General features: G+C 41.1%; 1 protein-coding gene across 1 annotated transcript; it reads left to right on the plus strand.

The window, feature by feature from the left end:
• Positions 1–25,589: 25,589 nt before the first annotated feature.
• On the plus strand, positions 25,590–46,425 carry DAZL (deleted in azoospermia like). The gene is made up of 11 exons (XM_043874539.1): positions 25,590–25,798; positions 33,178–33,324; positions 33,602–33,693; positions 34,269–34,320; positions 34,766–34,829; positions 34,922–35,061; positions 38,645–38,716; positions 39,415–39,465; positions 40,292–40,405; positions 41,500–41,598; positions 44,455–46,425. The coding sequence occupies exons 1-11, from the start codon at positions 25,796–25,798 to the stop codon at positions 44,506–44,508; spliced, it is 888 nt and encodes a 295-aa protein (XP_043730474.1). The 5' UTR covers positions 25,590–25,795; the 3' UTR covers positions 44,509–46,425.
• The last annotated feature ends 25,664 nt before the right edge of the window (positions 46,426–72,089 follow it).

The raw sequence follows: 72,089 nt of genomic DNA on the forward strand, positions 1-72,089 counted from the left end.
AAGGTGGGCACAGGCAGTTATAACGTGTCTGCAATGTGTCATGGATGGCAGCTATTTCACAGGCATCATCTCATTTCATCTTCTCAATAATCCTATGCCTTGGCACTGTTAATCACTCTTCTGCAGAAAGGGTAACTGCAGAAAGGCTTAAAGTTAAAATCAGAGTCATGATTTCAACTTGCATCTGTCCTCTCCACCACACTCAGCGGCTCACTCGCATAACCTCAACTCTCAGAGGGACTCAATACCTGTTCCTGAGCAAATACATGAGCCACGGTTAGGCTGTCTCAACTCCATCTATACAGTTTAAAGTTGCCTGTTACTTTGTCCAGCTCAAAGAAATTGGAGCCAGTACTGTGCTAAGAGTAGGGAGCTAAGAGTTGTAAACTGGGGGAAACTTAGTAAGACCTGCTTTGTCGGATTCCTCTGAGAGTTCCCGTCTTGGAGATAAAGATCTTCGTTTCTCCCAGGTATATGGAGGACACCTCTCACATGAGGGTCTTACGACCTTCTTCAGGGGAAAGTCAAAGAGTTCTCATATTCCTTCAGCTTAAAATATTCAACACACCAAGGTGCCATGTTTGGGGGTGGCATATCCTGAATACCCCCAGCGCCCCTTCCTTTATTAAAACCCTGTAAGAAGTGCTGTGCTAGGGAGAGAAAGACAACGGGTCTGCCTTGAAAGAACAGAGGAGGTGGCAGCTGCCTCTGACAAGGGCGGTGGAGGTGGGAGCGGGGGATCTTAGAAGAGCCTCAGGCGGGTCTTGAGGAACAAGGGAAGAGTCATCTAGCAAGCAAGCGAAAAGGGAGCGGAGGATGAGCTCGGTCCGAGAGGACGTCGAGGGGCGGCGTTGGTGTGAGGAAGCGCTCGGACGGCCGCAGGTGTGAGACGTGCATAGTGTGCAGGCGAGGCCAGCGGGGAGACACGCAGGAGAGGCAGCTGCGGGTCAGGAGCCCGCGACGGCCCGAGAAGGAGCTCGAAGCCCGGAAGTCCCCTCCACGACGTCAGCCCTCTTCCGGCGAAGGAGGGCTGGACGCAGCCCCTGTGAGACCGTCTGAGGTTGTGGAGCCAGAGGGAGGGTGGGTCGGCTCGCAGCAAAGGCTCAGCGCGGCGCCCGCCCGCTCAACAGGACTGCGGGCAGACAGAGCCAGAAATAAACACCCAGCTGTAACAGAACCAAGGCACGGGTGTTTTTCAAGTAAACAGCCTCACTTCACCTCACCTGAACTCACACGAATTCTCATTTTGTCCTGCCGGCTGGAAACTGACTCAGGAATGCAGGAATTTACTGATAAGATGTCTCAGTTGGAAGGAAACCTGAGCGGCACCCTCTTTGGTCCTTAATCATGTGTTTTAAAGCACGAGGGCTAGTTCTTAAGGGAAAACTCATCTTGAGTATGAATTTAAGCCCAAAGGGGTAAGAAAACTGTTGAACGTTAGTTTCTGCATAAGCCATCCGGAATCAATGTCCCAGCCCACATTCTGGAGTCCAAATATTCTTTAAGCAGGAAGTTTTTCAGTTCCTGATTTCTTACCTCCTTGAACAATAGGGGACCCAACAGTTTAGAGATTCTCATAAAAACGATGTATACTTTTACATAGGCTTGAGGACACTAGAAAATACTGTCTGCCTTCAATCCCATATGATGAAGAACCATTATTAACATTTCTAAATAAACCGTTTTGCCTGGCATGCAACTAATGAGTTGTATTCAGTAGTCACGTGATTCTAAATCCTTTATTCCCAGAGATGTGTGTGACAGTACATGAACTCTGCTCATTAGCCCTGGTGACCTGTCTGAGAAGAGATGGGAATAATAAGAGGAACTGGAATGTTCCTCGTGAGTGAGCTGGGAGTAGACCGCAGGAAGACACAGTCTGGTGCCGCAGCTGGGACTTGCAGCTGGGACCCAAAGCCCGTGCCTGGTTCCAGCCTTCTCCCCCTGCACTGCGGTCCCTCCACAGTGAACCCGAGGTCAGCACAGCCCAGGGGTCCTGGGGAGTGCAGGCCCCTCTGTCCTCAGCCTAGTTCATTGCCTGCCGGCAAAGCAGGAAGGTTTCGCTCCCCTCCCCTTTACTGTTCAAATAATTACCTGGGCCTCCAAAACCCCTGTGGATCATTAATCGGTTATGGACCCTGGACTTTCTCCCAGCCGTGAGCTGGAATGCCCAGTGGGACTCTAGGGGCAGAGCCAGACGAGGGAATTTGTTACGGGCACCTGCTGTCAGCAAGGTCTTGATTTCAGATCCCTAAACCTAAGGCAAGGCTCAGAAGCCACACAGCCCGGGGGCTGCAGGATTAGCTTTTCCCGAGAGCTGCTCAGTAATGATAAAGTTTAGATGGATAACCACTGGAGGTAGAAAGAACATGGCCATTTCCTCTTTCAGGAAAGGAGCCCCAAACGGGTTACTCTACAAGCTAGTATACAAAAGGCCAATTTTTCTCTCTTTTCCTTTTTCCTTCTTTATTTTTAATTAAAAAAAAATTTTTTGGGGGGGGGGGGGGCTGTGCTGTGCATCTCGCAGGATCTTCGCTCCCCGACCAGAGATCGAACACTTGCCCTCCTTGGCAGTGAAAGCATGGAGTCCTGGCAACCCGTGGACTGTCAGGGGAATTCCCCAAGGCCACTTTTTCTTAAAAAAAAGAAAGAAAGAAAATTCAGTCCTTGTCACGATAGTTTGTGTTATCCTAACTAGAATATTAGACTTTGAGGTTTGAAAAAGTGTTTTCAAGGGCTTCTTTTGCGGTCTAGCACTGAGAATTTATCTGCTGATGCAGTGGACACGGGTCCCATCCCTGGATCCCACATGCTGTGGAGCAACTATGCCCACGCGCTAAAACTCGTGAGCCCACGCACGGCAACTCCTGGAGCCCACGCGCCTGCAGCCTATGCTCTGCCCCAAGGGAAACCTTGACAACGAGAGGCCTGCACACGGCAATGAAGAGTAGCCCCAATCGCTGCAACTGCAGAAAGCCCACGGGCAGCAAGACCCGCCCGGCACAGCCAAAAATTAATAAGCAAATACATAAATCTTGTTTTAAAAAATGCTTTCTCGATGATTTCACTTAAACAGGCCGTCTTACAGATGAGGAGACTGAGCTCAGAGAGTCCACACGAGTGGACTCCAGCGAGTCCGTGTTCCCCGAACCTGGATGAGGAATCTCCAGGTCCTGGTCTAGTCCCTCTGGGGTTGAAAGTAACATGCTGGTGTATGTGTACCACAGCTTCCTTACCCATTCGTCTGCTGATGGGCATCGAGGTTGCTTCCATGTCCTGGCTATTATAAACAGTGCTGTGATGAACATTGGGGTGCATGTGTCTCTTTCAGTTCTGGTTTCCTCGGTGTGTATGCCCAGCAGTGGGACTGCTGGGTTGTATGGCAGTTCTATTTCCAGTTTTTTAAGGAATCTCCACCCTGTTCTCCATAGTGGCTGTACTAGTTTGCATTCCCACCAACAGTGTAAGAGGGTTCCCTTTTCTCCACACCCTCTCCAGCATTTATCGCTTGTAGACTTTTGGATAGCAGCCATTCTGACTGGCATGTAATGGTACCTCATTGTGGTTTTGATTTGCATTTCTCTGATGATGAGTGATGTTGAGCATCTTTTCATGTGTTTGTTAGCCATCTGTATGTCTTCTTTGGAGAAATGTCTGTTTAGATCTTTGGCCCATTTTTTGATTGGGTCATTTATTTTTCTGGAATTGAGCTACAGGAGTTGCTTGTATATTTTTGAGGTTAATCCTTTGTCTGTTTCTTCATTTGCTATTATTTCCTCCCATTCTGAAGGCTGTCTTTTCACCTTGCTTATAGTTTCCTTTGTTGTGCAAAAGCTTTTAAGTTTAATTAGACACAATGAAATATTACTCAGCCATTAAAAAGAATACATTTGAATCAGTTGTAATGAGATGGATAAAACTGGAGCCCATTATACAGAGTGAAGTAAGCCAGAAAGATAAACACCAATACAGTATACTAACGCATATATATGGAATTTAAAAAGATGGTAACTATAACCCTATATGCAAGACAGAAGAAGAGACACAGATGTACAGAGCAGACTTTTGGACTCTGTGGGACAAGGTGAGGGTGGGATGATCTGAGAGAACAGCATTGAAACATGTATACTATCAAGGGTGAAACAGATCGCCAGTCCAGGTTGGATGCATGAGACAAGTGCTCAGGGCTGGTGCACTGGGAAGACCCAGAGGGATGCGATGGGGAGGGAGGTGGGAGGGGGGGTTCAGGATGGGGAACACATGTAAATCCATGGCTGATTCATGTCAGTGTATGGCAAAAACCACTACAATATTGTAATTAGCCTCCAACTAATAAAAATAATTGGGAAAAAATTTTTTAAAAGTTTAAAAAGAAAGAAAGTAACATGCTGGCAAGAAACAGAGAGCAAGGGGGTTACCATGGCCCATGCTCCTGAGCAATTTTCATGCAATAATAATTCATTAACACATTGTTTTTATATGAAAATATACATGCTATTTTTAAAATTAAATTCTAAAGATTTAAAACAAGTCTCTTCAAGGAAATTTCACGCTTGTGGTAGTGTTTAAAGCTATGTTCCTGAGCCATAACACTGGTGATACACTGTCAATATGGAAGCCACATGTGGTTATGGAGCATCTAAAATAGGGTTAATAAGAGTTGAGCTAGGCTGTAAGTGAAGACAGACTTCAAAGACGTAGGTCCAAGAAATAATAAAATTTCTCAATAACTTATTGTGGTTACAGGTTGAAATGATAATATTTTAGGTAAATTGGTTTAAATAAAGTACATTATTAGGGCTTCCCAGGTGGCTCAGTGGTAAAGAATCTGCCTGCCAATGCAGGAGACACAGAAGACACAGGTTCGATCCCTAGGTCAGGAAGATCCCCTGCAGTTGGAAATAGCAACCCACTCCAGTACTCTTGCCTGGAGAATTCCATGGATAAAGTACATTATTAAAAATAATTTCACCTGCCTTTTTCTCTTTTTAAATTTATTTCATTTTTTATTTCTCTTTGGCTGTGCTGGGTCTTCACTGCTGCACGTGAACTTTGTCTAGTTGCAGCTGAAGTGGGGGCTACTCTTTAGTTGCATGTGAGTTTCTCATCATGGTGACTTCTCTTATTGTGGATGTCGGGCTCTTGAGCGTGGGCATCAGAGCTGTGGTACACGGTGATAGTTGCCCTGCAGCATGGATCTTACTGAACCAGGGATCGAACCCATGTCCCCTGCATTGGCAGGTGTATTCTTAACCACTGGACCACCAGGGAAGTCTTTTTCTTTTAATGTTGTTTAATAAACTGGAAGTTACATTTGGGCTTGTATTATCCTTCTGTTGGACAGTGGCCAGACTAGAGGGTGGCTATTAGGGCTGCTCAATAGCCGGCTTCTCTCCCTTGCAACACACAAAAAGATTGCAGCTCCCTGACCCCAGTGATATTAGGTGTGGTCATGTAATTGGTTTTGGTCAATGAAATGTGAGTAAAAAAGACATACATTCTTCTGGGCAGTGTATGTAACTGCCCACACAGAACACTCGAATGTCTTCCAAGGAACTTGTGGACATGAATGTGGAGACTCACCACTGTCAAGCTGCGGTGAGCTGAGGCTCCCACTGACTCACCTAAGATCTGGAATGTGAGCTCAAAATCAACTTTTTAAAAATATACTTTGAGATTTGGGGATCATTCACTCCTGTAACATCACCTAGTGCTAGGAAGTGAAAGTCACTCAGTTGCATCTGACTCTGCAGCTCTATGGACTGTAACCCACCAGGCTCCTCTGTCCATGGAATTCTCGAGGCAAGAATACTGGAGTGGGTTGCCATTCCCTCCTCCAAGCGTTACCTAACACATTCCTAAATATAACTTTCTGGTGTAAAGGTGTGCGGAGAACTATGCCCTAGAGCATCTCCCAAACCTGCTTCACCACAGCACACTTTGAAGGTGTGATTTATTGACAGGAGACTAATTAGTGTTCATGCATACCCAGATTAGCAAAATTTAGAACACAAAGATCAGTTAATTGAGCCAAAGATCAGAATTTGACTTGTCTTAGTCAATAAAACCAAAAGTTAATCACTTTTATGTTAAGAATGAACATCAAAATCATTTATTTTACTTTTTAAAATATATTTCATCAAAATTTTTTATAAGAATAATATTTTGTGACTTTTTAAAACTTGAGTACCTGCTCAGTATCAGAAATACTGTTGCTGATCAAGGATAATACCTAGTATGTTCTTAACTTTTGTCTTTACTACATTATGATCTGAAAAAAGATCACCTTTTCCAGAAAATGAAGAACAATATGATCAGTGTGCTCTGCTGTATTTGGGGGTTACTGAAACAGACTTCTCCAAACTTCAATTATTTCATCCTGAATAGCTCACTTCCTTCTTTTTTTTAGAAAACAAAGTCTGCGATTTTTCATTTTCACTTTGAAGGATTTACTTTGTGCTTGTTTTAGACTGACACAATTTGCTAACCACTGAGCCTGCTTTTGGTTTAAAATGTTCTATTTTCAATCTCAGATCCACAGAGAGCAAGGTAATATAAAAATATAGTATATTTTTACATTAACTGAGAACTATTATTACAAATTATTTTTTATTGAAACATAATTGCCACAATCTCTTAAAGTGGTTTTTAATATATTCACAAGTCATGCCACCATCCTGACTAATTTTAGAATATTTTTATCACCCCACAAAAAACCCCATCCCCATGAGTAGCCACTCAGCACGTCCCTCTCCCCCCAGCTCCTAGCCACCACTAGTTAATTTTTGTCTCTATGTATTTGCTCTTTCTGGATATTTCTTACAAATGAAATTATACAAGATGTGGTCTTCTGTCTGGCTCCTTCACTTGGCCTAACGTTTTCAAGGTTCATCCATGTTGTAGCATGAATCAGTACTTTATTCCTTTCCATGAATGAATAATATTCCAATGTATGGAGAATAAGAATTATCACATTTTGTTTATCCATTCATTAGTTGATGGACATTTGGGTAGTTTTCACTTTGGGGTCTTATGAATAATACTGCTAGAAGCATTCCTATACGAGCCTTTACATGAAAGTATGTTTTTAATTATCTTGGGTCAAATTACAATTTTAAGATGAAAAATTATTTTTATGACAAAATGCATTACATAGATGTGGGTGTTCTTTCAGCAAAATGGGGCTTCCAGGGTGGCTCAGATAGGAAAGAATCTGCCTGCAATGTGGGAGACCTGGGTTTAATCCCTGGGTCAGGAAGATCCTCTGGATGAGGGAATAGCAACTCACTCCAGTATTCTTGTCTGGAGAATTCCATGGACAGAGGAGCCTGGCGGGCTTAGTCCACGTGGTCTCAAAGGGTCAGACATGACTGAGCAACTAATACTCACTTCTTTTCACAGCAAAATGCAGACTAAACATCCTGCATCCATGCATCAGGCCGGGTGACCTCCTGGGGAGCAAGGGCATGCGGGAAGACTTTTATAGGGTCTGTTTTAGACCCAGTTGTTAGTTTAGGCAGGAGCTTTTTCTTCAAGCCCCCATGACCACCACCACCCTCGACTAGGATCCACCCGACTCTGCATGCCAGCGGGCTCCTGAACATCCTGGCTGTCATCCTCCTGTGATGAGATGGAGAGGGGGCCCTGAACAAGATCTCAGAACACAGAGGGCCGTCACTTTTGCCAGAGGCTTGAAGAGCATGGTGCCCTCCTCTCTGGACCGCAACAGGAGGCACGGACAGGCCTGTACTTGGCTTTGAGAGGGCCTCCTGGGGTGGAAGACATGCCGTACTCATTCTGGTGGGAACTCATGGTCTCTCCCAGGTACGCTGCACCCCACTCGAGTGCTTCCTCCAAATCCTTCCCAATGTATTTCTTCCATCCCCAGGGTTCTTTAAAAGTATCCTGCTCTTCACCATCTTAGCAATTGTCTACCTTTTGCCAGCACATGTTGAATTCAAGAAATAAAGTATGTATTTTCTTGTCTTGGGGGCCTCTGTCCACCCAGAGGAGAGGGTGACCCACGTCTGGCTACCTGGGTTGGGGGAAGGAGGAGGTGAAAAGCCCCCCAAAAGGAACTGATTTTCATAATGATGTTATCCCACATAGCAGGGAGCTCAGAAATGCCATACCATTTCTTAATGATAAATTATCCCATGAAACTAAGAACCACCACAGACTGGATGTTTTTCTTAGACATTTAAGATGAAAGGACATTGACTAGTATCCTGTGAGTTTTCCCCCACCTGGCACAAACTTAGCCCTCTAGAGCACCCTGTTTTGGAGATGAGGCCACCCAGAGCATTCAGCCACACTAAGGCTCTATCTTGAGCTTTAGATGTCTTCAGCTGTCCCAACTGAGGAGTCAGGATAGCTAGGTATGTTGCAGAAACAAAAGACCCCAAACATGAGTTGGCTTACAATAGCAAAGTTTTATTTCTCATGTCGCTATCCACCCACGTGGCCTGCCGCAGCTCTGTCCTGCCTCATCCTCACTCCAGGATTCCCAGGACAGCAGGTCCTCTCTGGGACACTGCACAGACGGAGAGACACAGCGGGCTGAACCAGACACTGGCTCTTTGCCTCGCCCAGAAGTAACACACATCACTCCCTCCTATATGTCATTGGCCAAAGCAAGTCAAGTCTCAGAGCCACAGCCGAATTCATGAGGTGGGGATGCACCTCTTGTTTGGAGGGGCACCACAATGAGGAGCCCTGAATTTTGGTGAGCAGTAAGTGAGTCAACTACAGGACCGGAGCCAGAAAGCCCCATAAGATACGGAACCATGTGTGGGTCCTAAGTCACCCAGTGGTACCTTCTCCTCCCCTCCGTCTTTGAGATTATTCGGGTCCTTCCGTACTGGGATCACATCTCCTGGTCAAAGCCACCCCATTCCATTGCATCATCTTCCTCTGACTTTGAACCTCACACAGTAGTAGTCGGGGTCTCAGACTCTTCCCTCTGAGAATGCCCTCAGCTTCCTTCCTTGGCAGGGAGCACAGTGCTCTGCTGCCTCCCTGTTCTACTTCCTACCCAGAGGCAACATCAAGGGCAGGGGAGCCATCTCAGGAGGGGGCCACATGGCGAGCTTCAACCCCAGGCCAAGTCGTGGAGGGCCCCAGAAGGCTGAGCCACCGATTTTCTCTGCTCAAGATTTCCTCCATACACTGATGTTGACTCGTTATATTAAATAAAGTACCACATCTTGGATATAAAACCATACAATCAATCAACTAAAGTCAGCAGGGGATGTATTAATAATACATTGAAATGACTCAACAAGTTCTCTCAAACATGCACGCTTTTGTTTATTATCTTAAATCTAAAGCCCTCCGTTTCTCTGATTGCTATATTAGTTAACATTGCGTGCATGGTAAGTCACTTCAGTTGTGTCCGACTCTTTGAGACCCTATGGACCAGAGCCCACCAGGCTCCTCTGTCTGTGGGGATTCTCCAGGCAAGAATTAAGATGGCATTCACTTGCAAATAACAGTGTGTGTATGTGTTCAGTCACTCAGTTGTGTCTGACTCTCTGCAACTCTATGGACTTCAGCTCTCCAGGCTCCTCTGTCCATGAGATTTCCCAGGGAAAGATACTGGAGTGAGTTCCATTTCCTCTTCCAAGGGATCTTCCTGACCCAGGGATCAAACTCATGTCTCCTGCTTTGGCAAGCAGGTTAGGCAGGCAGGAAGTAGGCAAATAACAGAACCCTCCCCCACCCCCACCCCCTCAACTGGTGACTTAAATGACTAGGTGTTCAAGGGAGTATGTTGGTTTTTTTATTTAACACGACCTTCTTCTAAGTTAAGCAGAGCTAGTACTGAAGTTCCATGATGCTATCAGAGACCCAGGCATTTTCTCTTTTTCTACTCCTCCATCTTTAATAACCTGGAGAAGGAAATGGGAAACCACTCCAGTGTTCTTGCCTGGAGAATCCCATGGACAGAGGAACCTGGCGGGCTGCAGTGTATGGGGTCACAGGAGTTGGACACGACTTACTGACTAAACCACCACTGTCTTTAATGATGATTTTCACGTCGCGCTTATCAGTTCACAGTCCTCAGATGGCTGCTACCCCTCCAAGCCTCATGACTGTGTGGAAGGAAAAGAGAAAGAATGATGGGCAAGGGGCTTCTCTTCAGGAGGCTGTGCCTTTTCTTCAGGAGGTGACACAGTCAGGGCTGCCCCCTCAAGACTTTCTGCCTGAATCTCACTGACCCGAAGTATGTCGTGTGTTCCACTCACCATAATAGAGGATAGAAAAGAAACATTTCAGCTTTTACCACCTTTGCAATTGAGACAGGTAAGGGAGATGGGGGTTAGAGGTTGAGTTTGAGTCAGCCAGCCTACAGTGTCTGCCATGATCCTTCTTTTGTGGGGTTTCAGCTAGTTATACTACTCTTGGTCTGGTCTGTCCAATCCCCACAATGCCACCTACTTCTGTGCTCAAATGAGGTATCTGATTAGATTACACATATCTCCTGTGAAACCTCATGATTGTACTCTTGGGAGTGGTAGCTATCCCAGCTTCCTTGTTTGATACCTCTGTAGTCCTCCCTTGGTAAATACCCTAATGCCAGCTGGTTTTCATCCAGGTGTGTAACCATATTAATCTTAGGTGATCAAAATTATACAAAGAAATAGACGCTTGCTTTCTATTATACATTAGAGACACTAGTTAATATTAATCTGATCTGATTTTTCACTGTCCTTGTATTTTTAATTCTATTCTTGGTTCAAGCTCATTTTTCCTCAGAAAAAAACTCCTTTTTTCTTTATATGAGGCTACTAATTTTTAAAATACTAATTGTACCTGATCACACTTAAATATCTTATTCTCAGTTTAACTCCTCATGATTTGACTCCCTAATGTGTACCAATATAGCCCATGTTAAAGGCCTGATATTAACAGGGCAGAAAAGAATTTCTTTGTACTGTTTCCCTAGAGAAGTGGGAATCTCCAGTTAGATAAGGAAGGAAGACCATTTTAAGTGGTTCTTCCCTAAATAAAAAAATTGCTTTAAAATAATTTGCTGTGTCTTATCTAGTAGAGTTACAAGTTGTATAACAATTTATTTGTAAAAGTAGTACCACACTTTCAAAAATGGGTTGGACAAATAGAACCTGCAAATTCAAACAGTCTGTGTGTTAAAGCCAATAGTAAACAAAGGTTAAGAAGGAAAGGCAAAGTCAAATATAATCATGTCAAACATGTATGACAGTGTTATTCTTTCGATTTAGTGAGATGCAGGAAAATATAGAGAAAGAAGAAATGGACTCATATTTCAGTCTCAAACACAAATCTACATACACAATTAAATCTGAGTGTTCCATCGGTTCCATGTAACAGCATCATCTGCGGTATGTCTGTCCTCACCTAATTCCTGCAGCAGCAGCATGCCCCTTTGAACTTCCAGGTGGCCTACAACAAATACGCTGATGGTCGTGCTGAAGACAGCACAGACAGTGCTTCAGCACGTCCCACAGGGACCTCTGCAAGCTTCTTTCCAAGCTGGCTGGCATTCACCTGTTGCTCCTTATCTTCTCTTCTCTCTCTTCTCTGGCCAGAGTGCAGACATGATGGATGGAACTGGAGCCTCTATCTCGGACCACAAGGTGCCCTTGAGACTAGATGTCACACATGGCGGACTTCCCAGACCCAAGCAACCCTGAGTCAAGGGGGACTTCCTGGAGCCATATCTGCCCTGGACTCCCCACCTCCAGGTGTTTATATGATGAAAAAGGCAACTTCAATCTTATTTATGCCACTGTTGTTTTGTGCATATACTCTAGACAAGCCTGACCGAGATACACTCAAGGAATAGTTAGACTATGTAAACGCTTCCTCTGTATTTTCATGTTCCCTTCATGGGTGATCTGGCTCTCCTCCACTCCCATTGCCTCTGCAGGAAAGGGCGACAGAGCCTCTGAAAACTGGCAAGACGGAGAAAAGTTTCCCCCGGTTGCTCAGGAGCCCTGTGGGGAGAAGAAAGGGGAGCACGGGCTGTGAGACCTGTGTATCCTGCCACCCCACTCGAGGTCAAAGCCCCAGAGGGCCGGGATATACCGGAAGAAGGGAGGGAAAGCCCCAGGCTGAGCGGTAAGCTGGTGGGCACGCAGAGTGATGGGGCCGGGCTGGGCTGGGCAAGGTCTAGGGCTGGGCCAGCCCCAAGTGCCCCCAGCCCCCATACACTTGCTGTGCTTTATAATGTGGGCTGTGGTGAGGCTCGCAGCATGGTTTCAGGGTGGGTGCTGCCCAGACCCACCCCTACAGGAGTATCAGGCCATAAAGCTAGGGAGTTACCCATGTCCAGGGACCCAGGCAGGCCCCCCAGGGGTCATCGGCACAGAGAGCCCTCCCCCACACCCCCCCCCCCCAGACCCCCACTCTACAGCTCCAACCAGTGAGGAACCAGCCTGGATCAGAGGCCCTTCTCCCCCATCCAACAAGAGGCCTCAGAAAATCTCCATCTACCAGCTGCCATTTTTGAGAGAAATGGGAAGGAAAGAAAGCTTCCCTGGAAAGAAATCTGATCCCAAGACCCAAATGAAATGAGTTCACCCTAAAGGGGACTGCTAAGAGAAACAGAAATGTTACCCACAGGAGCTCGCTCCGCCTCATTCACACCCTCCTCTGTCCCTGTTACTCCTGGGGACCCCATAGAAGAAAGTTAAATTTACAGAAGCCACCTTTTCTCTGCATGTCTGAAGGTAGCCTGGGTGAACACTGGCCCCTGATGATCCTTGAAACATCAACAGCGGCGGATTGTTAAAGATGAGGAGTCTGTGTATCTGCTGCCAATGCTGTGATAGGAAGGTGTGGGCCTGATATAACATCATGTCTTGAAGCGCTTTGCTGAAACAATAGCATTTACTGAGAACAAGAGTATGGTTTTTCGCCGCCCTAATGTGAATTCATAAGTGGAGACTGTTTCTACTTGGAATCAAAACAACAAAAAAATGTACTCCCCTCATTGTTATTGTGGATACATCTGTGGTCCAGTCCTGACATCTGGAACCTGTTGGATCCAGCTCTCTTTACAAACAGAAAGAATTTTAGTATTAATTCTGTTTTTTGAAGACATGGATATATACTTTTCACTGGGGCTGTTTGATATAAAATGTTCAGAGTGTTAGGAGAAAAACAGATTTGTCTAATTTGTAGCTTGAAACAAAAGCTTTTGTGATACTGGATTCTGAAGAAATCTTGTTTTTACTTGTCAGGCTTTTGCAGAAATGCCCATTAAACATTTGGATGATCTGTTAACAAAGTAGCATTCCTTTTAAACAATAGTGAGATGTCAAGAAAACTCAAATGATTTTAGGCTTAAAATATAGCCAAGCAATCTTTTGTTCATTTTTTAAATTGTTTTCAATTAAATAGACCTTTTTTTAAAGTTCCTTAAGGGAAAACTTGTGATTTGGTATCATGTGTGCTTAAAATTGGGTTAAACTTTCCTATGAGATTAACATTGCATGGACGCATGCTCAGTCACTTCAGTCATGCCCGACTCTTTGCAATCCTACAGACTACAGCCTGCCAGGCTCCTCTATCCATGGAATTCTCCAGGCAAGAGTATTGGAGTGTGCTGCCATGTCAACCCCCAGGGGATCTTTCCAACTCAGGGGTCAAACCCTCATCTCCTGTGTCTCCTGCATTGAAGGCAGATTCTTTACCCACTGAGCCACCTGGGAAGCCTGACATTAATATTATTCTGGACTTAAAAGTCAAAATTCAAATTTAACACAGTTCTATGAAGGCCAAAGTGTCTCTAATGTTAAAGTTTATTTGTAGCATACCCTTAGAAAAAAGAAGGAAATTAAGGAACTTGTACTAAGTGGCCAAATACATTTTTCCCTGATTGCCTCTTATGAACTTATTTCTTTTCAAATTCTGAAAGTAATTTCATGGCCTATGTAGAAAATTTGAAAGATTAGTATGATGATAATAAATCCATAATACTACCTGTTAGACCATAATACAACTGTTTTTATATTGGTTTATGTCTCTTTGTTCTTTTGTCAATTTGCTATCTTTTAAATTATCAAACCAGCAATCTGGAACTGCATTTTGCTAATCTGATAGATAATATATCACCATGTTTTTATTTTTATCTACTTCTGGAAGTCTTAAAAATATTAACTAGAAAAGAGTAGCAACCAACCATTCAAACAGTTATTCAAAAAGTATTAAGGGAACTCTTCATTCTTTGTGGCCAATACTACGGGAAATAAGTACACAGCTGATTTCTGCCTTGAGGGATGTGCAAAATGAGACAAACATGCATGAAAGCATTAAAACACAAAATAGGGCATTTAATATCATAATAGTTATTATCTTAGTGATTATTAATTGAGGCCATTTAAGTGAGTCTCAGGCTCAATCAGGCTCTCTGATTTCAAGCAACAGAAACCCCCTGAAGGAGACTTACTGGAAAGATGTGAGCTCTATCACAGAATGTCAGGCGCTGGAATCAGGAACTACTGACTCCTGAGCTCTTAACTCATATTCTAATGGGAGAGAACCTGATTGACCCAGGTTAAGTCAATGTTCATTCTGATACAACCGGTCATGGCTGGAAGAACCCAGTTGGCATCTCAAGTTGCCCAGAGGGCAGTCATGGTTGACACCCACATTATAGCCACCCACTAGCCCCCTTCTGGTATCAAGCGGGAATGTGCCTGAACCCAGAGGAAGAATCATGACTAGTTCAGGCTGATTACTATAAATGCATTTCCCTTTGGCCAGAGACACACTTACCCAGACTCCCTTTGAGGTGGAAGTGCATACATCACAGAGTTCTGGCCAACAAGGTATAAAAGGAAGTCTACTAGGAAAGATTTTCTTCCCAAATAAAAGAGAGATGTAAAAAGAGATTTCTTTTCTTCCTTCCATGAGGATAAGTCATGCTTTCTAGTACTAACCAAAGTGACTCAGAGGTACTGATTCAGAGCCCTGACATAATGAGCCTCAATACCAGAGCTGGCATTGCTTACCCCCAGACGTTACATTTATCAGGTGTTTTTCCTTAATTAGTTTTACTTAATCACTTTTTACCAGGCACTTTTTTTAAACCTGTATCCAAAAAGCATCCAAAACAGTAGGCATCAGTCTGGAGCTGCAGTGAGAAGAGGTTCTCTCAGAAGGGGATGGTAACAGGAAGCAACATATTGCCTTATCTGGGGTGTCTTCTTTGTGGGCCCAGTGTGATGTTAAGTACCAGACACCTATCTTTCCACCTACCTTCTTCTTCCACTGACTCTCTAAGGTCAAACAGCATTTCCCCCATTTACAGGCAAGAAACCAGAGCTCCAGAGAGGGTGAACAGCTTTGCCATCCCTCCTCACCACGAAGTGCTGGAGACAATGCAAACCCGATGCAAATCCAAAGACTTACTATACTTTTTCCCCACGTTCAGAGGTGTTGCCACCAAATACTGCACATTACACAACCTGGGCTCTGAAACGTCAATGAGAGGGGAAGATAAAGGTGGAATAGACAGAAGATTTCACAGAGAAGGGGAGACTTGACTGTCCTTCAAGAACAGACAGAATTCAGGAAGGAAATGCCCAGCTGGAACGGTGTTCTAAAAGGCAGGAACACAAAAGGCAGAATGAGAAGGGAATGTCGGCAAGACAGTCTGGTTAGAGCAATGCCGGTGAGATCACATAGTAAAGGCAACTAAGAGTCAGGCTGAAAGGTAAAATTTAATATGATGAAGCTAGAACCAGGAAATGCTGGAAGGCTTGTGAGCAGAGCGAGAGAGCGATACTCTGACAGCAGTGTCCGATGCAGATTTAGGTGACGTGGATCCCAGTCACAGAGGTATCGGGATCATCCAGGCACAAGAAGAAGAGAATATGACCTGGCTTTTATTTTAACCCAGGGTATGTCCTATAGTCTAAAAGAAAGTGGTATGAACAGAAAGGAAGCTCTGTTAGAGAATCAAAAAGTCCTGGGTATTCATTGGAAGGACTGATGTTGAAGGTGAAACTCCAATACTTTGGCCACCTGATGCGAAGAGCTGACTGATTTGAAAAGACCCTGATGCTGGGAAAGATTGAGGGCAGGAGGAGAAGGGGACGACAGAGGATGAGATGGGTGGATGGCATCATTGATTATATGGACATGGGTTTGGGTGGACCTTGGGAGTTGGTGATGGACAGGGAGGCCTGGCGTGCTGCGGTTCATGGGGTCACAAAGAGTTGGACATGACTGAGCAACTGAACTGAACTGAACTGATAAAGGATAACAGACAGAACTTGTTGACAGAACATATTTTCCAGATATGGAAAATGACAAAAGAATGCTTCCCTCAACTATCTTTCTTTCTTCTTTTTTTGAAGTATGTGTATTCTCTTCTTTACTATGTCTTTTCTTTATTTTCTGATTTTCCTTCAACTTGTGTTCTGTCCTTTTGACCTTTCACTTCCTTTTCCTTGTCCAGGCTGGCTGAAATGCTAGCAGCAGCTATAAAATACAAAATGTTTACCAGAAGGGAAGCCACAATAGTTCTAAAAACAGATTAAATTAAAGACAGATTCATTTCAGTCAGTTCCACAGAGAACACAGGAAAAATCCTTAGTAGGGAAAAGGAAACAGCTTCTCCTTTTTAGGGTGATCAGAGATTAATTTTTATTTGTGTTCATCAAGTTGTTTTCTGAGCCCATCCTGCTAGGCTCTAAATGCTGGTCCTGTGAATGTTGTATTTATTCATCTCAAGTCTCACCTCTTTTCTCTACAGGTATTCTCTCTCTAAACAGAGGGGATCAACAGCAAGAACAGAACTTCAAAAGTTGTTGGATCTTAGCATTGTTGCCCTGAGCAGATTTCTCTGAGTTTTTAGGCACTTTCTTTGACAGTGAGGGGCTGTTTGATTTAAAAGAGTTCTTGTTGGTTTTTTAGGAGGATGTCTAGGAATGGGTTGATGTTCAAAGGTTCAACAGTTGATCTTTACACCAGAGATTTCCTTTCCTCTCATTTGTGGCTTACATCTTTTCAAGTTAGGGAAAGAAATTCTTGATAATGAAGGTAAGCAATTCATCACCTTGGATTAGAACTTTAGAGAGGTACCAATACCACCGCACCGCACCCTTTGCCAAAGGGGCTGAGGAAGTCAGACTCCCATGAGACAATATACAAAAGACAAGCAACTCAAAAGTGGCCAAAGGCTAAGAACAGGCCGGAAGAAGAAACTGAACAGTCAACAGACAGCAAAAAGAGACTCGATTCCACCAGCAATCAGGGAAATGAAAAGTAAAATGAAAATGAGATGCTGTTTCTTGCCTATTGGGCTGGCAAATTCAAGTGTAATAATATCAATATTAGGTAAGTGAATACACAAACTCACAGCTGTAAACTGGTATATAATGGTACAGCACTTAAAGGGCAGCTTCCTGCCGTCTACCAAAATTTGAAAGTGCATATCCCGTGACCCAATAGTTACACTTTTTGGTATTCACTGCAGAAAAACACTCACGTGGCTCTAATTAGACAGGCTCGCTGTCTATATTTGTAGCAATGAAAAAGTGAAAACAACCTAAAGGTCCCTTTAACAGGGAATAGCTAAGTAACTATGACATATCCATATTATGCAAAATTATGCCAGTTAAAAGGTATTAGATACTGATATTAGAAGTCTCTTAATCATATTGTTAAAGGAAGAAAACCAAGTTTCAAGATGCATACAGTATGATATCATTTATGTTAAAAACATACAACAAAGTATTAAATATAAATATATATAATCTACAGTGTGTTAAAAAGCAGAGACATCAGTTTGCTGACAAAGGTCTGCATAGTCAAAGCTATGGTTTTTCCAGTAATCATGTATGGATGTGAGAGCTGGACCATAAAGAAGGCTGAGCACTGAAGAATTGATGCTTTTGAACTGTGGTGCTGGAGAAAACTCTTGAGAGTCCTTGGACAGCAAGGAGATAGTCAATCCTAAAAGAAATCAACCGTGAACATTCATTGGAAGGACTGATGCTGAAGCTGAAGCCCCAGTACTTTGGCCATCTGATGTGAAGAGCTGACTCATTGGAAAAGACCCTGATGCTGGGAAAGATTGAAGGCAAAAGGAGAAGGAGGTGACAGAGAATGAGATGGTTAGATAGCATCACCAACTCGATGGACATGAATTTGAGTAAGCTCCAGGAGATAGTGAAGGACAGGGAAGCCTGGCATGCTGCAGTCCCTGGGGTCACAGAGTTGGACATAACTTAACAACTGAACAACAAACAGCATGTGCTATATTAACTATATATAGTATATCTAGCATAAGTATCCATAGTACATATTTTAACAAGTATACTAAAAGGAGTACATATTTTCCCTTAGCACAAGGACTTTCTATAAATACAAGCCACAAACACCACATATAAGTATCCAAAAGAGAAAGCCTAGAAAAAAGTCTGCAAGGATTCATACCAAACTGCCAACAGTGGTTACCTGTGCGGAGGGATCTGGGATGCAGAGCTGGTGGTCAGAGGGGATTTAAACTTTACCCTTAATATTTTTAATTTCTTTAGAGAGGGGAATGCATTCTTGAGGTATCAAAAATGCATAAGGAAAATAAAACATTTCAATGTGGAAAGAGCAAAACTACAGACATGAAGGTGAGGGTGACTAGGGCAGAGGAAAGGGATCTGAGCGAGTTCCACCAGCCTTTTCTCCTCGCTCCTTCACAGTGTGAAACAGCTTCTGCCTCTCTGATTCGCAAACTTCTGCTCAGTGATGCCTCTTCACTCCAAAAAACACAGTTTCAAAGCAATTGGGAGGAGTACAAGCGTGAGTAGGGAGCCAGCAGTGAGAGCCCAGCCTGAAGACGAGGCTGTTGAACAGTTTAGATGTGACCCCAACACTTGGGGAAAGGACTGGAAGACTTTCCAACAGGCAAAATTCAGAGGGAAACTTCTGTTCATCAGGTAGCCTCCTCAGGGGCCAATTGTGTTGGAGCAATTCACTGGTTAGGTTGGTTTAAGGGTAGATTCGGAGGGGTTTCCTTCATTTTGCTCATATGTCTGAAGTCTTGGTCCTGGCCCTATTTTTTAATGTGACTATATCAGAAATACTGATCAGACTAAACACTCTTTTCTTTTTTTTTTTTTTTTAAATAAGAAAAGCCTCCCAGCCTTCCTTCCTTGGCCGCTCTCATGGAAACTAGGGATTTAATTTGTTCCACTATATTAGCCCTTTCTTCTTCCACGGAGTTTGCTAAAACAGCATAATGGTTAAGAACTCAGACTCGGAAGCCAGACTGGATTAAAACTGCCTCTCTGGTATTTTCCAGCTGTGCAATCTTGGGCAAGCAATTTGACCTCTCTGTGCCTCTGTCTCCTTCTCTACAAAATTGGGATGATAATAAAAGTACCTATTATTATTATAAAGACTGGATGACCTAACGGAAGTAAAATGGTTAGAATAGTTATGTAGTTAAATGGTTAAATGGTACGTGGTAAGCACCGTATTAGCAGCAGGGGTTTTTGTTATCGTTGTTATTTTGAATAAGTCAATCAGTTTCATGATTATCTGTTTGGGCAGGTCTTATGAAGCCCCTGTGAAGATTAGCCCAGCTTGGTTCAGATCAACAACCAAATTCAGGCAAACTGCTTACAAGGTTAAGAGTTGAATGAAAAACGTGATGCAGGTACCAGGGTAAAAGGTGAAAAAGCAGGCCTTAAGCAACACGGCTCACTGGAGAGACATCTCTGCAAGCATGCACAGCGCCCTCAGGAGGTTTGTGCTCTGCTGGCCTTGGGAATGCAGGCCCCACAGAAGCGAAGTTATCATACACTGGCTCAAACGCTAGTGTGCAGCTGGAATAGCACAAGTGACTCTTCCTGTCTCTCTGGGAATGCTGAGTGCATGACTTATGGTTTCCAGGTCACTTCTGACTCCAAGCTTTAGTTCCTACTGAATTATTTCATCTGTGGATTGTCTTGTTGCAGACTGTGCCATCCCTATCTATACTATGTTACTCCAGAGCAGGAAAAAAGACCCTCTCTTGACAACCCTCACAAAATGCCACTGGCACAAAGCCTTTATGTATGTAGCAGAACCTTACTAAAGGTTTGAAGCAATAGAGGGGCATCATGTTATGGAGTCCGAGCAAAGAGCCATAAATCTTTTAGCTGTTAACCCTCTTCTTAAAAGTACTTTGGGTGACCTCAGTTCAGTTCAGCTCAGTCGTTCAGGCGTGTCTGACTCCTTGCAGCCCCATGAACTGCAGCACGCCAGGCCTCCCTGTCCATCACCAACTCCCGGAGTCCACCCAAACTCACGTCCATCGAGTCGGTGATGCCATCCAACCAACTCCTCTGTCATCCCCTTCTCCTCCTGCCCTCAATCTTTCCCAGTATCAGGGTCTTTTCAAATGAGTCAGCTCTTTGCATCAGGTGACCAAAGTATTGGAGTTTCAGCTTCAGCATCAGTCCTTCCAATGAACACCCAGGACTGATCTCATTTAGGATGGACTGGTTGGATCTCCTTGCAGTCCAAGGGACTCTCATGAGTCTTCTTCAACACCACAGTTCAAAAGCATCAATTTTTGTGCACTCAGCCTTCTTTATGGTCCAACTCTCACATCCATACATGACCACTGGTAAAACCATAGCCTTGACTAGAGGGACCTTTGTTGGCAAAGTGATGTCTCTGCTTTTTAATATGCTTTCTAGATTTTCCTTCCAAGGAGTAAGCATCTTTTAATTTCATGGCTGCAATCACCATCTGCAGTGATTTTGGAGCCCCCCAAAATAAAGTCTGACACTGTTTCCACTGTTTCCCCATCTATTTGCCATGAAGTGATGGGACCGGATGCCATGATCTTACTTTTCTGAATGTTGTGCTTTAAGCCAACATCTTCACTCTCCTCTTTCACTTTCATTAAGAGGCTTTTTAGTTCTTCTTCACTTTCTGTCATAAGGGTGATGTCATCTGCATATCTGAGGTTATTGATATTTCTGCTGGCAATCTTGATTCCAGCTTGTGCTTCATCCAGCCCAGCGTTTCTCATGATGTACTCTGCATATAAGTTAAATAAGCAGGGTGACAATATACAGCCTTGACGTACTCCTTTTCCTATTTGCCACCAGTCTGTTGTTCCATGTCCAGTTCTAACTGTTGCTTCCTGACCTGGATACAGGTTTCTCAAGAGGCAGGTCAGGTGGTCTGGTACCCCCATCTCTTTCAAAATTTTCCACAGTTTATTGTGATCCACACAGTCAAAGGCTTTGGCATAGTCAATAAAGCATAAGCAGATGTTTTTCTGGAACTCTCTTGCTTTTTCGATGATCCAGTGGATGTTGGCAATTTGATCTCTGGTTCTTCTGCCTTTTCTAAAACCAGCTTGAACATCTGGAAGTTCACAGTTCACGTATTGCTGAGGCCTGGCGTGGAGAATTTTGGGTGACCTCACTCACCACCTAATTCAGTCAAGGTTTCTTGTTGCAAGCAATAACCACAGTACTTTTGGCTTATTTAAACAGGAAAGGAATCTCAAAAAGGACTGAAGAGTCAGGTTGGAAATCTGTGTCTCCAGGGACGACACGTAGAACCATGCTGGACAACTAGTACAGTGAAGATGCTTCAGACACTACCTCTGGGCACTGAACAGCCTCACAGCTTGCACAACTGACCGCAGCGGACACTGATGCTCTAACTGATGAAGGGCTTACTGCTGCTGTGGCCACCCTTCCAGAAAGTATTCTCTGCAGGCTCTGCTTTGTGGCATCTTTAGTCCCCTAGGGTGGATGAATCTCATTGGTGTTCTTCAGGTCACAGGCCCAGGTGCAGTGACAAGAGAGGCTGGAAAAGCAGTCTCTCCCTATAAAGTGAGGGATTCTTAGATCTAAGAATGTAGGTTGTTTATGGCAAACATTCTCTATGTGTGTACTTCCTGAACGTTTTGTTTGTGAGTCATCTGGAGATCTTGTCAAGGTGCAGATTCTGATTCAGTAAGTGTAGGTGGTGCCTGAGATTGCACAGCAATGCTGCTGGTCTGAGGACCATACTTTGAGTAGCAAAGCTTTATACCAATGATTTTCAAATTTAGTTGCATATTAGAGTCACTTGAGAAACATTAAAAAAAAAAAAAACAACATCTGGGTGTCATCCTCAGCTGACTTAACTGGTCTGAGGGAAGGCCTCGTAATGCAAACTTTTAAAGCTCCAGATGATTGCAGTGACCTCAGATACCATCTTTCACTGCAGGTTCCAGCTGTTTGTCACTTTGCAAGGTTATTTCTTTTTTCCAAAAGCCCAGGTTGCCACTTTTCCAGTCTTGCTTGGTTCCCCCTTCAAACTGAATAATTCTTATTTATTATGCAGAACAATTTGACACTCCACCCTCTAGTTCCTGAGACCTAACTCTGTAAATCCAAAGACTGGATAGAGTTCTCCTAATCCAGGATTTTCCTGTTGCCCTGGGAGAGTGTGATCTAAAGTGATCCATGGACAATATTGTTAGGAATGTTAACAGTTCTATATTTTAACATGCATTGCCAAAAGATGTAACTAACACAATAAACATAATTTCATAAATATTTTTCTTTAGGACAAGTCAGTATTTTTAAAAAATAGGTAAATAATGAAATAGAGATTCTTAGCAGATACAACTTAAATTATGAAAACGGTTTGCAAATGAATGAGAGTGTTTATACTGCTAATTTTAAGCTTTCTATCCAAAGTCATGGGCTTTGGGAGCACAAAAGAACTGGCAGAAAAATTTTATTGGTCTTTTTTCTTCTCTCTTCCCTATCCGTCTCTGGAGGACAGGAAGCAATACAGAGATTTATTTCTGAATTTATGTGAATTATACTATCAATCTTAGCACTCTGAAATAGTTACAGTCAATCTTGATCTTAAATCACAACTGTTTTTCTCTATATTACATGGAGATTTTATAAGGTTTTAAGAAAATATGATCAACCTTTGAAAAGTCATGAGCTAAACAAAAATAACCGTTAAGAATTGCTTATGGAATATGAAAAATAAGTGAAATTCCCTAACCAGTTAATCTTTGACAAGAAAATGGGTGAAAATTTTTAGAATCCTTGAAAGTTAATCTACAATTCCAGACAGTCCAAAAACTCCTGAGGAGAAATTTTTAAAACTCTTCACCTTGCCACATCATTGTGAAATTTCAGAACACCTAAGAAAAACAGCAATTAGATTGACAGCAGATTTCTCCAGCAACAGAAACCAGAAGATAACAGAACAATATGTTCAGTATTCTGAGGAAAAAGACAGTGGCTAACCTAGTATTACATATCCGGTAGAATTATCTTAAATGAACAAGGGCAAAATAAACGTGTTTCGGGTGAAAAACTTGAGTTTGCCACATATCACACTTATTAAAGGAAATTCTATAGAATTTACTTCAGGCAAAAGGAAAACCACGCAGAAACAAGATCTGAGATATGCAAAGAAATGGTAATCAAACTATTTTTACACATGCAGATGGGTCTAGAAAAAAAAAGATGTCTAATTTACAGAAGGAAAACAGGATAGAACTAAAGTAGGGATTAATAATAGCTTCTAAATTAGTAGGGGTGTGCCAAGTTAAAACATCCTAAGACCTTTGAATTATTCAGGATGTAAGTAAAGATATTTAGTGGCTTGAGACTTTGTTTACAAGCTATAAAACGGTAGAAAAATCACCTTACAATATACAAGGTGAATGACTCCAAATAGAGAAAAAGACACATGCCCAAGTGCATGCACTCACATAGGTGCGTGCACACACATGCGTGCGCGCGCACACGCACACACACACACACTCCAAAAGAAATTTCTTTTGCAATTTCTTGACATTTTAGTCTTCATTGTCTGCCATTCTTATTCATGGTAGATAGTATAATTTTTCATTCTGAGCTTAACTTTAAAGGGTTCTTTTATTCTGAGAATCCCTTTCACCCTTTTATGGAAGCATCCCTACAGGTTGGTTTTGTTTGTTTTTGCCAGGCATTCCAGTTGCACCTTGTCTGGGAACTTTTTGCCGGGAGGAGGCAAAGGTTAAGAGGAATTAATTTGTAGGTTTTGAAATCCCAACACCAGCCCAAGTGCTATAAACTCCAAACTCATGAAATGCAAGCTTAGGATTTTTAAATTTCATCAGTTAAAGAATTTTCATTTTCATCCAGAAAGAGGACACCGGCTTGTCTCCTGGGTGTTTTCCATTTGCCCTAGTCTGCCCCTTTCCTGAGTTGATGTCTCATGGCCAAGGCCTTTTGTAGTGTACTCGGACCAGCGCCCACCCTGCGCCACTCCACACCCTTACCTCTGCCCCTGCACTTTCAGGCCTCAAGTTACAAAGACCAACGTTTTGCCCACACCTAAGATGACACAGCTGTTCTCGTCCGCCTCTGACCTGGTTTCCAAGGATGTAGCGGTTTTTCAGTTCCAAAACCAGGAAGGTTCAGGGCAAAGCAGCAGATTAATCACTATACACCCCAGCCCTCATACCAACAACGGTCAGAGAACAATCAGTTCAACAAGTCACTGCTCTGATTTTCAGTTTATTTGATTTCTGGCATCTTGGTATTTGCCTTCATTTTTATGAGTTTAGCAGCACATTCAAAATAAGGTTAATTATTATACTATCCAGTGATGTTAGGTGTTTGTGGCCAGTTTTCTGGTTACTGAAAAAAATAACATTTTCTTGTTTCTCATCGGTACAGAAGTGAGATCTGAGGATAAAAGCCACGGGTACTCCTTGTGGACACAGCGTGCTGGGAGTAGTTTCCAACGTTCTGTGCTTTGCTGCCCCAGCTGCCCTGCAGTTCACCCTTGCTCTAGGCCTTGTTTCTCTGACCTTGAGAAGGTTTTAGAACTCTCTAGTCAGGCCTGGCTTCCTTCTGTGAGGCCTAGAAGGAAAATTCTCCCCCTCACAATGTGAACTCCCCAAACAAAGGAATGTTTGACTGTTTTGTTCCCTCCTACACCTTGGGTTTCTGGCAACCGCAGGCCTCGAAGACTGTTTCTTCAAAGAAGGAACATCTTGAACGCCAAGCTGGCCTGCCCTAGCTGGTGTTTCTTCCAATCCAACCCCATCTTCCTCAGAGTCAAAAGGAATTCGCCCAAGTTTTTGTACTTTTGACGCCTCCGTGCCTGTTCTCCATATCCGTACTTCTATTTTCTATTTCTGTTGGCGTTTCCATCGATTTTGGTGGCGAGGGTAGGGGTGACCATGATCGGGCTAATCCTGTGCCTTCAGGACGCCATTTTGAAACTAGCGCCTGGACATATTCAAGTTTGTTTTTCACTTTAATGTATATGTGGGTGTGTCTACTTAGTTCAGGCGTGCCTCCACAGCACTTTCGGGGTAACAGGGCTTTCGGTGGGTCGGCCAGCCTCCTCATCTGGGGGCGGCGCTTGTGGGAGGGTGGGATGACCGCCTTCACGCGCCCCCTGCGTACCCTCGGCCTGCGCAGTCATGCTCCGAGAGCCTCCCACCCACCCCCACCCCCACCCCCGCCCCCGCCCCCGCCCCCGCTGCGGGGGGGGGGGGGGGGCAGCGCGGCCGCCCATTGGCTGAGGCGTCTCTCCGACGAGCCCCGGGCACCTTGCGCAGGAGCCACCTCCCGGTGCCCCGCTGGCCACGCCTCAGTCCTCCGGCGCCCCTCGGCCTCGCCACCCGCCTCTGACTCTCTGCCCGGTCTGCTGCCGCTCCCTCTGCCCAGTCCGGCCGGGCAGCGGGCACGAGCAGACCCAACAGCAGCTCCGAGGGCGGTGCCCGAAGCCAGCCTCTGCTTCATCCTCGAGCCCATCGGAGGGAACACTGGCTGTCGCCATCATGGTGAGTGGAGGAGGCCCAAGGGAGCTCCTTGGGGTGGCCAGGACGCTGAAGGGGGCGTGGGGTGGGACCCAGAGCGGGGCTGCTGGGCTTGACTGTCCTGGGGACCCAGTCTGAGGGCGGACTAGGCGGTCTGGCGCGGCCTCCGCGGCACCGAGGGCGGGCGGAGGGGATGAGGCCGGGCTGTCGGAGCGCTGGGGCCCGCTGCCCAGCACGTGCAAGGCCTGTGGCCTTCGGGCGGCAGCTGCCGGGGTATGGAGGGGCGCCTGGCAGTCCGCCGGCCATACTCCGAGCGGGGCCCGCGCTCCCACGCCACCCTAGAAGTCTCGTTTCCCGCGCTTACCGAGGCAGACGGGCGGCCTGGCCTCCGCGAGATGGCGTCGGGCCTGGCGAGGCGCACGCGGGCGGGACGCCAGGGGGCGGGGGGCACCGAGAGGCCTCTGGAGGCGGGGGCCCCACGGGCCGGAGCGAGGCTGGGGCCGGGGTCTGGGGGCCTGTGGGAGTGTGTCCATGCGGGAGGTTGCGGGCGCCGGCAAGCCCGAGCCCCTGGGGTGACCTCGTGCGTGTGCGGTGGCAGCCGCTGCAGCGACCTCAGGTAGGGACGCCATCATCTCCTCATGAGGTTGGCGCTGCCCTCGCCTCGGAGCGGTCGTGGAGTGGAAAGGTCGAGGAATTTTTAACTTGGGAAATACTTTCCATTAAACCAGAAACCTTCCAACAGAGCGTCCCTCAAGTATTAACGTGGTCTGTTGGGTGACATTTGTGAGCGTTTTGTTAAATGCATTAGAGTTGACTTACCACCTCAAGGGGCAACTCTTGAGAACACTTTTAACCAATTATCAAGCCTCGGATGATGTCCATAGCATCAAATACTGTAGTGTAGTATCGTCTGTAGTGTAACATACACTAGTATACACTATTTTTAGAAGTAAAGGGAGAAATTTCATATACAATTTATTAGTACTCACAAAGTTTAAAAGTTTACAAGTGTATGCAACTGTTTGTAATAATCGTGTCTTGTACTTATCCACATCAGTAATTACTTAATAAGCTGAGTTACTGTGAATGTTTACAGTTTTGTCCTCTTTTTTTAAGAGGGCGAGGGAAGAAATGCATATGTTTTTTGATTTTTTACTTATATAAAAGTAGCATATTAACTCATTAGAAAGTAATCAGTGTAAGGAAGTAGAGGTCCATCTTAAACTAGGTATGTAAACCACTCTGAAGCTTTGATGTATGTCCTTCAAGATTGCTTTCCTGTATGGATAGCAAATAGGTATATTTTATAAAAATTGTACAGTACTTTGTAATATTATATTACAACCTGTATCTTTCACTTAATATAGTGGGCCTTATTCCAAAGAGAAATTTAAAATAATTTTGAATATATAATTGCTTACTTTACCAAAAATTGTATACATAAATATTACCATTACTTATTTTACTTAATTCCTTTATAATGAATAATTTGTGTACATTAAAACAATACAGTAATGGGTATCTTTGTGAAAATGTTTTGGCCTGTTTATTCTATTAATAGCTTGAAATAAATTGCCAGGAGTAGAGTCACTGGTTGAAAGCGTTATGACCATATTTTAACAGTTTTGAACTATGATAATTTTTTCCTAGTAACTCTTGGTAAAGGATATACTAGTATATATTCCCACTGATGGTGTGTAATATGACCCGCTTTCCATGCACTTCCCAGTAAAAGGTAGTATATGTTTTAAAGTTGCCAGTCTAATTGGAAAATATTCCACTTGTGTTGATGTACTTTTTTTTTATCATTAGTGAAGTTAAAGTTTGTCATTAACGTTTTCCATTTTTCTTTTTTCCATTCTTGATCCACCTTTCTATTTGTATTTGTCTTTTCATGGTGATTTATAAGAACTCTATATTAATGTTTACATGTCATATATAATGAAAAAAATTTATAGTGATGATAAGGAGAGACCCTTATTTCTAGTTTCAGCATAAATTACTGTCATGTTTTACTTTGAACTTAATGATAATCTAGAATTAGACTGATAGAAAATAAGATTCTTTCATTTTACTTGAGTTTTTTTTTTTAATTAAGAAATACTGTATTTTATCAAATGATTTTTCTGTGGTGAATTACAGTAACAGATTTCCTAATGACCATACTTGAATTTACAATAAACTGTTCTTAATTGTATATTTTTTTGTATGCTGCTAGACTTTCCCATCTCTGTGTTGGGTGCAGGAGTGGACCATCTTAACCAGGTTTTGGGATAGTAGTCATATCCCATTTTTTCAAGACTAATGTGTATTTTTTGTATTCTTGCGTTTTCCTTGCTTAGTTTTCCCAGGATTGTATGTTTATTGTTTGGATTCCACCCCCCTCCCCTGAGAGTTTACTCTTGAATTTACTTAAAAGGCTTTATTCTGATTTTCATGTACAGTATCCTTAATAGAATTTCCTTTTCTCTTTAATAACTACTTCCTTCTGTGATGTAACACTGATGACTGCAAATTAGAGACTGTTAGTTTGACCTAGTCAGTATACATAGATTTCAGTTTGCTTGCATGTAGACATTAATAGTTGAATGAAATGTTGTCAAAGAGCTGACATCCCAGATGCTTTAGTGATGATAAGTTTTATTTCCAGCTTTTAGTTATCTTTGTCACTTGCTCATTCAAATATAAAAGGGACTCCATTACTGAAAATAGTAGTGATGAGAATTGTGTATATAATGGCCTCCAAGTTCACCCCTACTTAATATTCCAGAATTACTCATTTTAGAACCCATCAACTCAGGTGAAGGTGTAATTAAGAAAAATAATTACTTCTGTCATCTAATTTACATGTAATTTATTTTCTGCATGCTATTGATTAGTTATGATTAATTCTTTAACACCAAACTTTTAGCTTTAAACTAAAATAGCATCACTAGCTCAGTGGACATGAGTTTGAGCAAAATTCAGGAGATAGTGAAGGACACGGAAGCTGGGCGTACTGCAGTCCATGGAGTAGCAAATAATCAGACACAACTTAGCAGCTGAACAAAAACAAGAATTCATTTGTAGAGTATTTTTGGCAATAGTTTAAAAGTAATGAAAGATTATCTATTGGTTGTGGATTTGTATGCATAAATTGTGCTGATAATGCTAAGTTGCTTTAGTTGTGTCCAACTCTTTGTGACCCAATGGACTGTAGCCTGCCAGGCTCCTCTGTCCATGGGATTCTCCAGGCAAGAATACTGGAATAGGTTGCCATGCCCTACTCCAGGGGATCTTCCCCACCCAGGAATCAAACCCACGTCTCCTGCAGGTGGATTCTTTACCCACTGAGCCATCTAGGAAGCTCATATATAAGTTAATAATTGTATAGAAATACACACACAGGCAAAGTTTTAAAATCCCTGTTGTTTAGGCCTCTTAAAAGGAGTATGTTCCTTAGTTTAGCTTTTAGCACCATCTGCTGGCTAATAAGATGGACAGAATGGTGCCTTCTTTAAGACCTGACCATAGTGAAATGATTAGATGAATTTTATACTTAATATCTCAATTTGTACAACCCAAAGGATACTGTCTATAGCATCTAATGGATTTTTCTTTTTCTCAGATTACTGTTGTCTCAAATATCCATTTTACTTTGTAAACAGAACATGAGATTTAGAACTTTACTCTTCAATTCTGGCAACAACATCACCGGGTTTTTCAACTGTCAGTTCAGTTCAGTCACTCAGTCGTGTCCGACTCTTTGCGACCCCGTGAATCGCAGCACGACAGGCCTCCTTGTCCAACACCAACTCCCAGAGTCTGCTCAGACCCATGTCCATCGAGTCAATGATGCCATCCAACCATCTCATCCTCTGTCATCCCCTTCTCCTCCTGCCCCCAATCCCTCCCAGCATCAGGGTCTTTCCCAATGAGTCAACTCTTCACATGAGGTGGCCAAAGTATTGGAGTTTCAGCTTCAGCATCCGTCCTTCTAATGAACACCCAGGACTGACCTCCTTTAGGATGGACTGGTTGGATCTCCTTGCAGTCTAAGGGTCTCTCAAGAGTCTTCTCCAACACCACAGTTCAAAAGCATCAATTCTTCGGCACTCAGCCTTCTTTATGGTCCAGCTCTCACATCCGTACGTGATTACTGGAAAAACCATAGCTTTGACTATATAGACCTTTGTTGGTAAAGTGATGCCTCTCCTTTTTAATATATTGGCTAGGTTTGTCATAGCTTTTCTTTGAAGGAGCAGGCTACCTTTAACTTCATGGCTGCAGTTACTGTCCAGAGTGATTCTGGAGCTCAAGAAAATAAAGCCTGTCACTGTTTCCATTTTCCCCCATCTGTTTGCCATGAAGTGATGGGACCAGATGCCATGATCTTAATTTTTTGAATGCTGAGTTTTAAGCCAACTTTTTCACTCTCCCCTTTCACCGTCATCAAGAAACTCTTTAGTTCCTCTTCATTTTCTGCCATTAGGGTGGTGTCATCTGTGTATCTGAGGGTGATATTTCTCCCAGCAGTCTTAATTGCAGTTTGTGATTCATCCATCCCGGCATAAGGAAATGGCAACCCACTCCAGTATTCTTAACTGGAAAATCCCATGGACAGAGGAGCCTGGAGGCTATAGTCAGTCCGTGGGGTCGCAAAGAGTTGGACACGACTGAGCGACTTCACTTTCACTTCAGAGTGAAACTTATAGAAGTTTAACTTATAGAAGTTAAATAATCAGGGTTACAATATACAGCCTTGCCATACTCCTTTCCCAAATTTGAACCAGTCTGTTGTTCCATGTCCGGTTCTAACTGTTGCATCTTGACCTGCATACAGGTTTCTCAGGAGGCGGGTAAGGTGGTCTGGTATTCCTATCTTTTGAAGAATTTTCCGGTTTGTTGTGATTCACACAGTCAAAGTCTTTAGCATAGTTAATGAATCAGAAGTAGTTGTTTTTCTGGAATTCTCTTGCTTTCTCTATGATCCGAAAGATGTTAGCAGTTTGATCTCTGGTGCCTCTGCCTTTTCTAAATCCAGCTTAAACATCTGGAAGTTCACGGTTCATGTTTTGTTGAAATCTAGCCTGAAGGATTTTTAACATAATCTTCCTTATGTGAAACAAGCACAATTGTATGTTGGTTTGAACATTCTTTGGCATTATTCATCTTTGGGATTGTAATGAAAACTGACCTTTTCCAGTGCTGTGGCCACTTCTGAGTTTTCCAGATTTGCTGGCCTACTGAGTGCAGCACTTTAACAGCATCATCTCATATGATTTGAAATAGCTCAGCTGGAATACCACCACCTCCACTAGCTTTGTTTGTAGTAATGCGTCCTAAAGCCCACCTGACTTTACACTCCAGGATGTCTGGCTCTAGGTTAGTGACCACACCATTGTGGTTCTCCAGGTCATTAAGACTTTTTTGTACAGTTCTTCTGTGTATTCTTGCCACCTCTTCTGAATCAGTTCTGCTTCTGTTAGGTCCTTACTTACTGTTTTTGCCCTTTATTGTGCCCATCTTTGCATGAAATGTTCCCTTGGTATTTCCGGTTTTCTTGAAGAGATCTCTAGTCTTTGCCATTCTGTTGTTTTCCTCTACCAGGTACACCCCTCAGTTGAGAAAACCAAAAAGTGCCCCAGGGGCACAAAATCTTCCCCAGGTTGAGAATCAATGTATTATCATAACCCTTTTTACTCCAGCAGTTTCCTGGGCAAATACTATACCTCTCAACTGAAATACATCTATCCATTGTGGTTTATCCATAAAGTTTATCAAATAAAAAGATATTGAAAATTCATCCACAAATGAAGGGGAAATTGAAGAGAAAGTCTTTAAGAATTTTAGAACTGCCTTGGGTGTTTGAATGTGAGTTAATTGAAAGAGATTAGTAAATTTTCTATCATGGAAAAAAATCTAGTCAAATTTCTCTATAGTTCAAGGTATATGACTTAACGTAACATAGTCCCATTTAGAAAAAAGTTATAAAACATTTTAAAATGGAAAAGCTTTAAAATAGTTTTTATTCTCTCTGACTTCATTGTCATGAAACATCACTGTAACATAGTTAAAGGAAAGAGTTAGGAGATATTCAGATAGGAACACAAAGTATGTTAGAACATTAGTATGAGCATGAATTAATAGAGAAAAGCCCAAATACTCCAGTTTGGTAATTCAGCAATTTTTATTTCATCTCTATAGCAGTTTGTAGAAATCTTAAATTTATCATAATTTTTGGCATCTAACAAAATAGGAACTCTTAATTTCCATTATTTTAATTTCAATAACATTCTGCTAATACTTTGAAAAATATCTATCAGTTTCTTTTGTCCTTGTTCCTGTTTTCCTTCATAAGCTAAGGTATAATAGCTTCATCTTTATTTTGCATTCTTTTGTACTTAACTGTTATTGTTGTTCAGTCACTCAGTCCTGTCTGACTCTCTGTGACCACACGGACTGCAGCATGCCAGGGTTCCCTGTCCTTTACTGTCTCCCTGAGTTTGCTTAAACTCATGTCCATTGAATCAGTGATGCCATCCAACTATCTCATCCTCTGCCACGCTCTTATCCTTTTGCCTTCAGTGTTTCCCAGGGTCAGGGTTTTTCCAGTGAGTTGGCTCTTCACATGAGGTGACCAGGGTTTTGTAGCTTCAGCCTCAGTCTTTCCAATGAATACCAGGGTTGGTTTTCTTTAAGATTTGGTTGGTTTTCTTTCCAATGAATACCAGGGTTGGTTTTCTTTAAGATTGACTGGTTGGATCTCCTTGATGTCCAAGGGACTCGCAAGAGTCTTCTCCAGCACCACCTCTCAGAAGCATCAATTCTTCGGCGCTCAGTGTTCTTTATGGTCCAACTCTAACATCCATTCATAACTATTGGAAAAACCACAGCAGTGGACCTTTGTCAGCAAAGTGATGTGTCTGCTTTTTAATACACTGTCTAGGTTTGTCATAGCTTTTCTTCCAAGGAGCAAGCGTCTTTTAACTTCATGGCTACAGTCACCATCCACAGTGATTTTGGAGCCCAAGAAAATAAAGTCTGTCGCTGTTTCCATTTTTCCCTGTCTGTTTGCCATTAAGTGATGGGATCAGATGCCAGGGTCTTAGTTTTTTGAATGTTGAGTTTCAAGCTAGCTTTTTCGCTCTCCTCTTTCACCTTCATCAAGAGGCTCTTTAGTTCCTCTTCACTTTCTTCCGTTAGGGTGGTGTCATGTGCATATCTGAGGCTGGTGATATTTCTCCCAACAGTCTTTGATTCCAGCTTGTGATTCATCCAGCCCAGCATTTTGCATGATGTACTCTGCGTAGAAGTTAAACGGGCAGGGTGACAATATGCAGCCTTAAAAACAAATTATATTTCATAGCATCTATCATTTTAGCCTGCGAATCTAGTGATGACATCTGCTTTTCAAATTACAGTCTGCTGCAAATCCTGAGACTCCAAACTCAACCATCTCCAGAGAGGCCAGCACCCAGTCTTCTTCAGCTACCACCAGCCAAGGCTATGTTTTACCAGAAGGCAAAATCATGCCGAACACTGTTTTTGTTGGTGGAATTGATGTTAGGGTAATGTATTCATGTTTTCATTTATTGAAAGTATTTTGTGAATAGTGGAATTTGGGTACTGTTGCAAACATAAGACTTTTTTTTTTTTAAGTACTTCATGCAGGTTTGGAATTGTTTTTATGTGTAACCTTTAGGGGCTAAAAATATCTTTGATATAGATACGTAGTTTGGGGATACTTGGAGGAGATATTTCCACATCACCAAATCTTCTTTATGGTATAATTGAAATTTTTTAATGTTGAATTTTTACTTTTAAAAATCAAATTCTTCTGCATAGATGGATGAAACAGAAATTAGAAGTTTCTTTGCTAGATATGGTTCAGTAAAAGAAGTGAAGATAATCACGGATCGAACTGGTGTGTCCAAAGGGTGAGTAAAACATATGTTCAATATAAATTATAATAAATACCTGAACTATAGCATGTATAGAATTTCAGAAAAGAAAAATTGAAAACTGGTATTCTAACATTTGTGTAAATGAAATTTATTACTTTGTAACTTCTTTCATGTAGAGGATAAGTTTTGCTGACAGCTCTTTTATTTAATCATTTGCCTAGTGTTTGTATTTAAATATTTCTTGTCTTCATTTCACATAAGAGGATTAGTCAGTTTTATCAAAGAATTTTTTTCTTTGTACGTTTCACAGTATCTTAAATTTTAATGATTTTGCCATAGATAATAAGTTAAACTCAGATTCATAGGTATGAATTTTTTTTGTTAAGTTCCTACACTGCCTTAATCTTTGTGAATTCTGACACAGATCTGTAGATCAGGGTAGGAAAGTAAAACAGTAGTATTTATAGAGAATCTATCATGTACATCTTAGTTATTTATCTCAGTATATTTTTTATCCTTTTTCATTATTTAGTCAGTTATAGAACACTAGTTTTAAAGTATGTACTGATACGGTGGTGATTTTATACTTCATCTATCTGACTTTCTAGCTATGGATTTGTTTCATTTTATAATGACGTGGATGTGCAGAAGATAGTAGAAGTAAGTAATCATCTTTTGGAAAAAATGTCTATTACGTTATGGATGTGGTGTTTAGTATTGTTTGCGTCCTGAATATATATTCATTCTTTTATAAGATATAGAAATAAATATATTTCCTGTTTGAAATTCAGGCTTGGAATAATTTATATAACTTATCAGAACCTCTGTATTTTTGATTGAGCATCCAGCTTCATGAACTAGAGATAGGAAAGATTAGAGACAGAATAAAGGTTTTTTTTTTTTTTAATCAAATTTCATAACTTCTCAAAATTTGATTAGAGTGAAGGTAAGTAAGGTGGTTTCATGCTGATAAGTTTTGATTTGGTATATTCTTACCACTGATCTTATCTGATAGTAGTAACTTTAGAGAACTTGGGTATTTATCAAAGTCTTGGAAGTAAAGACTTGGACATTAATTCTAGTTTTGATACTGTTTTATTTTCAGTCACAGATAAATTTCCATGGTAAAAAGCTGAAACTGGGCCCTGCAATCAGGAAACAAAATTTATGTGAGTAAAGAAAGGAATTGTTCTTGTTGACACATGTATGGCTTTTCAGAGAACTGAAAATAGGCTTTGTTTTCTTTTTACTCTTTAAAAAGGTGCTTATCATATGCAGCCACGTCCTTTGGTTTTTAATCCTCCTCCTCCACCACAGTTTCAGAGTGTCTGGAGTAATCCAAACACTGAAACTTACATGCAGCCTCCGACCATGATGAATCCTATAACTCAGTATGTTCAGGTAAGAAGTACTGCGTTCCTTTTTTATTTTTCTTGGTGTGTGTGTAATATTAGAGATCTTACTATTGATGGGAGCACCTTAAAAGTTAAGCCAGTCTTAGTTCTTACCCTCTGTGGAATCATGTCAACAATTTCCATTATAGGTGACAATCCTAGCGCTGTTTGAATACTTTTGAATGATGGGACATCTTGTGAGAAATGTCATTCTTGGTGTTGCTTGTTCTTGTTATTGTTCAGTTGCTAAGTCCTGTCCAACTCTTTGCAACCCCATGGACTGCAGGATGCCAGGCTTCCCTGTCCTTCAGTATCTCCTGGAGTTTTCTCAAACACACATCCATTACTTCAGTGTACCATCCAACCATTTCATTCTCTGTTGTCCCCTTCTCCTCCCATCCTCAATCTTTCCCAGCATCAGGGTCTTTTCCAGTGAGTTGGCTCTTTGCATCAGGTGGTCATATTGGAGCTTCTGCTTCAATATCAGTCCTTCAATGAATAATCAGGGTTGATTTCCTTTAGGATTGACTGGTTTGATGTCTTTACTGTCCAGGAGACTCTCAAGAGTCTTCTCCAGCACCACAGTTCAAAAGCATCAGTTCTTAAGTGCTCACACTTTATGGTCCAACTCTCACATCCATACATGACTACTGGAAAAACCATAGCTTTGATTATACAGACCTTTGTCAGCAAAGTGATGTCTCCGCTTTTTAATATGCTGTCTAAGTTTGTCATAATTTTTCTTCCAAGGAGCAAGCATCTTTTAATGTCATGGCTGCATTCACCGTCCACAGTGATTTTGGAGCCCAAGAAAATAAAGTCTACCACTGTTTCCATTTTCTTCTATTTGCCTTTAAGTGATGGGAGCAGATGCCAGGATCTTAGTTTTTTGAATGTTGAGTTCTAAGCCAGTTTTTCCACTTGCCTCTTTCACCTTCATCAGGGGGCTTTTTAGTTCTTTGCTTTCTGCCAGTAAGATGGTATCATCTGCATATCTGAGGTTGGTGATAATTCTTCCAGCAATCTTCATTCCAGCTTGTGATTCATCCAGCCCAGCATTTAGGATGATGTACTCTGCATAGAAGTTTATTTATCAGGGTTACCATGTACAGCCTTACAGTACTCCTTTCTCAATTTTGAACTAGTCCATTGTTCTTTGTCTGGTTCTAACTGTTGCTTCCTGAGCTGCATACAGGTTTCTCAGGAGGCAGGTAAGGTGGTCTAGCATTCCCATGTTTTGAAGAATTTTGCATAATTTTTTGTGATCCATACTTTCAAAGGCTTTAGTGTAGTCAATGAAGCAGAAGTAGTTGTTTTTCTTGGAATTCTCTTGCTTTCTCTATGATCCAAAAGATGTTAGCAATTTGACCTCTGGTTCCTCTGCCTTTTCTAAATCCAGCTTGTACATCTGGAATTTCTTGGTTTACATGCTGTTGAACCCTAACTTGAAGGATTTTGAGCATTATCTTGCTAGCATGTGAAACAAGCTCAATTGTATGGTAATTCAAACATTCCTTGGCATTGCCCTTCTTTGGGATTGAAATGGAAACTAACCTTTTTCAGTCCTGTGGCCACTGCTGAGCTTTCCAAATTTTCTGGTATACTGAGTGCAACACTTTAACAGCATCATCTTTTAGGATTTGAAATAGCCCAGCTGGAAATTCATCACCTCCACTAGCTTTGTTTGTAGTGATGCTTCCTAAGGCCCACTTGACTTCACACTCCAGGATGTCTGGCTCTAGGTGAGTGACCACATCCTCGTGGTTATCTGGTTCATTAAGACCTTTGTTGTACAGTTCTTCTGTGTATTCTTGCCACCCCTTCTGAATCTCTTCTACTTCTGGTAAGTCCTTGGCGTTTCTGTCCTTTATTTTGCCCATCTTTGCATGAAATGTTCCCTTGGTGTTACTTAAAGCTTGAATCTGCTTCTATATAGTTCGTAAGTCTTTATCTGAGAACTGATCACTGTGGCCACATAGAATATATCTCTTCTCTATTTTTCCCCCAAATAATTCCTAAAATGCTTAAAGACAGTTTTCTTCATGTGTTTACCTGGTTTATTCTTTCCTAGAGTCAACTAGTCTTTATTTGTAATGATTTCCAGGTGCCTCTTCATACAGATTGTTGATTTCTAGATGTATTATGGTTCTAACATGGATAAATTTCTGATGATTTAATTATATTTGTAAGTTCTATGAGTTTCTGGCATATAATTTGTCTTGTCTTGATTTGATATTTGAAGTGAAATTTGGAGTACATGTCTCCTATTGATAATAAATAACATTTATTTTATTCCTCCCTCGGTTTACCTTCTTCAGTTCAAAAGACATTTTATTCTTAGGGAAAGAAAATAATAGTGAAAAGGCTCTGCAGTGTCTCTCATTTGTTTGCATTTTTCATCTGCCTGAGGTATAGAATATATCTTTTCTTTTTTTTTTTTTTTTTTAATTTTTTTATTAGTTGGAGGCTAATTACTTCACAACATTTCAGTGCGTTTTGTCATACATTGATATGAATCAGCCATAGATTTACACTTATTCCCCATCCCGATCCCCCCTCCCACCTCCCTCTCCACCCGATTCCTCTGGGTCTTCCCAGTGTACCAGGCCCGAGCACTTGTCTCATGCATCCCACCTGGGCTGGTGATCTGTTTCACCATAGATAGTATACATGCTGTTCTTTTGAAACATCCCACCCTCACCTTCTCCCACAGAGTTCAAAAGTCTGTTCTGTATTTCTGTGTCTCTTTTTCTGTTTTGCATATAGGGTTATCGTTACCATCTTTCTAAATTCCATATATATGTGTTAGTATGCTGTAATGTTCTTTATCTTTCTGGCTTACTTCACTCTGTATAAGGGGCTCCAGTTTCATCCATCTTATTAGGACTGGTTCAAATGAATTCTTTTTAACGGCTGAGTAATATTCCATGGTGTATATCTTTTCTTAAAAAAAAAAACACACAGAAAAAAAGCCCTACTTGTTCATAAAATTTACCATGAGGTATTACTACCTATTATGGTATATTTTTGTATGGTACTACCTAGATATTTTCAGTCAGTAAATATTTATTGAAATATATAATACATTGTAGTATCTCTTTTCCAGTTTGGGGTTGTACATTGCCCTTAACTTTTAGAAGCAAAACACAGAAAGAGCCAGAATGTCTGTGGGGAGTTTTCCATGTTACCCCAAAATGCTGTCAAAGGAATACAAAACTGCCTAAAAATATTCTTACAAAAAAAGCACATGTATTAATATAATGCTAATATGGAAAACTATTCTAATAGAGCTTCATCATGATTAAGAAAGAACTTCTGGGTGGGAATAAATATACAAAAAAGATAAACGTGGGCTTGCAAAATTAGTCACTTCCTTTATTTATCTCTTCCTTCTCCCAGCCCAAAAGGCTAACATTTGACACAGAATACTTACTTCTTCATGAAAGCTGTCACTCAGATAGCATTTTGGATTGGATATAAAAAAATGAAGATTTCCTTATTTTCATGTTTTTATTGCATTGGGAATGATACTCTGTGATTTTTAAAAATGTACGTTATTCATTCATTCATTCTGTAAACTTTGTTTTCAGGCTTATCCTCCTTATCCAAGTTCACCAGTTCAGGTTATCACTGGATATCAGCTGCCTGTTTATAATTATCAGGTAATTTAATAGGGATCAAAATTATTTATTTTGGAATATTATTTAGGCCTTTATGTAAATTTTCCTAATAGTTTGTCATTTAAAGTAGTTGAGTGTGCCTAAAATTTAAGAAAAACAGAATTAGTCTAGAATTAGGGCTTCTCTATTATTTAGAATAAGAGAGTAATATTTTGACAGAAATGAGCTTGGCAAGCTTTCTCTTGTACTGTCTTAAACATTTTGGTGTCCTCTTCTGTATTTCAACTTGTAGTCTTCATCTTTGCTGTCTAATAGCTAAAACATACAGGCCGACTCTTAGGAGTCTTTATAGAGGCATAGATTGAGATAAAATGATTACTCAGTTCTTAGAACACTGAATTCCAGTTACGTTTGATAATGTTTATTTTAGCTGGCTACTAGAATTTCTGTCTGTAGATAGGACCATATCTGTGACACTGACTATGGTAATAATTTCAAAGAGCTACTGTCTCTTGAGTTTTCCTGAAAACCAACTCCAGAAAATTGAGAAAAAGATGGAGTTTATATATGAAAGTAACAATAAAATCATACATATCACAAAGTACTTTTCTCTTCCATTTTCTTTTGTTATAACAAGCTCAAGGAAGCCAGCACCGGCACCTCAGCATTGTCTATTTCAGGTCCTTGTGACAGTGTAAAGGAATGTTTATTTAAGTGTTATTTCCTTTTTTTTTTTTAAGATGCCACCACAGTGGCCTGCTGGGGAACAAAGGAGTTATGTTATTCCTCCGGTAAGGTGAAGTAGCCAAGCATGTACTTCCTATTCTGTATTTTAAAAGTATTTTACTGTTACATATTTTTAGACCTTTGTGATATCAAGTATGCCTAGAAATATTTTAAATGCCCTTTTACTTTATGTATTACATTTCTTTGTAACTCATGTGTGTGTGTGTGTATATCTATATCTATATCTATCTATCTATATATATATATATACTCCCATAGGAGAAACTATGCTTTTTGTTTCTCAGATTATTTTGTATGTACATAAGCAATGGCTGCCCTGCGTACAATGGTGCTCAGTTACTTACTGATAGAATATGTCACCAAGAAAGGTAGTACTAATAACCTGTGCTATTTCTAACTCCAAGGATTTATAATTAATATTGAATCTGCCTCGAGTTTTCTAGCCAAAAAAAAATCTGTTGAGAGAAGCAAAAATGTTTTCCTCTTAACACTGTTATATAAGAAAATGAATAAAACAAAAGAGGAAGCTACCTCTAAAATATCTGAGCCTTTGTTACCTTCTGTCTTTCATCAGGATTGGATATTTGAAGGACATAATATGAGCAAAAATTTTGAGGCACTGGGAAATTCTCTTTCCATTCCCATACTACATGTTAAAGTTCCTTAGAGAAATTCTCCTTCTGATTATGTTGACATTTCAAAATATAAGACTCCCATATTGCATTTCAACTATTTAGTTTAAAATAGTTTCTGAAATAATGTAATTGAACTTCAGAACAATGCACATTTAAACTTTCAGTACAAGCTCACTATTTTGAAGAGTATCTAATGTACGTCTCTTTAATTACACTTTTATCCTTTGCAATGTAGGCTTATACAACCATTAACTACCACTGTAATGAAGTTGATACAGGAGCTGAAGTTTTGCCAAGTGAATGCTCAGTTCATGAAGCTACTCCATCCTCTGGAAATGGCCCACAAAAGGCAAACATTGAATTTTGTTCATTAATGTTTATATTTCTATATGTGCTTTTTGCAAGTTTTAATAATAGCGCTTTGATAAACAGATATCTTTGCTCAGATTTAAATGTAATATAGAGCTTGAGTTATTGACTTAAAAGCCTCACAGTTTACATAAAAGTAAATGAAATTCTAGGTACCTGCAAACCAGTTACTGATTCAATTGTCCTTCCCTTTCTTCCATTTTCATTGGGTTTTTTTGGTTTGTTTTTTAACCATAGTTTAATAAATATTAACATGGTTTGACAGAGTCCAATGGGTAGTTAAGAATCCTACTCTTCAAAAGAGGGATTAGTATGACTTGTATCTGCCTGTCTTTTACCAATTTAAACATTTACTTAGATAAATAATAATATACAATTATTTATGGTACCTCACCATAACATATCTGGTGGCAGTTCTCAAAAGTGGTGGACTCATTAGTAATTGAAATACTTAAATAGAGGTATTTCTTTTTTATCATTTTAGAGCAAATCCCTGTAATAATAATACTCTCATCCTTGAATTTTATGTTTTTTGAATGGGTGAAGATGTGAAAAGTAATTGATCTGATTGGAATATGCATAACACTGAACAATTCCCATAACAGTAAACAGTTTCCATTGGAGTATGTGTACTTCCTTCATGTATTTCTCAATGGAAAATTTTTAAAATGACTGAGCTGTGCAGTGAAAATAATCCCAGATTTGTTATACAACTTAAAATTTGAAAAAGAAACACCAAAATAACTTGCAGTTATATTATCAGAGTTTAACCTGAATAAATGTTTCTTGAAATATTGAGACTATTTCCCATCTAACAGGAAAAATTAAAGAGACTTAAAAACAGCTATCTTAAAGCTTGACTAATTGAGCTTTCTAAACCAGTACTCTATCACTAAGTTTCTGAAATAATTCTTAAATTTGGTATAAAAGTTACATACTACATGACATGGTAAAAATTTAAAAATTGCAGAAGAATTCTTTAGAAATAAGTATATGTATTCATTCAGCTTTTCCAAAAGCTTGTTACCAGTGAGTAAAAGAGTGAATAGTCTACTGAAAACTTCTGTGTTTCAGAAATCTGTGGACAGAAGCATACAGACGGTGGTGTCTTGTCTGTTTAATCCAGAGAATAGACTGAGAAACTCCCTTGTCACTCAGGATGACTACTTCAAGGTATGAGAAGAATAATATGGAGGATAAAAAGCACACTTGTCACCCATATAGCATCTTTTTTTCCTGTGGTATACATATATATATACTGAGCTTACATAGAGCATATAATTGAACTCTTGGCTTTTGACTGTAACCCGAGAGTGAGTTTTAAGTAGCAGTGTATCTGCTTAAATCTTGCTTGGTATAGTGTAGGTTACCCGTAGGGAAGAAATCTTTAGCAGAAGCACATGATTTAGGGACTAAACAACAACAATAACACTGTAATTCAAAGGGTTCTTGAAAGAAAATATTGTCTTGACTAAATAGGAAAAGAAAATTTTAAATACAGAAAACAAAACTTAGAGTACGTGGATATTGGACTAAGAAGAAGAAAGAATTGAATACTCAGATGATGCACTTAAACCTTTGTGGAAGATGTAAGTGAAGTAGTAAAAAGAGCTGAGTAGAAAGAAACAAAAGTTGTTTCAGGGTTGCTAAAGTGGAGGAGAATGTGGGTGTTTGAATTTAAGAAAGTGTCTATAGTTTCTGATCCTAGTGCTATCATCTTGGACAAATAACTTAATTCTTACTAAGGCTCTAGTTTTTACAATTCTGAAATGAGGAGTCTCTAGGATCCCTTTAGTTCTCAGTCTCTGAATATGGAAAGAAACTTGTTACCTCACCAAAAGAAGAGTATTGTGCTTATTATTAGTAAAGGGAAGTTTTTTGTTGTTTTTTTACAGCAGTCTTACTGAGATACAATTTTCATGCCCCGCAATTCACCCATTTAAAGTGTACAAGTTAATGCTTCATAGGACATGCACAGAGTTGTACGGTCATAAGTACAGTAAATTTTAGAGTGTTTTAATCACCTCCAGAATAACGCTCCCTCCCCATTACTCACTCTCTATTCTCCCCAGGTCTCTAGCCTTAGGCCACCTCTCTTCTCTGTTTAAGAATTTGCTTGTTCTGAATGTTTCATGTCAATAGAGTCACAATACCTTTTGTGACTGACTTCCACCGACTGAAATATTTTTGAGGCTCATCAATATTACAGCATGTATTAGTTCTTCATTTTCTGTTTGTTTATGGATCTGCCAGTTTGTGTTTATCAATTCATCACTTACTTGATAGACATTTGAGTTGTTTTCCCCTTTGAGGCCCTGATGAGTAATGGTATGAACATTTGTGTACTAATTTTTGTGTCGACATACGTTTTTATTTCTCTTGGGTATATACCTAAGAATGAAATTGCTGAGTTAAATAGTAGCGGTGTTTAACTTTTCAAGGAGCTGCCAGAATTTTTCCAAAATGCAGCATTTTACATCCAAAGGGAAATTTTAAACCGTTGCTTTGTATCTTAAAACAGGGAAAGGAGAATAGCTTTTTTCCATCAATGAATGGAAATAGGATAAAACTTAAGTATTTTCAGAAGAAGTACTTAGGGCTTCCTTTAATACAAAAGACTAGAGCTGTAGCACAATTGAGTTCTTAGCCATCTTCTCAATAGGGAGTAGACTTAGTCATTTAAAGTTGACTTTTGTTTTCTTGTTTTTCACTGTACATAGATAGTAAATTTAAAAGGAAAGAATTGGGGGCTGTGTGACAGCTTACTTTGCCCAGGGTTCTGAAGGTTAAATAGGCAGTAATACCGGATTTGTTTGTAAAGCAGAAAATGTTTAACCAGCGAGTCTTTAAACTTGATTTTTTACCTGGTATTAAGCAAAAGTCTACCTTTGAACCTTCCAAAGTTTTCTGCTCCTCTGAGCTAAGAGTTAGAAGTTGTCTAACATCTAGACCTGTTTATTTTGATTAGCTAAATGTTGTTATTGTTGTTTTAATTGAATTTAAATGCACTAAGGCAGGATATGGAGAAGGAAATGGCAGCCCACTCCAGTTATTCTTGCCTGGCAAATCCAGTGGACACAGGAGCCAGGTGGGCTACAGTCCACGTCGTCGCAAAGAGTCGGACACAACTGAGCACTCACACAGCGCAGGATATACCCTCGTTCCATGATAAATCCCACTCTTAATTCCAGCCCCTTCATAATCTTTCATACCCTATCTGATTTTTTAAAATACTTGAATTTGTGACCACTTTTCTGGACTTTAATCTAAATAGGATATTACCCTGTTAACACGTTACATAATTTCCAGAAGCTACCCTTTATATGATAGCAGAATTTAATTCCTAGGAAAAGGGCACAATTAAGCTAAAAGCATAGAGGAGAAAATACTTTTATTATGTTATTACTGGTTCTCAGCTCCATGCCTCTTTGTAAGGCCTCATTTCTTCTATCTGCACATCTGCTGGCAACAAAGTGAAAGGAAATTTTTGCATATACTTTAATTTTTCTATTCATTTCCTTAAAAATTACATATCTTCTTTATAGCTTAAGGATATGCCTTTAAAGATGCCAAAACCTGTATCTTTTAACCTAAAAGCATAGGGTTTCAGATTGAAATGGAGTGCTGTTCTCAAGCCATCATTGAGAAGCCGTGATTTCTGTTAGATGTATTTTAGTAAAAATACGACTGTTGAAATTTCATGTTTTTCACCTGCTCTCTTTGGGACATCAGTGCAGAGTCATGAATTAATAAGAATCTGCATATTAGAAAACTGTGTTGATTTCTAAGTCCTCGTTTTCTGAGTCACCAAGCTTTGTTTTTTAACTGAATTGTTGAATAAAACTGATCATTGGTACATTTGTTATCTGAAAGTTCAGGAATGCTTTCACAGAAGGATCACTTTTCTCTCATTATTTATAGTTTTAAATATAAAAAATGCTTTCTTTAAGTAATTTTCAAGTCTCTTAGGTCATAATGGTAATAGGAATTTTCAGTGAAATTAAAATGGACTATTTCTGTCTTTTCTAGGATAAAAGAGTTCATCACTTTAGAAGAAGTCGGGCAGTGCTTAAGTCTGTTTGATCCTTTCTGCTAACTTTCTAGTCTCATAGGAAGTCACAGGTTTTGAATAGTAAGAGACTGAAAGTTTTCCACTATTATAGAAATTTAATTCTGAATTTTGATAAATCACACTCAGACTTTATATGTAGGTTATATTAGATTGCCTAGTTTTATTTTACGTTGAAAGCTTTTCATTAGACATTTACTTAGAAACTGGTTCTGTGTTGAATATATAGTTAAAAGTGAAAAAATAATTGAGACTGAAAATAACTTTAAGATATATCTGTAAGGATTTTTACTTGACATTTTAAGAGTTTAAAAACAAATGCTGATTTTTCAAAAAAAAAAATTGTTTTAGAAAACCTATTTTGAAAGGTCAGAATTTTGATGGTTTAAATACAAGCACTTCACTTCTCCAACAAGTACCTATGAACAGTACAATATCTGCAATATTGTGCTTTTATGATTTATCTAGAAATTTACCACAAAAGCAGAGTTTTTAAAACTGTATTTTTAATCAGTGAAACTCAATATATAGTTAGCTTTATTGAAGTTTTCCTTATCTAAACCCAGTAAAACAGATTCTATACAAACAGTCCAATCAGTGGGTCTTATATTTATTACTTCAAAATACTTTCTCTTTTATCTGGAATCCACACATAGAGATATCCGATTGGGATGGTAATTAGGATAACTAAAATTCTGGACCAATTTTTTTTAAAAAGAATCTAAAACAAACTTAACTTTTCTAGGTACATAAACTTCTTAGTTGAATTACCATTCTCCTTTTTTCTTTTACTTTTTTTCCCCTTGAAATGCTAAACTCAATGGCTGTATCTTAAATTGTGCAAAATATTGGTATTAAAGAAGGCTGAAACTTTATGTCACTTAAAAGTTAATCAGAGTATCTGAAAGGAATTGTTTTTATAAGAAACATTAAAATATTATTTGTTAAAGAACAGAAATATTTTTATTTTGTTTTTTAGCCTGTTATGTTTCTTTTTTTTTTTAAGTAAACTATGTCCAGGAGAGTCAGAGCAGTTTTGATGTTTCTAAACCACAAAAGATGTTTAGTAATAAGCATATCCCCAAAATACACTTGAGTTAGTTAACAATCCATTTTTAGATTAGGTAGGCTCCTCGTTAGACATTGCAAATCGTGACAGATAACCAGAGATCCAGAGCCCCTTTGCTGTACCCACGGTCTTGCCTTTCCAGTCTCCAGCGTTCTTGCAGGAGGTTTGCTCCTGGAACAGGTGATGTGAAGGAAAGAAGTAGTTGTATAAGCAGTGTGAGAGTTAAGCCTTGGAAAGGGTAGCAGTGGGATAATCCCTTTCTAAGGGAATCACTTGTAGCAGCATCATTTGACCTGCCATGGGTTTAGAGAAGCTTCCTGGCTTTTCTTTCTTGGGCCAGTCCCTTCATTAACACGTGGAAACTCCATATAGCCCTGTCCTAATGAAGCTTTCATGGGCCATGCCATCAGTGCCCATTGTCTTATCATTCCTAATATTTTTCATTCTGAATCTGAAGGGAAGAATCTTTTAAGGATACCCAAGAGGGCTTTCTTATGCCTCAGAATTTCAAAGTGCCCTGAAATTTGTTCTTTTTAAAGTTCTCTGTACTTTTTTGTGTGTGTGCTATAACATTCTTACATGTATTATTCTGTGATTAAATCTCCAGGTTACTATAAAAGATACCTAAATTCTAAAGAGCCAATTCTAATTATTCCAATATGACCTTATTCCCTTAAGAAAAAGGGAATAAACATTTTGTCTGCTATTTTGTTGGACTGAAGTATTTAAAAGAGTAAGGTAGAAAGTAGAGACAAAATCCTGAACCTTTCAAAATGGAGAATTAATTTTAAACTTAAAAATGTGTTCCTATTACCTATGCTGATACTATCTTTGCATAAATGAATAAATAGAAATAAAGAAACTTTTTTCCCAAAAGTGTTTTGACCTGCTTACTCATCTCATGTTATCTTTAAAAAATGGTGACAATTTGGGTGGGTAGTATGTGACAAGATTTAGTGAGATCCTTGAAATTCAGAAGTGTAAATATTGTTCAGTTTCTTAAATCTTTCCAAGTTTATAAAAGCACATTTTGGTACATTGTAGTTTTGTTGCTTTATCTTATGAAGCTGAGATATTTTTGTGAGGAAATAATTTCCTTTTTTGATTCTTTATTTGGTTCTAACGAAGCTAAATTAGTTTATAACATTTTGGGACCCTAAAACTAGACTGTGTATGTATCTTAAAACTGTTGTTTTAAATATGCTTGATAATTTAAGCATATTTGCAGTTAAGGATTACCAGAAAATTCACAACAAAGAGCCAAGCCATTAGGATGGAAAAAAATTTTATACCATGCTTTTTTTTTTTTTAAAGTTGCAAATTATGGCAAAAATCAACTCCATAAAGTTTGGTCACCTCTGTAAGAAACTTATTCTGCCTACTTTCTTTTTTTTCTAATAAGAACATGTTATCCTTGTGATTGTTCAGAATAACTATTCAATATTGATTAGCACCCTTGAATTGCAAGGAAGTCATTGGGTTTAGTTTATAAAACCTTGTACCCACCTCTCTGAAATTCTCTTGGTTGTCTTTAAAGGTAAACTCATAAAACTGGGCTGCCACATTGCTTAATTGTTTTACCTCCTTTCATTGGTTGGTTGGGGGTAATAAGGAGCAGCAGCATGCCACTCTGCTTTCACGAAGAAACACTAGAGAGGGTGGGAGACTGTAAGACAGAGAAAAGCTTTGCATTGACCGAGTCTTACAGATAGGCCCAGCTGTTGAGTATGATCATTTGGAATCCTCAGAACACTTCTAGATGAAGATTGCTCCTGTACATATTTTGATAACTGTGTAATCTAGCTCTTCCCAATGTTATGTGTAATATGTTTCTCTGTGTGTAACTGAATATTTTTGAGCAATTCCTCACCACCCATCATCAAAGACTCTGAGTTTTCCATCTGTAGATGGTACATTTGGTAGTAGAACACAATAAACATAAGAAGTTGAAACTATAAACATGCGTTTTTGAATGCTCATACAGAATATTCAGTCTGCATAGCAAAGAAATGATAGGTAATTCTGCATTACATTTAGAATTAAAAACATCTGTCGAATATGGCTATAGCTGTGGGCAAATATCACGAAAATGCAAAAAAAAAAAATTGTCTCAATAGAGAAACTGAAGCTACCACTGTACAATTAGCTCTCTGTGGTGGCTATATTTTATGTTTTTAACTGGTCTGAAAAGCTTTCCAGTTGAGTCTCCAGTTCATTTTCCCAAGACACATGGGGGCTTTGTATCTTATATTCACCTCTATTAAGGCTGTGTGCTAAGAATATGCCTTTTCTCACATAATGAAATCCTAGATCCCAGTTCGCTAGGTCCTTAACAGTAGAACAAGTGCTTGCATTACTGGGATGTTGGGATCATGAAAGCTCTTTATAAATTTGAAGCGATAGTAACATTTCAAGCAGTTCAGGAAGTTGAAGGTATTAAGCCTTAATCAGTTCTTTTTTTTTTTAATACAAAAACACTAGCAAAAACGCGTTAAGGCTGTAGTTATATATTGTCTTTCCCCAGAATGAAATAAATAGAGATACACTATATTCTAGTTCACCATTGGGTGAAGCTGTTTACTGTAGAAGAAAGTCAGGGCAGACACGCAACTATAGGTGCTGGAAAAGCCAAATCAGCTGTTTCCAGTGGGCTAGTCCCCTCTGCCATGCACACATGTTGAACATAGTTCATTATTACCAACCTATACCCATCCCCTAGAATAAATCTGACTGGACCAGTGAGAATAGGAGGAGTGATTTAAAATACAGAGACCATTTTCTCTTCATTTTTACCTAAGCTAGACCTCCTTCAGAGTGTCAGTAAAGTTTGAGCAATATTAAAATAGCATAACTGCTATTGAGGGCAGGAAGAGGAGGGGGCAACAGAGGATGCGATGGTTGGATGGCATCGTTGGCACAATAGACATGAATTTGAGAGAGTGAAGATAGACAGTGAAGGACAGGGAAACCTGGCGTGCTGCAGTCCATGGGGTCACAAAGAGTTGGACACAACTTAGTGTCTGAACAACAACATTGAGTAAAGTTCAACTGCACTTTTTTCCTGAATGTGGCGTGGTTGCAGCTCATTATTTTGGTTGGTGATATGTCTGTCTTTGATGAAAAACCTATATACTGCCATGCAAGGTTTTATCCATGATTAGATCAGCCTCGTAGGATGTCAGAGGACATTGAAACCATCACCCAGTGTGCTCTTCAGAGATTCAGACTCCTGGGCCCCAGGCTCAGATATACTTACTCTGTAGACACAGGTGGGGTCAGTAACATGCATGTTTGTGAAAGTTGCTTGGGATTGATCTCTGTGACATTCACTTTGAGAAGTATTGCCCCAGGTGGGGATAGCTCAGTAGCATCTCAGGCTACTTCTAGTTGGAGGATAGCTGAATTTGGAGAACAGCTCTGTCGGGTCCATTCTGAGTCCTTCATAAGAAATTTTATTGGCTTCATCTTTCCCTACCAAGCCTGTGCCCAGGAGTGCCGGTTGTCCAGGGGTGACTCATGAATAGGCAGAAGAGTGAACCGAATGAAGTCTGAAAGTCAAGACTTGGGACCAAAAGTGAATGGTGAGAGTGACCAGGAGAAAGCTGAACGTTGAGGCCAGGTGTATGTCAGGGTGAGGGACTGGCCTCAGCGAGGAGAGGGCAGAGTGGACTCTGGAGGCCGAGATACCGTGTGTGCTTCCTGGAGGAAGGACTGATGTCTTTGGTCCACTTGGCCAATTTTAGTAACACATAACTGAAGTTTAAAAAAATATGGCCTTAACTCTTTGAGAGTCCCTTGGACTGCAAGGAGATCAAACCAGTCCATCCTAAAGGAAATCAGTCCTGAATGTTCATTGGAAGGACTGATGCTGAAGCTGAAACTCCCCAATACTTTGGCCACCTGATGCGAAGAACTGACTCATTTGAAAAGACCCTGATGCTGGGAAAGATTGAAGGCAGGAAGAGAAGGGGATGACAGAGGATGAGATGGTTGGATGGCATCACCGACACAATGGACGTGAGTTTGGGTAGACTCCAGGAGTTGGTGATGGACAGAGAGGCCTGGCGTGCTGCAGTCCATGGGGTTGCGAAGAGTTGGACATGACTGAGTGACTGAACTGAGCTGAAATAATAGCCTGTTGTTTCTCGTTCCTTCCTTGGAATGAACTAATATGTCTCATCCTTAACAAGATTACTAGTAACTTCAATATTGGAAATAATATGTTAAAAAATCAAGTTCCAGAAACAGTTTTGAGCATAATGAAATCCAAATTGTGTTTATGTGTGTGTGTTTTTAAAAATTCACCCATAATTCATGTTGAGTGTAGGAATAAGTATACCTTTAAAGAATAATAAATACCCTAATTAGCTTAAGAAATATCTACCAATAAACAGCAATTCCCTCAAAAAATAAAATATTCTATTAATTTAAAAATTCCCTATATGCCTTCCCTGACCATAGCCTTTTTCTCCTTAACAAGAGTTAGCCAGTAAATTGAATTTTGGTTTAATTATCCACTAACTCATTTGTTTCTTCTCACGTGTTTTTAGATGCTTTTAAATTATTTCACTTTTGGGGGGATTTTATTTATTTAAAGACTTCATATTTTTTTTAGAGGAGTTTTAGGTTCATAGCAAAACTGAGGGGAAGGTACACAGATTTCTCATATACCCCCGACCCCACACATACACAGCCTTCCCCATTCTCACCATCCCCCGACAGAATGTGACGGTTGTTACAACTGATGAACCTGCACTGACACGTCAGAATCACCCCAAATCCATGGCTTACTTCAGGGTGCACTCTTGGTATTGTGCGTTCTATAGGTTTGGATAAATGTATGACATAACTCCACCATATAGAGCATTTTCACTGGCCTATAAATCTGTTCTCTGCCTGTTTATGCCTCCAACCTTACCCCCACTCCCAACCCCTGGCAACCACTGTTCTTTCTCTCTGCAGAGTTTTGGCTTTTCTGGAATTTCACATAATTGGAATCTTACAGTGTGTAGTCTTTGCAGACTGGCTTCTTTCACTTACTGACACGCACTTCTTTCCTTCATGTCTTTTTATGTCTTGATAGTGTATTTCTTTTTAGCACTGATGAATAATATCCTGCTGTCTAGATGTACCGTGGTTTATCCTTGCACCACTAAAAGCATCTTGGTCACTTAACAAGTTTTGACAATAAAGCCACTCTAAGCATCTGTGTGCAGGTTTCCGTGCACGGGGAAGTTTTCAAACCGCTCAGATAAATACCCAGAGTGCAGTTGCTGAGTCACATGGTAAGCATAGGTTCAGTTTTCTACGAGACCGCCGAACTGCCTTCCAGAGCGGCTGCACCGTTTTGCATTCCCGCACCAGCACGTGGTGGTGTCAGCATTGCGGATCCCGGTCCTTCCGACAAGTGTGCACTGTTATCTTACTGTTGTTTTAGTTTGCGTTTCCTGGATGACACATGACGTGGAGCACCTTTTCATATACTCTTTTGCCATCCATGTATTTTCTTTGGAGAAGTGTCTGTTAAGGTCTTTGGCACATTTTTTTTAATTGAGTTGTTTTCTTATTGAGTTTTAAGAGTTCTTCATATTTGTGGGAAACAGTTGTTTATCAGAATTACCTTTTATTTTTACTTTCTCCTCCAGGATATTTCAGATGTACCTTTAGAGAATAGGCTCTACAAGTCTGTGACGTGTCTTCTCATTTCCTTGAAAGTATCTTTTGCAGAGCAGATGCTTTTAATTTTAACAAAGTCTAACTTATTGATTATTTCTTTCATGGGTCATGATGTTGCATATAAAAAGTCGTCACCATACCCAGGGCCATCTAGGTTTTCTCCTATGTCATCTTTTAGGGTTTTTCTAGTTTTGCATTCTACATTTAGATATGTGATCCATTTTGAGTTAATTTTTGTGAAGGGTGTATAGGTTCTTTTTTTATATACATGTGGATGTCCAGTTGTTCCAGCATCATTTGTTGAAAAGACCAGCTTTGCTCCTTTACATTGCCTTTGCCACCTTTGTTAAAAACTAGTTGACCACCCTTTTTTGATCTTTTTCTGTGCTATTTTGTTCCATTGATTTTGTTTTTCCTTTTCTTTCTTTCCATTCTTCCCCCTTCCTTCCTTCCTTTCTCTTTCTTTCTTTCAACAGCGGTATTAAAGTTGTATAATTAGTGTGCATTAAGTTACATATATTTAAGGTGAACAATTTGATGAGTTTTGACATAGTCACAAGCGTACACCGCCCCACCCCCCATCACAGCAATCAAGACAAGTAGCATTGCCATCACCTCTTTGTAACTCATTCTCCACGGGCCCCCAACTACTAGCTTGCTTTTTATCACCATAGATTTGTTTTACACTTTCTAGAATTCTATATAATGGAATTATACAGAGTATTCTTTTGCATCTGGCTTCTTTCAGCATGATTATTTTTAGATTCAACCCTGGTGTTGCATGTATCAGTAGCTTCTTCCTTTTTGTTGCTGTGTTGTATTCCATAATGTGAGGCTTCCCAGGTGGCTTAGTGGTAAAGAATCCACCTGCCAGTCTGAGATGGAGGTTTGATCACTGGGTCAGGAAGATCCCCTGGAGGAGGGCATGGAAACCCACTCCAGTATTCTTGCCTGGAGACTCTCATGGACAGAGGAGCCTGGTGGGCTACAGTTCATGGGGTCGTGAAAGAGTCAAGACACAACTTAGTGACTAAACAACAATTCCATGATATAAATTTACCACAATTTGTGTATCCATTCTTCTGTTGATGGATACTTGGATTGTTTCCTATTTGGGGCTCTTAACAATAAAGCTGCTTTGAACATCTGTATACAAGTCTTTGTATGGACATATGATTTTCTTTCTTTTCTGTGAACACCTGGGATCAGCTGGGGCCATGAGAGGTTCATTTTAAATTTGTAGGGAAACTTCGAGACTGTTTTCCAGAAACACAAGGGTCAGGTAGCATCATCATGTCTCCTGTCACATTTGTGCTACTATATTGTTTAAAGTTTCTTATAAACTTAAATGTGGGCATCTGCTTCAGCTGCACTTCTGACTGCCTGGAGACAATGTCTTCCCTTTTTTTGCTTACCATTTTATTGTCTTGCAATAGTTTCCTTGTTTTTAATTTTTTATTTATTTAGCTTTGGCTGTGCTGGGTCTTCATCGCTGAACAGGCTTTTCTCCAGTCGTGGCGAGCGGGGCCGTCCTCTCGTTGCTGTGTGCAGGCTTCTCCTTCTGGAGGCTTCTCTTGCTGTGGAGCTCAGGCTCGAAGGGGTATAAGCTTCAGTAGTTTAGGAGTGTGACCCACGGGCTCAGCGACCCGCGGGCTCAGTAGTTCAATAGTCAGCTCCACAGCATGTGGGAACTTCTCTAATCAGAGATGGAACGTCTCCTACACTGGCAGGCATATTCTTTACCACTGAGCCACCAGAGAAGCCCAGCAGTTTTCTTTTAAATCAACTTTTTTGCAGTGTAATTAGCGAAGAATAAACTGCACCTATTTTAGCTGAACAGATAGAGCTTTGGCAAATGTAGGTCCCCCTGTAAGCACTAATCAAGTGTAGAGCATTTCTGTCATCCCCAAACGCCCCTGTCCCATCCCCAGGTGACCACTGACCTGACTGGGCACTGTGGTTGGGACTCCGTAAGCAGTAGAATTTCGTGTAAAAGGGATTGAGCAGTCTGCTTTCTTGGATGGCGTCGTGTTTAGGAGAGTCATCTCGTCACTACATGTTTCAGTGGTTCATTCTTTTTTTCCCGCTAATTAGTATTTCATTGTGTAGAGGCACCACGCTTTGTCTCCTCACCTGTTGTTGATGGATAGCTGGGCTGTTTCCAGTTTATGGATGGTTATGAATAAGGCTTCTGTCAACATTCATGTAAAGATTTTGTGTGGATATGTATTTTCATTCTCTTGGGGAAACACCTAGAAATGGAATTTCTGTTCATATGCTAAGTATCTGTGTAACATTTTATAAGAAACTTCCAAGCTGTTTCTCAAGATAGTTGTATTATTTGCATCTGCACTAGCAACATCTGTGACTGCTCACTTGATCTGTTTTGTTCACAACGCGAGGTATTGTCAGTGTTCTTGATTTTAACCACTGCCGTGCATAGCAGTTTTTAAAAGCCCCCCCGAATACATATACTTTTCTGTATATAATAAATCAATTAAAAAAATTAAGAAAAAGGGGCTTCCCTCATGGTCCAGTGGTTAAGACTCTGCACTTCTGGTGCAGAGGACATGGGTTTGATCCCTAGTTGGGGATCTAAGATCCCACATGCTGTTCAGTGTGGCAAAAAAAAATGAAAAAAAAAGTCAAAAAACAACTCCCTAAATGTTTGGAATGTGCAGCCAAGGTTGAAAACTGCCAAGCCAGACTAGATAGATTCCAAATGTTTAAATAAGGGCAGGTATTTTTACTTACGCATTCATGGTTTTCTTTTCCCCATTCATCCCCTCATCTACCCCAAAAGAACTGTTTCAGCTCTTTACTGAGCATTAAAAATACAGAGACAATACCACACTCCTGCCTGCCCTCAAGATATTTGGTGTCAAGTTTTTGGTTTTTTTTTCCCTCTCCTAAGGAAACCAATTTCACATGTTATGACCACAGTCATTTCAGAGTTTGGTTTCTTACTGACCATGGAATTTTGCAGCTCTGGCCTACGTTTAGTCCTGATGGTGGTAGGAGTAGGCAATGGGGTGCTTCGTAATGTCGAGATCCTGCTTTTTGGTTTTGTACTTTTCCTTCCCTGCCTCCTTACATACTGGTACTTTCTTACGTACATATTTAACTTTGGGGACCATGTTTTTTGTTTTTTGGGGTTTTTTTTACCGCACTGCTCAGCATGTGGGATCCTAGTTCCATGAGCAGGGATCAAACCCGTGCACCCCTCAGTGGAAGCGTGCAGTTCCAACCACTAGAGCAATGTCTTTATATGATGTGGCAGGGGTTGAACAATAAATATAAAATGGACATATTTTATCCTGGTAATCGCACTGGTGCCTGCACACAGCATCATGGCTGGCTTCTGATCTTTGTATCTTATTTCTTTCCCTGTTTATTTAATATAGAAAACAATGAACAGAATATTCTTAGAAAAATAAGACAAATTGGCATGATATTATAAAATTGTCACCAAAAACCTGGTAAAGAAATATAGTAAGCAGGTGAAGGTAAGATGGCATGTAGACCGAGCAAAGCTCACATGTTAAAACTGGGTCATTAAATAGTAAAATATTGTCTTATTTGATGTTAAACTTAGACTATAAAGAGATTTTGAAGGGATGCACCAAGGTCTGCCTCCGTGGAACTGTTAGAATGAGTTATAAAACTAAGGCAGAGTCTATGCAGAATTGTTTTATCTTCCAGGGTCGAGGTCAGTGTCAGGATTGTAAAATTGCCCATAACTTGCAAAACAGATTCTGCACAGAGAAACTAATAGAAAATAGATTCCATTTTCCTTTTCTTTGTGGCCTGGTTTCAGAGACCCCAGAAGCCTTGTGGCAAAATAGCTAGTGAAAAAATTCTGACAAAAAATAGAAATTTATTAATCTAGCTTTGGATCTAAAGAAATCTCATCTCTAACATGGATAAATTTTCATCAGGCAGATATTTTCCAGAACAATCTTAAGCCAATTTCATCCCTTGATTGATATTCTATACAATGGAATGAAACCATTTTCAATACTTGCTCTGTTTATTTCATTGAAATTTCTTTTCATTACAATTGTTCTTTTTTTCCAGCCATGGAAAATTCCATTCTTTTAAAAATATTTTTATGGAAGTACAGTTGATTCACAATGTTGTTAGATTCAAGTATATAGCAAAGTGGTTCAGTTATGCATATATATATATCTATCCAAGATTCTTTCCCATTGATAGGTTATCGCAAAGTATTGAATATAGTTCCCTGTGTTATACAATAGATCCTTATTGGCTCCTTTTCCTATGTGCGTTGTTTTTCTACACAAATTGAACACATTATCAATTTTTTCCAGCTTTGTTAACTGACAAAATTGTACAACTAACAAAATTTGTATATTTTTGGGTTGTGTAACATGATTTTTTAAGCATACATAATATTGTGAAGTGATTACCATAATCAAGTTCATTAGCACATCCATCATAGTAACTTTGTGTGTGTGTGTGTGTGTGTGTGTGGTTAGAACAGTTAAGACCTATTCTCTTAGCATATTTCAGACATATAGTACCGTATGATTAACTCTAGTCATCATGCTATACATTAGATCTCCAGAACTTACTCATCTTAAAACTGAAAATCTCCCCATTTTCTCTGATCCCCAACCCCTGGCAACTACCAGTCTCCTCTCTGCTACTATGAGTTTGGCTTTTCTAGACTCCATATCTGAGATTATACAGTGTTTGTCTTCTCGTGTCTGGCTTCTTTCACTTAGTATAATGTCCTCTAGGTTTGTCCATATTGTTGCAAATGGTAGAATTTTCTCCTTTTTTATACTTGAATAGTATTCAGTTGAGTGTGTATATGTACATGTGCCCCACATGGTTCTTATTCATTCATGAATCCATGTACACTTAATTTGTTTCCATACCTTGTACTATAAATAAGGCTGCCGTGATCATGGAAGTGCAGGTATGTTTAAGATACCTATTTCATTTCAGAAAGTGAAATCGTTAAATCACATGGAAGATCTTAGTTCTTTGAGGAACTTCCGTGCTATTTCCCCTGAGTGGCTGCACCAATTTGCATTCCCACCAATAGCACACCAGGGTTCCCTTTGCTCCTCATCTTGCCCACTTGTGTTATCTCTTGTGTTTTTGAGAATAGTTTCTTGAACCACATTAATCTTTCCTCATTTAGTTTCAACCATTGTGATGTTTGTTTCGCTTTTCCAAAGCCAAGTTTCCCCAAGGTCAAGTTTTGTGTATCTGAGTTTCGTGAAGAAAATGTAACCCTGCTGTCCCGTCTTAGTCAGTAGCATATTTTTGCCATGTACAGTTTTATTTGTTGTCAGTTTTATTCTGTGTTGATTATTTCTACCAGATGACAGAAATTAAATGAAAATTGATTGTATTAATTTCCTACATAATTAGTGAGAAAATGTGGGGTCATTCAGTAAGACAGAGATATGGGTGCAGAGAAGCAGAGGAAGGGCCATCGCAGTGCATGCGTGACCAAACTCTCAGTTACTGGATCAAAAATACAGAGTGGAGTGGAATTGCTGGGTCATATGGTATTCAAAGCGTTTTTTTATTTTTTCAGAGAAAGCTTTAGTTCAGAAAGGTAAGGCACCCCAGCATTCATTGCAGCACTATTTACACTAGCCAAGACATGGAAGCAACCTAAATGTCCGTCAGCAGATGAATGGATAAAGAAGATATGGTACACATATGCAATGGAATATCGCCCAGCCACAAAAAGACTGAAGTAATGCCATTTGCAGCAACATGGATAGATCTAGAGATGATCATGCTGAGTGAAGTAAATCTGACAGAGAAAGACAAATAGATGATATCACTTGCATGTGGAACCTTAGAAAGGTACAAATGAACTTATTTACAAACCAGAAATAGAGCCACAGATGTAGAAAACAAACATGATTACCGGAGGGAAAGATGAGGGCGAGAGAAATCGGGAGACTGGAATTGATATATATGCACTGCTGCTGCTGCTGCTAAGTCGTTTCAGTTGTGTCAGACTCTGTGAGACCCCATAGATGGCAGCCCACCAGGCTCCTCCGTCCCTGGGATTCTCCGGGCAAGAACACTGGAGTGGGTTGCCATTTCCTTCTCCAATGCATGAAAGTGAAAAGTGAAAGTGAAGTCGCTCAATCGTGTCCGACTCTTACCGACCCCATGGACTGCAGCCTGCCAGGCTCCTCTGTCCGTGGGATTTTCCAGGCAAGAGTACTGGAGTGGGTGCCATTGCCTTCTCCTATATATGCAGTACTATATATAAAATAGATAACTATTAAGAACCTATTGTAAAGCTCAGGGAACTGTACTCAATACTCTGTAAAGACCTATATGGGAAAAAAATCTAAAAACGTAAATATATAACTGATTCACTTTACTGTACATTTGAAACTAACACAATATTATAAATCAACTATACTTCAATTAAAAAAATTGTTTTTAAATACGTAGTGGAAACATCATGGTCAACAAGGGCAGCTCCAAGGCCAGAGCCCAAGCACCCTGCTTCAGCTCTGGGCCGCTCTCTCTGAGGTCAGCCTTCACTCACCGCCCCCCAACAGATCTCTGGTCTCTTCTCTTCGGGGCTGCCTGGCCACACACTCTCCTGGCTCACAAGCCACTGGCCTGAATTGGACAGAAACTCCTATTCCCCTGAATTTATACACATTGAACTTCTTAAAAAGGAACCAATTTCACTTGAGTCAACGAAACACGACCAAGCTACGTGAAGACAATAGAACAGCACAGAGGTGGATGAGGTAAGAGGACCCGTGTTTCAGTGCTGGTGTAAACAGCAGAGCCATTCTCCCCCTTTTAATTATGTGCATCCTTTCCAAGTGCACGTGGCCCCTTACACAGCCCATCCACTGCTGGGAGATATCTTGAGCTGAAACACTGCACCCCTGTCCCAAGACGTAGGTAGAAACCTGTTCATCAACAAAAATTGGCCGCAGACTAAATGTGTACCTGTAGGGCAGTGATTCATTCAGGGTATTTTCATACTATTTAATACTCAGCCACAAAGCAAAGATTAACACGTTCCTCTGTTAAAGAACAGATAGTAAGGGGACTTCCCTGGTGATCCAGTGGTTAAGGATCGGTGCTTCCCCTGCAAGGGGCCTGGGTTCAATCCCTGGGGAACTAAGATCTGCATGCTGCATGGTGCAGCCAAAATAAAAAAAAAGGATGGTAAATATTGCAGACTTCATGGGCTGCGTGGTTTCTGTCACAAATAATCGGCTCTGCCATTGTAGCCTGAAAGCAGCCAGAGACAATATGTAAAGGAATGGACGTGGCTGTGTTCCAGTTAAACTCTAATTATAATTATTTTGAAAAGGGTAGATTTGGTTTATGGGTCTTAATTTACAGACTCCTGGTTTAAAGAGACAATACAGATTTGCATTTATTGACATGGAGAGTTCATCGTAATATACTTAGTGGTTTAAAAAACTACAGATTTTGTCATTGTGATGCCACTTATGTAAGACAAAGGGTTGTATGAGCAAATAGGTACAGATTTCCAGGTGGCGCAGTGGCCAACAATCCATTTGTCAGTGCGGGAGACACAAGAGACGTGGGTTCAACCCCTGAGTTGGGAAGATTTCCTGGAGAAGGAAATGGCAACCTGCTCCAGTGTTCTTGCCTGGAGAATTCCATGGACAGTGGGCTACAGTTCATAGGGTCGCAAAGAGTCAGACACGACTGAGCAAGCCACACTGGCATAGAGAAGGGTCTAGAAGGATGATCAACAAATGATAAGATAATATCTCGAGGTTGAAGGTTTGGGGATGATTTTTTTCTTCTTTATGTTTTATATATATGTTTTTATTATCAGAAAAATATTTTTATTTAGTAATATATACTCTGGCAATATAATAACGTGGTTGTTGTTAGGGTCGCTACAAATAGCTGTGGAACCTGTGCACTGCAGTTTTTGAAGATGTCACTCACATAGACTACAGCGTAAATGGTGACCCTGGACTTGTGTTATGGAGCGGCCCTCTTCTCTCCAATTCTCTGTTCAGCTATGTCCAGTTATTTCAACAAACATTTACTTGGAATCTACTATGTCAAACATTTTTCTGCCCTTGCAGTGATTACATTCCAGTGAGGGAGGAAGGCAATAGGCAGAATAAACTGAAGAATGTTAGAAGCAGTCATGAAGCAGAGTGATTAGGAAGACCTAGGATGCTGCAGCAGAGATGGGGTTTCAATTTTAAACAGTGTTGGCTGAAAAAATGCACAACCTAAAAGTTGAGAATTATGTTTTATCTGACAGACAAAACTGAGGACCTAAGCCCAGAAGAACACCTCTCAGATAGCTCTGAGGGACTGTTTTCAAGAGGTGAGGAAGGAGCCAGGATATACAGGAGTTTTTGTAACAAAGCCCAGGTAGTTGGAACCTCACAAGATTACTGTTAATTAAAACCAGATGTCTCAAGTCAATGAATTGGGCTTTCTTTTCTGTGTGTGGGAAGATGCCAGAGTCTGGGCTGATTAGAATGACTCCTTTGTTATGCACCTCAGTTATCGAGGGCCGGTAGCCTGTTTCTCTCCATCCTGAATCCTCTCGGGGCACACAGCAGGGGCGGCTGCCAGCTCAATGGCCCCGACATCCTTTGTTTACTGATATGGCACTAGTGGTAAAGAACCTGCCTGCAGTGGGATTCAGTGGAGACGGGTTTGATCCTTCGGTTGGGAAGATCCCCTGGAGAAGGGATGGCCACCCACTCCAGTCTTCTCGTCTAGAGAATCCTATGGACAGAGGAGCCTGGCAGGCTACGGTCCCTAGGGTTTCAAAAAGTCAGACATGACTGAGGCGACAGCATGCACTTACACGGCAGGCAACATTCCCCATCCACAGTAGTGAGAGACTTAACTTCAGCAGGTCAAAAAGGAGTCGGTGAGCATTCTGCCTTTTCACATTCTTTTGCCTTAGACACGTAGGCAATAGTATCTGTTATTCAAGGACATGCTTTTTTTGAGCTCAGAATGTATGTTATGGGAGAAGGTCTGGGTAAAACTTCCACAGCCTTGAGCTCTGGGTTAACCTGTTCCTTCTGGCTGATATGCTGATGTCATCCCAGGATGCATGTTACAGATGAGGGTCTGGGCAAAATGTTCACAGCCTTGAGGTAATATTTTCTATTGTCAGCAGCTAGTACAAAAGTATGTAATTCCCTGCCTAAAGCTAGTAGAGAACATTCAGGATGGCGGAGTAGAAGGACGTGCACCCATCTTCTGTGATGACTCCAAAATTGCAACTCGCTGCTGAACAACCGTCGACAGCAGAATATTGGATCCCACCAAAAAAAAATAACCCACGTCCAAGGGCAAAGGAGAGGCCCCAACAAGACAATGGGAGGGGCGAAATCACGTTTAGAATCAAACCCCATACCCGCCAGAGACGCTTGGAGGGCTCAAACAAAAGCTTCTGCGTACCAGGACCCAGAGACGCCACGGAGACTGAACCAGAACTGCCTTTGAAGTGTCTGAGTGTCTCCTGAGGGGACACGGGTCAGCAAGGGCCTGCTGCGGGGACAGGGGCTCTGGCTGCAGCAGACCTGGGACACACAGCGTGTGGCATGAGCCCTCTTGAAGGAGGTCACCATTAGCTGTACCCTAGAGCCACTGAGCAGAACAATTACACCAAAGAAATTCTCGCACTGTTAACGAAAGTTCTGGGGCCCACGACAGATTTCCCAACCCGGGGATCCAGCAAAGGGACTAAGAATCCTCAGGCAATTTGACTTTGGAGGCCAGTGGGATTTGATTACAAAACTTCCACAGGACCGGGAAACAGACTCTTGGAGGGCACAGGTGAAACCTTGTGCTCACCAGGAGCCAGAAGAAAGGATAGGCCTCTTGTCCTTCTCCATCGGAGGACAGACAGACTGAAACCACAGTCACAGAAAACCAGCCAGTCTGATCACACGGACCACAGCTTGTCTAACTCCATGAAACTAAGCCATGCCGTGTGGGGCTACCCAAGACGGATGGGTCATGGTGGAGAGGTCTGACAAAACGTGGTTCGTTGGAGAAGGGAATGGTAAACCACTTCAGTGTTCTTGCCTTGAGAGCCCCATGAACAGTATGAAAAGGCAAAAAGATAGGATACTGAAAGATGAACTCCCCAGGTTGGTAGGTCCCCAATATCCTACTGGAGATCAGTGGAGAAATAACTCCAGAAAGAATAAAGAGATGGAGCCAAAGCAAAAACAACACCCAGTTGTGGATGTGACTGGTGATGGAAGCAAAGTCCAGTGCTGTTAGACAGTATCCCATAGGAACCTGGAATGATAGTCCCGTGAATCCAGGTAAACTGGAAGTGGTCAAACATGAGATGGCGAGAGTGAGCATAGACATTTAGGAATTCGTGAACTAAAATGGACAGAAATGGGCAAATTTAATTCAGATGACCATTATATCTCTACTGTGGGTAAGAATCCTTTAAAAGAAATAGAGTAGACTTCATTGTCAGCAAAAGAGCCTGAAGTGCAGTGCTTAGGAGCAGCCTCAAAAATGGCAGAATGATCTCTCTTTAACTTCTATGCAGAGTACATCATGCGAAATGCCAGGCCGGATGAAGCTCAAGCTGAAATTAAGATTGCCAGGAGATATACCAGTAGCCTCAGATATGCAGATGTCACCACACTTATGGCAGAAAGTGAAGAGGAACTAAAGAGCCTTTGATGAAGTTGAAAGTTGCTCAGTTGTGTCCGACTCTTTGCAAATTGTCTATGACAGAATACTGCAGTGGATAGCCTTTCCCTTCTCCAGGCATCTTCCCAACCCAGGGATTGAACCCAGGTCTCCCACATCACAGGCAGACTCTTTACCAGCTAAGCCACAAAAAGTGAAGAAGAATAAAGATCCTCTTGATGAAAGTGCAAGAGGAGAGTGAAAAAGCTGGCTTAAAACTCAACATTCAAAAAACTAAGATCATGGCATCTGGTCCCATCACTTCATGGCATATAGATGGGGAAACAATGGAAACAGTGACAGACTTTATTTTCTTGGGCTCCAGAGTCACTGCAGATGGTGACTGCAGCCTTGAAATTAAAAGATACTTGCTCCTTGGAAGAAAAGCTATGACAAACCTAGACAGTTTATTAAAAAGCAGAGACATTACTTTGCTTACAGAGATCCATCTAGTCAAAGCTATGGTTTTTCCAGTAGTCATGTATGGATGTGAGAGTTGGACTATAAAGAAAGCTGAGCTCAGAAGAATTGATGCTTTTGAACTGTGGTGCTGGAGAAGACTCTTGAGAGTCCCTTGGACTGCAAGGAGATCCAACCAGTCCATCCTGAAGGATATCAGTCCTGGGTGTTCATTGGAAGGACTGATGTTGAAGCTGAAACTCCAGTACTTTGGCCACCTGATGCAAAGAGCTGACTCATTGGAAAAGACCCTGATGCTGGGAAAAATTGAGGGCAGGAGGAGAAAGGGACGACAGAGGATGAGATGGTTGGATGGCATCACCGACTTGATGGACATGAGTTTGAATAAGCTCCGGGAGTTGGTGACGGACAGGGAGGCCTGGTGTGCTGCAGTCCATGGGGTCGCAAAGAGTCGGACATGACTGAGCAACTGAACTGAACTAAAACTAGCAAAGTGGGTAATCTTTCTACCCCTTTCTGATGTCTATGTCAGAAGCTTTTCTCTGTCACTATCGCTTTAATAAAATGTCTACTACACAAAGCTCTGAGTGACTGAGACTGTCTTTGGTGCTGGAGTTGAATCTTCTCCTTTGCGGACCACGAATCTGGCTGAACACTGTAAGCTTTCATCTATCAATAGGAAGGTCAGAAGAGACCCTACTCAGGAAGTCACAGTAGAGCAGACTTCCAAGAAGTCAACGAGGAAGCCCTGTTGCTATCTTGGAGAGAGCATTTGAGATGCAGGGTCAGCCAGTGTAGAGACCTGGGGGTGAGCATGCCTGGAGGTGTGAGCCACGGCAAGCGCGCCCGAGTGGCTGGGGTGGAGGCAGGCATGGGAGCAGTTGGGTGAGGACACACTGGTGATGGGGGACGGGTCACAGAGGCTCCTGAGGGTCAGGGCCACCGAAGTGCTTTTCAGCAATGTAGAGCAGCGATACGATTTAACTGAGGCTTTTAAAGGGTCACTCCGGATGCCGGGTTGAGAACAAACCATCAGGATACCTGGGTAGAAGTAGCCCTTGACAAGGTGCTTTGTAATTCCTTTTCTCTACCCCTCTTCCCCACTGGCCTATGGAATCCTGGAGTCAAGGAGTGGTTTGCGGTCTCTGTTTCCAGCACAGCTTCTGGTAGAGGCAAAGCTAGTGCGAAGGCTCCGGGGCTTCTTTACTGAACGAAAAAAGGCCAATGGGACAAATACTTACTGCTCTTGTTTTACAGAAAGGAAAAATTGGAACTTAGGGAGGTTTAAGTGATTGCCCAGAGTTAAGACAGGGTTGGCACCAGAACCAAGGTCTTTTGAGTCCAAGGTCAGGGTTCCTAACAACCTGGGACAAAGACAGACCTTACTACAAGATACACTGAAGTTGGTGAAAAGAAGTCTTGAGTTCAATTCTGCAGACCTTTATGAAAAGCCAAGGCATTGTGACTTCATGTAGTGATAGTGATAACAGCTAACGTCACATTAACAGAAGATGACATACACGAGCCTGTCAGGAGATCCACTGCACATGGCTACTTACAAAAGGCAGATTAAAAATCAACGTTTAAAGTATAAGTCGCATGTATCTAATATGTGAGAGCATCACAGGAAGGATGTTCACCAACGCTAGTGATGCTTATTTCAGGGAGTTTTTATTTTCTTCTTTGTTGTTTCCTGAATTGTTTGAATTTACTACAAGGAGAATGTAAAAGCAGAAGAATTCAAATAAAAAAGTGATGTTACAAAGATAGCACTAAGCCCAGAGTTGCATGCGGCTTGCAGTTTTGTAGCAGCTGAATTGCCCATGTTCCCTTGTAAATTCCAGGGTAGGCACTGTTTTACTTCACACTGGATGCCTCGTGTGCAAAGCCTGCCACAAATAGGTATGCAACAGGGCATGTGGGATAAATCCAAGGGCCCCTGTGAGCAGTAGTTCATATAATTTTCAGTAGACACGGGGAGGGGCCTGGGGCTCAGGAATGACATAAACACAGGTTCCCCGTGGAGGGAGTTGCATTGCTTCCCTGATGGGCCTTGCCCTAGCGCTCAGGAGACCAGAAATCCTTTTGAGAAGCTTCAACAGTAGATTTACAGATCTGTGATGCCTGGTCTCAGGTCCCACCACACTCTACAAAAATACATTTTTCAATGGAAGAGTTTTAGTAATGAGTCAGTGACGTGGCGAGGTTTACTCTGATCACACTTCAGTCTGGCCTTTTGGTTTTAATGACAGTTGCCGTCACTGTCAGATGACATCATTCTCAAGGAAACCTTTTATTTATTTACTTTTATTTCTTTGCCCACACCAAAAGACTTGCAGGATCTTAGTTTCATGACCAGGTATCTAACCTGGGCCCTTGGCAGTGAAAGCGCCAAGTCCAGGGAATTCCCAGGAAAACCTTCTTTTAAAATCAGCACCTAAGGGTTCCTTTCTGATGGGGCCAATTCAAGTTCCCAAAAAAGTCCTGAGTTTTGCTCTATAAATCCTCTGTTTAGTTTTTTATCTTTCTAGAAAAATAATTAGGAGGGGATGGCCTTAAGCCATGGATTTAAAATTAGTGTTTTAAAAATGTATTTCCCCTCCTATTTTTTGTTCTCCATAGTCCCACCACCTCAACACAAAACTCTATTTTCCATGTTTTTTGTGGTTCTTAACAAAAATGCACACATAATCAAAGGGTTAGTCACAATCTTTCAGTCTTCTTTGTTCACTGTGGATTAGATAATAAACATTTTCATGATGATTTTTAATGTAATTTTTATTTTATGTTAGACTGTAGTTGGTTCACAGTGTGGGGTTAGTTTCAGGTATACAACAACGTGATTCAGTTAAACATATACATATATCCATTCTTTCTCAGATTCCTTTCCCATGTAGGTTATTACAGACTATTGAGTAGAGTCCCCTGTGCTATATACAACAGGTCCTTATTGATTACAATGGTTTTTTAAATAACAGCTGCATAGTAGCTTAACATGTAGGCCACTACACTGTACAAATCCATTGTCCAAATGGCAGATGTGTGACCTGGTACTCGTTTTTGCTGACATTTAATTGGGTTGAACAAGGAAGTCCTTCCCCATTTGACTCTATTTTATTCTGCAGCTATGAGCAAAATCTTAACAACCCCTTCCTTCCTTCAGGCTCTTAATTATTGAATCAATGTGCCCTCATCTCTTTTTTTAACAGCACTTTGAGGTGTAGCTGACACAAAATGAATAGGACCTATTTAGTGGACAGCTTGTGACATATGCATCAGCCTATGAAGCTATCACCACAGTCACCCCAGTGGACGTCTGTCACCCCCAGAAGTCTGCACATGTGCCTCTGTGATCACTCCCTACATATGCTCTCTCAAGGCAACTGCTGAGCTGCTTGCTGTCCTATAGGTGGTTTGCGCTTTCCAGAGGTTTATATTAATGAATAGTATATTATGTACTCTTTTTTTCTGGCTTCTTTCATTCCACATAATTATTAAAATTTTTGGAAGATAACTTCATATTTAAAATATTAATATTTATTAAAACATACAGCTACACATGCAAACTATCACAATACAGATTATAATATGTTGCTTTCCATCAGTTCAGACTATACTCCCAAATGAACTAAAGAACACTTACGTTTTCAGAGGATTTTATGTATCATTGTAAATAAAGACTTCTGCATCCACGTGATCCTTGTTACTATCAATTAATACATCTTTAAATAAAGATTTTTTCAAGCATTTTTTACTTTTTTGTTTAAATTTAACTGTTTTCCTACCTTCTTTGGAATCACCCAGGGGTTTCTTGAATTCAGTTGAGTTCAGTTGCTCAGTCATGTCCAACTCTTTGTGATCCCATGAACCACACCACGCCAGGCCTCCCTGTCCATCACCACCTCCTGGAGTTTACTCAAACTCATGTCCATTGAGTCGGTGATGCCATCCAACCATCTCATCCTCTGTCGTCCCTTTCTCCTCCTCCCCTCAATCTTTCCCAGCATTAGGGTCTTTTCCAATGAGTCAGCTCTTCACATTAGGTGGCCAAAGTACTGGAGTTTCAGTTTCAGCATCAGTCCTTCCAATGAACACCCAGGACTGATCTCCTTTAGGATGAACTGGTTGGGTCTCCTTGCAGTCCAAGGAACACTCAAGAGTCTTCTCCAACACCACAGTTCAAAAGCATCCATTCTTCAGCGCTCAGCTTTCTTTATAGTCCAGCTGTCACATCCATACATGACCATTGGAAAAACCACAGCTTTGACTAGACGGACCTTTGTTGGCAAAGTGATGTCTCTGCTTTTTAACATGCTGTCTAGGTTCATCATAGCTTTTCTCTCATGGCTGCAGTCACTGTCTGCAGTGATTTTGGAGCCCAAGAAAATAGTCTGTCGCTGTTTCCATTGTTTCCCATCTATTTGCCATGAAGTGATGAGACCTTAGTGATGCCATGACCTTAGATTTTTGAATGTTGAGTTTTAAGCCAACTTCTTCACTCTCCTCTTTCACTTTCATCAAGAGGCTCTTTAGTTCCTCTTCACTTTCTGCCATAAGGGTGTCATCTGCATATCTGAGGTTATTGGTATTTCTCCTGGCAATCTTGATCCCAGCTTGTGCTTCATCCAGCCCGGCATTTCGCATGATGTACTCTGCATATAAGTTAAATAAGCAGGGTGTCAATATACACCCTTGACATACTCCTTTCCCAATTTGGAACCAGTCCCTTATTCCATGTCTGGATCTAACTGTTGCTTCTTGACCTGCATACAGATTGTTCAGGAGTCAGGTAAGGTGGTCTGGTATTCCCATCTCTTGAAGAATTTTATAGTCTGTTGTGGTCCACAACAGCCTTTGACTAAAGGTTTTGGCATACTCAATAAAGCAGGAGTAGATATTTTTCTGGAACTCTCTTGCTTTTTCTATGATCCAACACATGTTGGCAATTTGATCTCTGGTTCCTCTGTCTTTTCTAAATCCAGCTTGAATGTCTGGAAGTTCATGGTTCATGTACTATTGAAGCCTCACTTGGAGAATTTTGAGCGTTACTTTGCTAATATGTGAAATGAGTGCAATTGTGTGGTAGTTTGAACATTCTTTGGCATTGCCTTTCTTTGGGATTGGAATGAAAACTGACCTTTTCCAGTCCTGTGGCCACTGCTGAGTTTTCCAAATTTGCTGGCATATTGAGTTGCAGCACTTTCACAGAATCATCTTTTAGGATTTGAAATAGCTCAACTGGAATTCTGTCACCTCCACTAGCTTTGTTCATAGTGATGCTTCCTAAGGCCCACTTGACTTCGCATTCCAGGATGTCTGGCTCTAGGTGAGTGATCACAGCATTGTGGTTATCTGGGTCATGAAGATCTTTTTTGTATAGTTCTGTGTATTCTTGCCACTTCTTCTAAATATCTTAATGTCTTTCTTGTATTATCTTTCACATTTAATTAAGTGCATTGATTCTTGGTATCCATGGATTCACTTATTTTTCTTTTCAAAGTTTTGCCAAAATATACATTCAAGCAAATTTATTTTCAAAATGATATCACACAATTATTTTGACATTCATCCATGTTGTTGTATATTCTTTTTTATTGTCGAATAGTATTTCATCATATATCAGAATTTCTTCTGTTCACCTATTGATCAACATTTGGGTTGTTTCCGGTTTAGGACTTTTAAACCCAGTGTTAACTGTTCTTATAAACATTTCTGTGTAAGTCTTTGTATGGACATGCATTTTCATTTCTCACATGGAAACCTGGGCATATGCAATGACTGGATCATGTGCTAGGTGGATGTTTGACACTGTCACTGCCAAACTGTTCTCCATTTTGCACGCCCACCAGCAGTGTGGGAGAGTTCCAGCTTCTGCACATCTTTGCCGACACTTGGCATAGTCAGTCCTTTTGATTTTGCTTTTAAAACAGATGTGTTGTGGTTTTAACTTGCATTTCCCTCACGGCTAATGAGTTTGGACATCTTTCCTTGCGTTTATCTATCAACCACAGGACTTCTTTGTAGAAGTACACAAATCACTTGGTCATTGTTTTATTGAATCACTTGTTTTTTTAATTACTGAATTTTGAGAGTTCTTTTCTCTGGGTGTAAGTTTCTTGTCCAATATATTCTGTGCAAATAAATATTTTTTCCAATCTCTATCTTGTTTTCTCATTTTCTTAATTGTGTCATCTGAAGACCAGAAGTTTTAAATTTTGATGAAATCCAATTTGTCCTTTTTTGAATTGTAGTTTTGGTGTCATAGCTAAGAAATCTTTGCCTGCCCAAGGTCATAAAGATTTTCTTCTAGAAGTTTTAACATTTTAGGTTTTACGCTTAACCCATTTTCAGTTCATTTTTATAAATGATGTAAAGTGTGGATTATTATTGTTTAATTTGAATATCCAAATCTTTACAGCACCATCTGTTGAAAAAACCATCGTTTCTCCATACCTTTGGGGGGAAAATCAGTGTCCGTATATGTGTGGGTCTCTTTTTGGGCCTCTGTCCTGTTCTATTTTATCTCTTTTGTCAATACCTGATGTAAAGGTTTAACAATCAGCCCTTGGGAAGGGCCCTGCTTGCAGTCTGTAAGTGGTGTGAGCACTCTTACTGTGGCTGATTTCAAGCCTCTTCTGTCCTTCCTTCTTCTCTTCCCCATCCCTCTTTCATTCCCTTTCCCCCTGCCTCCCTTCTTCTTCCCCTCTTTCTTCTTGCTCCATTTTCTTATTCTCTGCCCCCATACTTCTCCCGAATTTGCATTCCACAACGGGAAGATCCAAATGTCTGTCTTAGTCATTGCTTAGAAATGCCAGACACACAATAGTTGTTCCATAAATATTTGGTGAATGAATGAATGATTTTTAATGCTGCACTTCCAGCATTTAAGAACTGAACAAAGTAAGTGGCATGATTTTTTCATTAAAAATTTTTAAATGTTACTTTCCACTTACAGTTATTACAAAATATATACGCGAAAAAAGTGAAACTGTTAGTTGCTAGGTTGTGTCCAACTCTTTGTGACCGCATGGACCCCAGGCTCCTCTGTCCATGGAATTCTCCAGGCAAGAACACTGGAGTGGGTTGCCATTCCTTTCTCTGGGGGATCGAACCTAGGTCTCATGCATTGCAGGCAAACTCTTTACAGTCTCAGCCACAATGCTCAGATATATTGATATGTATATCTATCAGTCACATCCTCTTTATCCATTCATCATTGATGGACATTTAGGTTGCTTCCGTATTTTGGCAATTGTAAATAATGCTGCTGTGAACACCGGGATGTGTAGATGGCATAGTCTTAAAATAACCAAGTAATGTTCAGCCCTTTCAAGTTTGCAAAGCACTGCCTCACATGTCGTATCACATGACCCAGGCATCATCCTGAGAAGCAAGGTTTTCCCCTCCCACACTTTACAGCTCAGGAAACAGAGACCCCGAGAGCTGGAGGTGCCCGCCAGGGTCACAGTGCGAGTGACGTTATCTGCAGCTCTGACTTGGGCCTGGGGCGCTTCCCGAGGCCGCCAGTGACCGCCCGACTCTGAGGGGTCCCATCAGGGAGGCGGGAGGCTCCAGGGAGAGTCGTCCCAGGGAAGAGGAAGGATGTGCGGGAGAGCAGGAATGGGCAGTTATATCCGGGCAAGGCTTACCCGGGCCTCTGCCGGGCGGTGCCTCTCACCTCGGCCAGCGCGGTGGTGCCATCAGACCCCCAACCCTGCTCCTGTCTCTGGACGTTCACCGCCCGCTCCCCCAGACCCGGGATCCCTGTCTTCTCCCACATCTATGAAAATGAACCGCAGAGATTGCGATTGGAGATCCACCGGCTGAATCCAGTCCCTATGTACCACTTCTTTAGCCCCTGCACCGTTTTAAAATGTGGGTCAGTTTACAGAGCGGCATCTCCACGCAGGTGGTTGACTTCTTTTGGCGAAGAGGGAAATCTGGCCCCCGAGTCCCACAGTTCCTTCTGGCCACTCCCTGAGACCAGACACATCCAGGTTGCCACCGTCTCCACAATTTCCGTCACTTCCCCAACCTCAAGGGCAGCAAGCCCCTGCTGTTCACCCTCACGGTTATTATTTTTCATGTTGATGAGAAGTGTACCTCTGAAGCCGTATCTCTATCAAAAGGAGGAACACAAAATAAGTAGGGCCTAATGATTTTATGACATCACAACAGGTTATCAACTGAATCTGAGAGGCTAGGTTTACAGTTGCTTGCAAACACACCCTCCCAACAATCCAACAAAGAAGGCTTGGAGAACCTCCATTTAGGTAGTGATCCTGAGGTTCAGGGGCTTCCCCGGTGGTGCTGGTGATAAAGATTGCCCCTGCCGATGCAGGAGATACAAGAGACTAGGGTTCCATCCCTGGGTTGGGAAGATCCCCTGGGGGAAGGCATGGCAACCCACTGCAGTATTCCTGCCTGGAGAATCCCACGGACAGAGGAGCCTGGCGGGCTACAGTCCATGAGGTCGCCAAGAGTGGAACACGACTGAAGCGACTTAGCACACACACCTGGGGTTCAGAGAGGTTGAGGGGCTCACCCAAGGCTCTGTAACTAATTGGAGACAGACGTAAAACTTGAAGGCAACGTCTCACCTGGCACAGAAATCTGCATGAACCGTATTTGCCGCGACACGCTGCTTTTGTGTTCACTGCACCTTGGGTGCAAGCCGGTGGGACAGCCCTGTGTAATCTTCCATGCGCCCATTAGGTGGCGCCCGAAGCCAATAAAGCTTTCCAGGACAATGCCTTTGTGGAAATTGGTTTTCTTCCATTATTAACTGAATTTTAAGCCAGAATGGTTTTTCCTTTCTTCAAAAAAAAAAAAGAAAAAAAGGTCTTTCAGCACAAAATAGAGCGTGTCTTTCGTGCCAGGCGTAAAATGAAATTTGCCTTAATCCATCGCCTGGGGAGAAAGTGTTTATGTGTCACAACTGACATCTGTTAAATTTTAAATGAAGTAAGTAAGCAATAAGAAGGTCTGAACCACATTCTTTGTTCAAGAAGTCATGCAGACACTGCTCAGCTGCTCTGTACAATGAGGAAGAAAACAAGCACCTTTTCTTTCCTGACAAGCGTGGCTGAAAGCCCTAGAGAGGAGAACGACAGAGGGTGGCTGGAGCTGGGCTCTGAGACGTTAACCCGTGGGTTCAGGCCCAGCAGGGACGACCTGCTTCCGCCCAGAGGGCCTTCCCCCCCGCTCACCTGCTCCCCCCTTTTTTTCTTTTTTGCAAAATGTAAGACAGTGTGAGGAACTTCAGAGCAGCCAGATCAGTTTTAACCACTAGCATATTTGATGATGAAAGCTATTCTTAAACCAATAAGCGTTTGTTCTTTTGTATTTCACCCTGGCAAGGAAGCTGGAATCAATACCTCTAAAGTTAGCTCTTCCTCCCTGTTATGCAGCTTCATTATTAAAAAGAATGAGTGCAGACACAATTCCAATATGCAGCTTAAGTATCTGTTAACAGTCTGGGCCTTTTGAAGATGTACTAAGATCATCAACCCTGGAGAAGGGAATGGCTACCCACTCCAGTATTCTTGCCTAAAGAATCCCATGGACAGAGGAGCCTGGTGGGCTACAGCCCATGGGATCACAAAGAGTCGGACGTGACTGAGCGACTTAGCACACTCAAGATCATCAAATGTGAAAGGGAGGCCTTGCCTAGAAAACCAAATATTATAGTTGTTGAATGGTGTATTTGGGTATTGGAAT

Source organism: Cervus elaphus, chromosome 19 (genome assembly GCF_910594005.1).
Source record: "Cervus elaphus chromosome 19, mCerEla1.1, whole genome shotgun sequence".
NCBI lineage: Eukaryota > Metazoa > Chordata > Mammalia > Artiodactyla > Cervidae > Cervus > Cervus elaphus.

Bases quoted from the DNA above. Each gene is read 5' to 3' on its own strand.
- DAZL (XM_043874539.1), top strand. The intron at 39,466-40,291 runs GTAAGGTGAAGT...TTTGCAATGTAG, and splicing joins GGAGTTATGTTATTCCTCCG to GCTTATACAACCATTAACTA. The intron at 41,599-44,454 runs GTATGAGAAGAA...TGTCTTTTCTAG, and splicing joins CTCAGGATGACTACTTCAAG to GATAAAAGAGTTCATCACTT.